The sequence below is a fragment of the Pagrus major genome, chromosome 21, assembly GCF_040436345.1.
Source record: "Pagrus major chromosome 21, Pma_NU_1.0".
NCBI lineage: Eukaryota > Metazoa > Chordata > Actinopteri > Spariformes > Sparidae > Pagrus > Pagrus major.
The window spans coordinates 19,921,684-19,993,772 of record NC_133235.1 but is presented as its reverse complement, the minus strand read 5'-3'; the positions used below and the strand labels follow the sequence as shown (position 1 = coordinate 19,993,772).

General features: G+C 39.1%; 2 protein-coding genes across 2 annotated transcripts; one reads left to right on the top strand and one right to left on the bottom strand.

The window, feature by feature from the left end:
• The first annotated feature begins 6,479 nt into the window (after nt 1-6,479).
• Nucleotides 6,480-9,938, top strand: myl13 (myosin, light chain 13). The gene is given in 6 exon segments (XM_073491271.1): nt 6,480-6,587; nt 8,937-8,964; nt 9,343-9,413; nt 9,415-9,493; nt 9,571-9,744; nt 9,832-9,938. Coding segments are annotated over 6 exon segments (567 nt in total).
• Nucleotides 9,939-18,303: 8,365 nt separating this feature from the next.
• LOC141016866 (corticotropin-releasing factor receptor 2) lies at nt 18,304-54,638 on the bottom strand. Its single transcript, XM_073491433.1, has 12 exons — nt 54,518-54,638; nt 54,293-54,412; nt 32,021-32,106; nt 30,143-30,249; nt 28,882-28,999; nt 28,609-28,762; nt 24,255-24,315; nt 24,077-24,149; nt 23,505-23,590; nt 20,647-20,782; nt 20,074-20,115; nt 18,304-18,444 (listed from the first exon to the last, which is right to left on the bottom strand). The coding sequence occupies exons 1-12, from the start codon at nt 54,636-54,638 to the stop codon at nt 18,304-18,306; spliced, it is 1,245 nt and encodes a 414-aa protein (XP_073347534.1).
• Between the last annotated feature and the right edge of the window lie 17,451 nt (nt 54,639-72,089).

Genomic DNA, 72,089 nt, shown 5'->3' with positions numbered 1-72,089 from the left:
CCTCTAAGATATTAGCCTTTTCTCATGCTTAAAATTGTTGGTTTTAGTCAGAGTTAGAGGTAAATAGAGGGAAACAAGCCCATATTTTATGAAACACACAAAATGGCAATCAAATAACGCAAACTTTTTAAATCATGTATCTCATTTTTATGTTTTTTATGAGCAACTGGACAGTTTTTGTATATTGCACTGCAAGATCTCATATTTATTTGATTTTAAATTGGTATTCAACTGACGAATGTATCTGGATCAATAGTGTACATCGAGGATCCTTCTCACATAGTGTGATGGCTGATAAATTCTAATGAACCAAAACAAAGCGAGTCTTTCTGTATTTGAATAAATTGTTGAAAAAGACAATCTCATATCTGTGTCATCACATGTAAATGGAACATGTATTATATAATGTAAAGTAGCTCCCTTTACAGAATCGTGACCTTTGAATTATACAAACATGCTTTTATGTCAAATAAAAACTCTGTTACCCCAAATGAAATTCCACATGCTCAAAAAGATTTCGCAGTGAACAATTCACATGATTTTCACGTGAATAATTCATTAAAGCATCGGAGTTGAATCAAAGTTCATATTCAACATTAAAGGAGCAGCGTGTAGGATTCAGTGGCATCTAGAAGTGAGGATGCAGACTGTTATTAACTTAACAACACTCTACTCAACTCATCGGCAGAATTAATGTTGGCTCTTGTCACAACGCTCTGCTCATGGTCCGGTTCGCTTTAGAAACAAAAAACAGTCGGTTAGGGCTAGAAAAGGAGTTTTGGCTTAAAACAGTGGTGGATTCAGGATGTCTAAGAGGCAAGGGGGAAAAAAGGGGTACCACATATATGTGGTGGGGCACCGGCGTCCAAAAAGGGCACCCTGGAGGGCCCTTTATCATGTTTTATTTACTAGAGGGGCATCCAAGAGCAATTTCACAACAATTTTTTGTACCCTACCCCGAGAAGTCATTTAAAACCACCCAGTTTTGTCGGTGCAAACATTGCTGCAGGTGTCTGGACTTCCCGTCACAAACACAAGGCTGAAAATTGTTCAGAAAATTGTTCCTCACGTTTACAAATGTAGGAGTGCTGTGGTCCCTTGACAAATATATGGAATGGTTTCGAACTTACAAATATTAAAATGCAGACTGTTGTCCCCGGCTTGGCAGTCTTGTCGCCTGCAAATCCACCACTGCCATGCCCCCTGAAAATGACAATCAAGTTATAAATATGTAATGTGGAGGCAAATAACATGTTCTGTGGAAATGTCAATACGGTACATAGTCTATGACATTGCCTATGACATTGAAGAAATCTGCTAACATTTCATCCTGGTAACTGGGCTGGTCTTCTAACCCTCCATTAAGGTTGTAATGGAGGTTAAGGCCCTATCTAGAGCTGGTGTCTGATTTGTCTGTTGTGGGCTACTGTAGAAACATGGCGGGGCAACATGGCGGACACCGTGGAAGAGGACCCGCTCCCTCTTTAGATATAATAGGCTCATTCTAAGGTACCAACGCAACGATTCTTAGTTTCAGGTGACACCAATGAAAACATTATCATGACTATTATCTTCCATTTCTTCCAATAGATCCTCGTAAATCCTACACACTGGACCTAAAATTATTGAATGATTGATTTAACCTTAACATTTTCCTGTCATGGAGGCCACCACAGTCGATTTTTGAGTGTTTCTCGTTTATCATCATCCACCTCTTCTTTCTGAAAATAGGGTTTTCTCTAACTTCTATAACTGGATTTCACACTTGGCCACCATTACAGCACAGCAGGGGGAGATATATCACCTCAGAATCACACAGTAGGATAGTGACACATCATTAAAGATTTGAACTACTTGGTTTTTCATCTTTCAGCTGCAGATCTCCTCTTGATGAGCAAAACTAATATTGTTTCAGTGGTAAATCTGAATTGCACTGACAATTTAATTATATAACTCTATTTTATCCAGGCTGTTAAAGCGGCGTACAGCAGGGGCTACAGCTGCACTGAAGGTCATCTGATGGGTCCAAGTAACAATTGGCATTGTAGTCAGATTGGAGGCTTTCCAGGGTACATACCAGCGGGACAACAGACTTACTCCAAAATAGCAAACTGCACAGGTCTTGGATGTTTTAAGAGCTCCAGTCTATGCGGTTGGTCATGTTGTGAATTGTTGCCGCAGCGTGTCAATGCAATCACCTGGTGGGATGTGAAAGGGGGCTGGCGCTGCGCTATACAGGGCTGAATCCATTTATACTCGGACTGACACACACAGTTTCCGTCTGTGTCTCTATGTAGGTTAGCTCCAGCCAAACACTGACAACTCTAGTCATGTGCTGTTTGAAAATAATGAGGAACAAACTGCAGCCATGACTTATTATTTCTCCAGCACGCACTAATCTGGTGATTATTTAATGCTCTGATGTCCCATCTCTTCCAGGCCACAGTGAGCGAGAGCAAGAGAAGCAGAGCGAGCCCAATTATTTCTTTCTGTGTGTGTTTCTTTTGATTATAATTAATGCATGAGATTGTCTTGATCTTAGACATGGTTTGAGTGTCCTCTCCTGCAACAATGATCAAATCTGCTGTGATATATCATAAAGTCTGCTAAAGTCATAAACAGGCCATGCTAATTATTTTTTTTACAAATTATTACTGACAGGTAATAATGATCATCTTGGTTCAAAGCTCATATTATCCCCATGAATGATGACTGAAGTCCATAACGATGTGTGTTTGACTTGGTTTTAGTCATGCATGGCAATTAGGTTATCAACTCTAGAGAAATCATCCTGTGAAGGCTCAAATTATTGGTTCTCCCAAGCTGTCATTGCAGAGCAAAGGAGATCTCACAGCGCATTCAACATTCATACTGACTTAAAACAGTTACATCTCAAAACTCCTTTGAAAACAATCTGGGTATTAAAGGCAAATGGATGACATAAGAGGAAGGTGTGTGGTGCAGCACTGAAAGCTCAACAAGCGATGACGACAACGGATTTGCCCAAACTCAGCATTTGCCACTATCGACTTGATTGGTCACTTTTGTCACATGAGATGGGTCAGAGCCCAAACTTTAAATACAAGCTCAGAGCAGCTGTCAAGTAACATCTGTCAGTGTAAAGGCAAAGGGATGTGATGAAGTCTGTGCGATTATAGATGATCTGTAGAGGAACAAATAGTTTATTCAATAAAAGATAATTGTAATATGTACAAGAATGACCTTGTATCATTGTGTTGTCACTGTTTGCTCAAGTTCACCGCAATGTAGTCTCTCAGATTGCAGAAGGGAATTTTTTTCCTTTTTTTTTAGCTTTCACTTTTTTTATTCACGGATGGGTTGTATTATATCCTTTATATGCCAAGAGATACAAATTCAAAATAGATGGCAGCTCCCAGGGCCCACAAATCAAAATGTCCTTTTCAATCCCTACTGTACAGTACCTCACACTCCAGCCCCCACACTGTCAGCCTTTAACTACAGTACCTGTCAAAAAACCTTTTTAGTCTTTCAGGACGGCTGTCAACCAACTGACTCAGTCCTTGGTAACACTTAGATTTAATGACTTTTTTCCCCACATGGAGACTCTGGTTGGTTAGCAACAGGGGTTGGTAGGCTCAAGGCTGTTTTCTGGTCATTTGAATGTCACAGAAACAAAAATGTGACATCTGGATTTTTTGACATGCACTCATCCACTATGTGAAAAATTTCTGAAAGTTACTAACTTTCACTGGCGAGGGTAACATATTGCTTATATAGTATTAGGACAAAATCTCCTGCACACTGTTCACCTCACTTGCAATCAAGAATGAATTGTAATAACGTTTCAGTGCAAAGACCTTCATCAGGTTATCTCACATGACACAAAACTGTGTGTATGATAGTTTTTTGAGTGAGGTGTATTTGTAATGTGACCTGACTGGTCCACATGGCTCTACCAACCTATTTAAGATGGTCTCCTCAATTGCCTTGTGAAGTGACCTGATGAAGGTCTTTGTACTGAAACGTTATGAATATAATTCATTCTTGGTTATGAGTGAGGTGAACAGTGTGCAGGAGTTTTGGTCTTCTGCACCTGTCGATCCACAGGTGTGCAAATGTTTTACTCAGTTATATAGCCTTGACAATTCTAAGCTATATATCATACGCAACTGGACTTGTTTCAGTTTCTTGAAGACTTTTCACCTCCTAATCTAAGGGGCTTCTTCCATTCTAAATAACTGAAGGAGAGTTGCAGACTTTTTGTTAAGGACACGTAAATTTTGACTTTCTGAGTCATTAGAGCCACTTGTGGGCTGTTGACCCGGCCGGCCTTCGTGTGGGTTGCTAGGGCTAGGTAAGCCCAGGTGTGAATGCTTGTTAAGCTGTCTGGGGAGAGAACTCAGTACAGCATTGTAGGTGGGTGATAAATAATGTCGTAGGCCACCTCCTCTGTTCAAAGACAATCATTCCAGTTTGATGTAGATGGATTATTTTACTCCTCTTTCAAACCATCTGTCTTCTCTGGCCAAGATGTTTACATTGATATCCTCAGAGGACACTTACATCTGACGGAGAAAGGTCATTCCTTTGAAGTCATGTGGGATGATGGGTGCTGTCTTCATTGTTAAGCAACCGCCAAGACAATCTATCTGACGTGACTCAGACAGAAATAAGGTTTACAGATGAGGTGATGTATGGAAATTATTATTGTTATGTCTAGTCCTGTTTGTTGTCTTCCTTAATCGATCTTTGACATATCGCCTGGCGTTTTGCCAGAAATTCTAGCACCAGGCAAGCAAATAAAACACACTGTTACCTTGATTAAAATTATAGACTTCATTGGGTTTGATCATTGTTGGAAATATATAACAAAGTCTGGTTGTTGTTTTTTTTATTTTAATGCAGAAATACTACATATTTTATATTTAACATGACACAAGTTATGCACGAATCAGCTAATTTTAGATGACGTTTGTGTACATTAAGATAGATATTTCTAGCTGAGACCTTACCTTTCATTGCTGCTGGTTAGAATATTCTGACATATGGTATGCCATGAGTGAAAGTGTGCTAACTAATCCCAGTCACCCCTACATCTCACGTTTCATTGTTACATCCCCTCGAAGCACTTAGTATGCTTAGACTAGACTTAGACATTCTTTGATTTATTGCAAAAATATTCAGTTCAAGTTCAAGTTTATTTGTGACACAGCCTCACACAGAAGTTATGAATCACAAAACACAAATAAATACACAACAACAACAAAGATAAAAGCTATAGGTGAAAGTGAAACTAAACAAAAATGTATTGAAACACCAGGACAGCTGCCCTGTATTTTTTTGCTTCTATCATCTTGTGCCTGGAGAACTCTGTTGGATTGATAGACTGGAAGCATGTCAGATACAGTGTGAGCTTTTTATAGCTTTTATAGTGACAGGGTACAGTGTGGATGCAGTGTAACAAATGTTATTGTAATGTTATTGTAAAGGTCATTTAGAAGGCCTTTGAATGATCTAAGTCACATAACTATGACTTGATATTAGCGTCAGACATGACCTTTTGAGGCTGCTCGACTCTGAATTAATCTGCAAAATAACTGAATGTTTGCTTGAGTTATTAACACTCATATGATGTGTATTTTTCTAACAATGCAAACACCAGAAACATCATCCTCGCTGCCAATCTGTCTACAAACTCCGTCTCCATTCGAGTGTGAATGCCAGCTTCATAAAGTGGCACTTAGTGTCATATCCGATTACTTTCTTGACTTCTGTGTTCCCCGACGCTTTTAGAGAGGCTTGTTCACACACAACTGCACCAGACAGACACAACAATCTGTGAATCCTATTTTGAGATGGATTTGAGCTTAATTCTCTGCAAATCCATCTGATCGGACCAAATAAATCATAAAGGCTTGTCCCTGCACATCATGTAGCCTACCCTGTGAATTATGCTGTCTCACTAGCTGCAATTTGAATACTAATCAAGGGTAATTGCTGGGCATTCATCACAGCATTGTGCCATTGTAATTTAAACAATTTCACCCCCCCTCTTGTCCTGCAATCATCATTTTCTTCCTCGCCTCCTCTCTAATGACCACAGCACTTCACTGAACAAGGTCAAAGATCCAAGATAAAGAAGATTACACAAGGTCATACTTGTGTTGATGGAAATAGCCTGGTTAGCAGAAGGTTCCAGGCCTGGGATCTCATCCAATATAGTTTTGCATCATCTATATCCTGATGATGTACACACACACACACACACACACACACACACACACACACACACACAACACCCTTTGTCTTAAATAGAAGCACAAAGGCATATCCTTTTATAGTCTTCCCCCTATTGTTGGCAGTGTGGTCAAGCATGGAAAGGGGGGCGGAGATGGCACCTGTGGACAGTGGATAAAGAGACCCGGCCTCTAATGGGACCCCTCCACCCGCAGTGTGCTGTGTCAGTCCTCCCCATTGTTTCCTGAGAGCTTCTAGCGATGGCCCCGAAGAAGAAGGAAGAGCCCAAACCTGCAGCAGCACCGGCCCCCAAACCCCCAGAGCCCGAGCGCCCCAAGACCCCGGAGTTTGACCCCACATCAGTGACGGTAAAACAAAACAAAAACGACAATGACAATAAGAAATGTACACTCTAAAAATAATTTGGCGAAAACAGAGACTTTAAGTTTATTATTTCATGCAAATCCTCCGTCTAATTTTTTTCTAATTATATTTAAATTCAATGTAAAGGGTCATATTTAATGCAAGGTCTTTCTATCATGTTGAGTCAATGTGTGTATATCAAAAAACTATACTGTAAAATCTGACAAAGTGAGGAAAAATGGAGGAAACCAATTACCTCAAAATTAAAGTAAAGTAGGCTAACTAACTTTTTAGCTCACACACCTTACATTTTACAGTCTACTTGCTTTTTCTAAGGTTATCAGTTTCCTGACTTTTTTTTAAAGCAAAGTCAACTTTTAAAATTTACATTGTAGATGTGTGATTTATTACAGGGGACAGGTGAAACAATATGAAATCATTACGTTTATGTGGAAGTTTCCCATCGCTTTATATGTAATAATTGAATAAACAAATACACTGTAAAATCCGATATGATGATCTTACTTAAAAACTACTTCTTATTTCAAAATTACCAAGTAAAGTAGACTAATAATTCTTAAGTTATTCAAGCTTTTTCAGTTTGTACGGCTTAATTTCAATAGTTTACTTGGTAATCAGTTTCCTGACTTTTTTAAGGAAAGTCAACTTTAATCATTTACAGTTTATGATTTCAGTAAAAGTTTACACTAATTAGAATTAAAAAAGTTTTTAAAGAAGTTATTTAATTTGTTCATATTGACTCAACGAGATAGAAAAACCTTGCATTAAATGTGGCAATCAACTGTTTGAGGTAATTGTAATAGTTTTGATTTTTTTTAGTGTAAAGAAACTGTAAATTGGCTGATGGAGACAGATTACAGTGTTTTAAGCTTTGAAATAAAAAATAAATAAAAAAGATTGAACTGGAACTTAAAGTACAGATAGCTTTGCATTAAAATTGTTAGCTTACTGGCATTTTTATTTACTATTATTAATAAGATCAATGGTTACAAGCCAAGCTTGTGTTCAAAGAGCGTCAGAGACCCCATGTGACCTAAACTTGGCAGTGCAAGCTAAACAGGACTGTACAGTTGAATGGGTTATGGTTATGCTGTCCTTTTGTATAAAGCTTATACTTATGTTGGCTCTTTATTAAACTTGAAAAACATGCATTACAAAATGTGTCCTACAGTCAGGGGGAGGCTCAGAACTAGCTGATACCAGACATCATGGAAAGCTCTTCTGCTGACTTGGCCCCTTCTCAATGGATAAATGTTTTCCTGGTTGAGCGAGCTGCCGCCATGCTACAATGGAGCGCGGTTAAAGCCACAAAATATGATTTTCATTATGTCTGTGAATAGCAGACCACCCGCGCCATTCCTCCGAGGCTAAAGGGGTGGAAAAACCGGGAGGAAGAAAAATATAGATAATTATATCCATCGCCATCCGTCTTTAAACATGCTTAGATAAGTGTTTGGATAATATTTTTACAAAGCTTCTTGGAGGGGCTGGGGTTTGTAGATATCCAGACATCAGACAGAAACTGGGGCCACTGTCTGACAGGAGTCCAAAATATACATGTAGTATAAACAGGCAACATTCGTGGATGGATGGATAATCTAACGATGATTTAAATTTAGACTTAGAATAACACATTAAACTGGTGTGCAGTTTGTACAGTACGGATTGTAAAACTGAGTTGTCATTCAGATTCAGTAGTTGGTTTAACATTTATCTCCTTGTCTGGTGTAAAACACCAACATACTGTATTATATAGTCTATATATGAAGGGACTTAGCCTCTATTTAATTTATGAAACATGCAGTAAAAAAAATATGATGTGCTGACCTTTCAACATATTCATAAAAAGTGAAAAAAATACATTCATCTGTCTCTCAACAAATGGTGCATTAGCGGCATTTGCTCCGCATTAGTGCATCTCACTAAATTCAAATACAAGGCTTCCTTTGACCTTCTCTTAATCTGCAACTTGTGCATTTTTGAAATAACCAAACATTCACTGGGTTGTTTCCTGAATTCCTGACCCTGTTGAAATTGAATGTGGCAACCTGGTGGTGTTTATAGTCTCTCAAGATTGTTTGCCACACATTGTGTCTAAAAATAACCTCAGATGAAGCTGACAGTAGCAGACAATAGGCATACTGTAAAAAGAGGGCGTTAGACCCAAGGTCACTGGTAAACAATGAACTGTGATCGCAACAGATGCAGACTGAAACTTGATCAGTAGGAATGGCATGATAACGATGGAGGCAAAGTCAGGGGTCATTCCTAAGAGGTCATTCTCTAGTTTTTTTAATCAGCAGCATCTCACCGCCTTGTTTGTGTCATTGCAGCTGGAATTCACCCCGGAGCAACTTGAGGGTAAGGTTGTCACCACAGTTGTCCTTTGTGTTGCATGGACTGTCAGCTATTTATAGAGGGTATGAATGGTTTGTGTGATCAAGCTCTCCGTTCATGTGTGAGCAATGTTCAGCAACAGCTGATGATTCGACAGCTCAGGGATATTAAAGTAAACACATCCATCTACGTCTATCCCTTTGAAAAGAGACAAAGGCACATGTCATTCAAGAGACGGACCACAACTCCTTAAGGGAGCCCTTTTATCCAAGAGATGCCATTATACGTCACTAATTTGCAGCATCTACAGGACGGTTCCTCAAAGACTGCATGCCCTCTTGGATCACAATGATCTGAACAGCAATCAAAAAAAGAATAACTTGTTCGGCTCTTTGTTCACAGACTTCAAAGATGCTTTCCAGCTGTTTGATAGGACACCAGCCAACGAGATGAAAATCACTTATGCCCAGTGTGGGGGACCTGATCAGGGCTTTGGGCCAGAATCCTACCCAGGCAGAGATCATGCATGTCCTTGGAAAACCTAAAGCTGAGGGTGAGCTGTTTGCACAAACAATATGCTGAATGATTGCACAGTCAGATTGGTATTAATACTGTAATCATTTTCCACAGAGATGCAGACCAAGATGCTTGACTTTGACCAGTTTCTGCCCATACACCAGCACATTTGCAAGGCCAAAGACCGTGGAACATTTGAGGACTTTGTGGAGGGTCTGAGGGTTTTTGACAAGGAGGGAAACGGCACAGTCATGGGAGCTGAGCTCAGGCACGTTCTGGCAACACTGGGTAAGTGGAGCAGTCTTACTGAAAAATTATTTTATAAAGCTGTCACTAAGCATTCTGAGTTGACGGCGCTTCTGGTTTCCTTCACAGGTGAGAAGCTGAGGGAGGACGAGGTGGAGCAGCTAATGCAAAACCAGGAGGATGCCAACGGATGCATAAATTATGAAGCTTTTGTAAAGTACATCATGGCATCTTAAATGGATAACTCATTGTCATTCTGGTGCTACATCACTCTGCATCATGAAATCAGTATGAGCCAGTAACAAGTTAGTTTCTCCTTCCCTCGAAAACCATGACCCTGAATCATTGACCGCAGAAGATCTTTATGTTTCTGTACATCCCATCTTGTATATTTCTCATTCCCATGCATCTCAGATGGATCTATAACTCATTAACATTTCACCTTGTTTTTCTAAGGCTGCATGTGTTGATGCTGTGGACACGTTACACGCTACCCCTGTTCATATCGTAGATCATGGTGAAGAAATAAATCACATTTGATTATAGTGTATGTGGTTTGTTGTCTGTAATCCAATGTAAGATGACTTATTCTTACTGTTTTCTTCATGGACTTTTGTCAGACATCGGTGCTACGAAACTCAGTGGCGGAAATTAAAACCTTTTATTTTTGCATGATTTCATTTTCTGTCCATCAGTTTTTACATTGTTTTTACATCACTATAGAGAAAAAAGAAATGTGCACAATAAATGGTAAGCAGAGGGTAAATTAAGGGTCACATGAAAGGAGGAAACAAGAAAAGAAAGCAGCAGAAATTACTTGATTCTTTTAGAAACTAGGCATTTCAATATATATATATATATATATATATATATATATATATATATATATATATATATATATTATGATTTTATATCATTTTAGAAACATATATTTTTTAAATATAAGGCTACAGTTCCTCATATGTTCACAGAATAAACAATACATATTTTTAAAAGTCTTTAGCTCTGAAACAAACATTAGTATTAAATCAGTGTCTCAACTTTCTGTAGGCTCTGTATAAATATAAACCACAAATCTCACCCACTGTTGAACATCATATATTTTTTTGTAATGAGGACAGATCAAGATTCAAGTCCAAGGACCCGAGTTGAAAAATACATGTAAAGCATAAAATATTGGTGCATCAAAAACCACCCAGAGTAAAATGATAAATAATATATACATCCCAATACAAACTGAGTTGATAGATCCATCATCTGAAGGACATGTGTAGTAGTGATTCCACTCATTTGCCAGCAGGGGGAGCTGTTGCTTAAGTAATAATTCTTCTTCACTGTGGGGATTAAATACAACAACATGACATGTCTTTGCTGAACGACTGAAAAATCCTGAAAAGCTTGATTCAGCTTATTATCAACTCTTTCCAACATACATATGAGGGCAACATAAATCCCTAAAACTCACCTGTCACAACCCATCCATCCTGCTTTAAAGTAAATTTAAATTTCCATTTAATCAAACCAGTGGCACAGTGACAAGCACTTTCAAACAAAGATTCATAATCAGCCTGATTAACATAATTGCTTGAAGATTTTCTCTAAGAAATGCAAAACACACTTTCTTCTGGCTGTTTAATTACCCCTCATTCCGTCTCTCTTTCTTCCAAACCCATACTTTCAATTAAAGTGATATTATACAATTTCATTCATTCATTCATTCATTTTGGACTGTTGCACTGCTGCTTTTGGTCTTCGTAGTAGTTTGGTGTTTTATGCTATAGTTTAAGGCACTACCAGGCTTGGGGAGTAATGGCATCCATGTAATGGGATTACATAAATAGACAACCAAAACAAGGTAACCATATATTGTTTAAGTTACAGACAAAAGATGTAATTAGATAACAGATACATTTAGTGAAAAATGCGATTACTAACAGAACTACAGTTTGAAGACGTGGATGCGTTATTTGGCAAAATAGAGTTGGTTTTCCAGCCTGGAAGTCTATCACATACATGAAATTCTCAATTTTGAGTCATAAGAGGTGGGAATATTAGCTGAGAACAGTGTTTCCTCTGAAAGAATCTGAAAAGAAGCTTCAGAGGACGATGGATTGTTTGGCAAAATAGATTTTGGACCTTTATTTTCAGGATATATGAGCGTTGTATGAAATCCTGAATGTTGAGTCAAAAATATGAGCTGTTAAATGAAAACGCACACACAACAAAACTTCTCGTGTCTCACACAACATCACTGTGGTCCTGAGTGTAACCCAAAACACAATTATTCAGATTAAATGAAAGTAATCTGATAGACACTTCTCATCTTTTGTCTTTATTTGCAAATGTTTGGTATTGAGGTAATCCAAGGAAAGTAATCAAGTTACATTACTTTTATATTGTGATACTTGGATTGAGTGACTACACTTTTTAACAGGTAGTCAGTAACTGTATCAGAACACATTTTTAAACCCAACCCTGCTTACTTCTTAGCTCACTGTGTTTTCCTTACAGATACCGCATGTTGTTAAAAGGGTTGATTAGCATGAAACATCTGTTTCTTTGGTGCAGCTTCTAAAAACACAGAAATGTGTTCAGACAGTGTTTCACACTAGGGGGCATGATATCGACCCATTCATGTGAGTCAGGTGTGTAGGGGCAGGGAAACAACTACTACATGCAGGACAGGATATCCCGAGGACCTGCAATGACAGTATCATAGTGGCTTGTTTCAGTTCTTCATTAGAGCTACAGTATTCAATGTTTACACAGCAAAAACATAAAAGCACAGTGAAATATCTAAACACATGTTTTTTTAAATGCACCATTCCTTAAAACAGAAACATCCTATGTTTTTTTTGTTGTTTTGTTTGTTTTTTGCATCATTTAATGCATTTATCCCCCAAATTGGTAGGGGTCAGGGTGCACAATATAATTAAAACTAAGATGTGTGGCTTTAAACAATGTTAAGCTTGTAATGACTAGTCTAGCAGCATGCTATGAGGTGAACTAATTTGGAAACCTGTCAACTCATATGATTTTAATTTTAACATGACCTTTATTTTCACCTCAAATAGCTTTCAAGCACCTTTCCTTCTCTGGTCTGCTGACCTTCATCAAACCGCATAATCTGTCAGTCAGCTCCTCTTCCAGCCTGAGTGTCAGGCTGTATATATTCAGCCTTTATTTGCGCACAGCCAATTTTCCACTGGACCACCAGGATGCCACCAGTTTATGGTTGCTGGGGTATTTTGACTCTCCTCACCGTGGGGAAATCGGTGAACCGGCCGTATCATAATGGCATCATTGCCTTAATGGAATTCCAGGTAAATATTGATGCTGTTTGTGCACTTTAATCGCACTCAACCTCCCAAAGGCTCATCCTGAAGGGGGAAATATAATGCAGAAATTAAATGTTCTCATTCTGTGGTTAAACTGGGTTCATTTGATTAATTAGACAGATATTTCACTGTGCATTTCATTACAGCCAAAGGTTTGAGCTACAATTAAAGGGGTACTCAACCCATTTTGTATTGCATGTAAATGCTGGATCCTACATTTCCATTAATACAACCAATAATATCTTTTTGTCCCTGCAGACTGAATGTCTGCAAGGTTTTAGCCACCATCAAGCAATCTGAGGTAATATCCTCAGGATTTGCTCTGGGAATTTCGGGGGTTCCAGCATGTTAAGGGGAGATTACATCACATTATAAACAATGCTTAAAAGCCAACAAAATAGGCAAATCAATAAACAATTGACTGTTTAACCACCCGAACTGTGTTCCTGTTTCAGCGTGTAATAGGCTTTGAAAAATCATTTAGCGCTTGATGTTGGATAAACAGAAAACATATGGAGTCTGGTCAGAATTTTCTGGGGGTATATAATAACATATGGACTTCCATCCCCCCCTACCATTGCATTCATGTTAAAACACTGCTGTTGTTTGAATCATCTGGCCCCTCAAGTGGTCGTCAGTTTGTGCACTAGCTAACGTTGTTAATGCTAGAACTCATTCTTAAGTATTTCCCCACAAACTGGCAACTACCAAGACTGTTGATCGCTGATGAAACACCAACAGCATTGCATTATCGGCTGACAAACGCTGGAAACAACCGTCAGAATCCTTTTGGACCACAATCAAACAATCATTTTGGACCCGAAAAACATTTATAAATTATTATTTCACAATCGTAATAATGTCTCTAAAAAAAGAGAAACTCTTATTCTACAGTTATGTCTACATTAAAAAATTGTCACTATGACCTTTAACACCTCAGTATTTCTAGGATCCTGGCTAGGGGCCCTGAACATTGACTGTTTTTTATTCTACAAGCCAAGACTGTTTATTATTTTATATATATAATATTTTTACATCTAGCTTTGACAAAGCACCTCTAGAGGTACGGATGACATTATGCAGCTGTTTTTGCAAGTTGAGTTGTATTCCCAAAGACGAATAAACTGACCTTTACGAGTGAATTCAACAGGGGGCTTTTTAAAGGATGCTCCTTAGGATTTGTATTCTGGTATCACCCTCTCCAAAAACAATACTTCCTTAAGTGATCAGACAATCGAATCAACCTCAACATAGCTTTTTGGTTTTCAATTTGATGCAATATAGCATTAAGGGAAACACCTCATTATATCATAAATGATGAATCAGTGACTGCAGCGGCAGCCTCGGGCTATCATTCCAGTCATTTATATGTAGCTGAGGTAATGGCTGGTGAAATGCAGTTTAATATAGACGCAAAGGAGCTCGGGGTAAAAAATCCCCAATGAAGTGCAGATTTGCTGCTTGCCTCTGGCAATGGTTCAGTCCGGAACGTCACATCCACTGTCCGCCTTTCATACTGTTGTCAACCATCAAAAGCATTAATTGTCACAACAAGCCTTTATTAGGCTGCATCCAAGTCTCAGCTAATTGTTTGGGGCTGTATAACTCATCGAGTCCTGAGGGTTCTGGGCACAGACAGCAGTTTCTGCTCCACTTCACTCCAGCCCGGCCTGAAATGTATGAAACTGTATCTACATTCAGATTACATAACCTAGCAGACACTCTCTCAGGGCATCTTCACTTGAGAACTATATTTACAAGTAAGACAATTACATGCCACAGCGCCAGTGAGGTTACAGTACTCTATTATAATAATTATTTGATTGAGTCATAAGACTAGGAGGATAAATAACAAATGAATAAACTAAATAGATCCCATTAGTGCAGTCTGCATCTAATGTCAGATTGCCCAGTGTAACTGAACAGACATAATGCATCATGTACTCTGTCAACACAAATCACTGTTGTTTACAAGCTCCCTGGAAAACATGAGACCTTTAACATGAAGAGTCAAAGAGCAAAAGTATATATGTATAATTTTAATTCAAATTGATATTTTTCTTTTCACATGTGCATGTACAAATGTATATCCGTAACACAATGGTACATCATTGACAGAGACGTAAGCTTCCTTTTCACACAAAAAATGCATTTCCTTTTCTTTGTAAGGCAACATGGGTGGTTCAACTAATAGTTTTCCATAAAATCAGTACGTCAAATGTATTTATGTACAGTAATAAGTTAACAAATCTGACATCACGCTGCATCAAATACATTTCATCATGTACAATAAATGGTGTAGAAAAGAAAATCAACCAGATTTGGTCTACAAAGTGCAGTGGCAACAATAGAAATATGTAGACAATAACAATTGTGGATGCTGGTAAACATGGTTTGTCTCTTTGGTGAGTTTGAATGAATGATTTGTTATTTCTGTATGAAAATATTTCACAACTATCAGGATATGCTTTAGTATGTTTACATGACATGATGAGGTCACTGATGGGCAGTGTTACAGCTGCACACATTGTGATCCTGGAAACAGAAATTCACATAAATGTTACAAAAAAGATATTTACATCCAAAAAATCAGATAATGGCTAATGTCAGTCCAGTTGGGCAGCACATAAACAAAGAAATGTCTTCTGTAATTAAAAAAAAAAATATGTACAAAATACAAATATGAAATGTACATTTCAGAACAAGGAGCGATGAAACATTTTATGTTCTATACAACACCCTCAAAGAAACCTCATCACACATATTCAGTATATTTTCTTTTACTTTTGACTCCAGATAGATAGACTTTCAGATAAATAAATAAATAAATAAATAGGCTAAATAAATAAATACAACTAACTAAGATAAAACCAGATTATTTAAAAAAAAAAGTTTGACATTTTGGGAAACGTTAGATAAGACAATCAGTATAACTGAAACATGACACTGCAACCAGCAGCCTGTTAGCTTAGCGTAGCAGGAAGGCTGGAAACAGGAGGAAACAGCTAACCTGGTAGAGTCACAAAAATCACCTACCAGCACCTCCAAAGCTCACTTTAAGCAACATAATGTAGCCCTTTCACCTTAAAATTACAGCTTAAAGATCATTTAATGTTACATTGACTTGCAGTCAGGGGATTGAACTCTCTGTCTCAGCTACTCCGAGCCCCTGTCGTTTGTTTCTGCACTATGTAACTTCAGGTAGCGGGTCAAAACTCAGTGCGTACCGCTTTATGGCACTGAGTCGCACACAGCACAAGCTATCACTAATTTTGTTGAAACTGGATCATATTTTATGGAGTAAATGTTTTCTGGTTTTCCCTCTGCTCTGCCTCAACTCTCTGTGATTTACGGAGTTCCCTGAAAGCAACCTGTAACTGCTATCCGTACAAAAAACTGAAAACTTGGAAAATGGAAATGCTGGACTATCTCTAAGCTGAGAGTTGTGGCTTTACTGCAAATCTTTCCTCCATGAGATTGACAGGCAACCAGCATGCTGGCTGTGTCCCTCTGTTTCCAGTGTTTATGCAACTATAAGCTATCGAACACGTCTGACAGTGGTATTAATCTTCTCACTGTCAGCAAGAAAGTGAATAAGCATATTTCCCTAAATGTAGCACTCACTTCCTTTTAACATTCTCAATTGAACCACCTGTCAGAAAGAACTATTCTTCTGATCGTATGGAGCAAATGCAAGGACACACACAAGGAGCATCTGCATTGAAACCTAACCTCGCAAGATAATTTAGAATATTTTGATTTCACCATAGTCATTTCCAGAACTAATATTTCCTCTGCCCTCTTCATCGTTCTGAAACTGCAGATCAATAGTGGTTCTCATTACTGTGTGAGCAGCCCGAGCAGATGTAAGAGTTGGCATTACAGGCAATTGGTGCTCATTTCATCAAGCTCCAAACCTCTTGAACCAACAGCTTAGCTGTGATACTGATTACTAGAAAGCCACAAGGATTTCATAAAGCCAAAAGAATTTAATCTGCCTGCACTGTGCCTGCATGATAAGTCCATGCATGGCACTTACAGTAACATATATGTTACATAAACAACTTCACTTCCTCCAACTCTACAAGTAATATAATGTGTATGTAATCTTATGTGCACCCATTTGGAAGAGCTTTAATTTGGGACGGCTCATCCATCAGCCTCAGGGAGTTCAAAGACATAACACATTAAATTGCTCTTTATGGTTCTTCTCTAAGAAGAAAAATAAAGGATAATACAACAGATTAGGGGTGGAAACAAATAGCTGTAACAGAGAGAAAGCTGATCTCGCGAACAAGTATTTTAACAATTTTACAGTTAGCACGGTACAAGACAAAAAATTCAACTTTGTATAAAAGAATACAGACTTTAAGGAGAAGACTTCTCTGAGGACACATTATAAAGGCTCCATTAGAATGGCTTTGTTTGTATAAAATCATCATCTCACATTGAACAAAATGTATCACCACGTGTTTTAAGGAGAATATCAACCGTTCACTTCAAGCAGATTTATTTTTTATCCCGCTTTCATGAGAAAGAGCAGTGCCTCTTTTGAATCTTTTTCCTTTATACTCCCTATTTTTTGATATTTAATTCAGGTGAACCCTCTTCCTCCCCAAAGCCTCCTTTTTAGCTGTCACAGGCAGCTGTTGATGCCAAAGAGCAGTAACTCAAAGAGCATCTTGCTATTCATCGCACTAAACAGAAATGGCTTCTTTTGGCAACACTTTGAGTGCATCTCGCTCGATGTATCTAATTGCAAGTACTCCCTGTCGCTCTCCCACTGAGTAAGAATGGAGCGGATGCCTACAAGTGCGTGAGCTGCTGAAGTATCCTGCTGCAAATCCTGTATGATTATCCTGCTCCGCTAACAACCATTAAGCAGTGAGATGACAAAGATAAGAACACTGTAAGATTAGACGAAAAGACTTGTTGTGATGTGACAGTTTAGTGAAGATGCCGCTCTTAAGTTCTCAATAAATACTCAGTCCTTGTACCTTAATGTACAGTCTGTTAAGTGAAGTAAATTCTCCAAGAATATGACGTGTCCAATCATACAGTTAAAGTATAATTTTAGATGCTTTTACTTGTTCTCACCAGACAACAGAAATTGCCTGGCTCTTCAGTCACACCAGACACATTGCAGCCTTGTTAAAAGGATTCAGTCTCTTCTGTAAAATCACTTCATTGTTTGCACTGGACAAAAAGATTAAGTCTGTTTCCCTTTGATGTTGTACTGGAGATTATGTGCTTGCTACCATGGTCACACAGCTGTGGTCTGTTTGATGCTGTGGAAGCTGATCCTGGTTGGGGATGTGGGGATGGACATGGCTCGAGCCACTCGGACTCGAAGGGCGTGGTTGTCCTGCCAGCGGTGCCACCGTTTCCTGACGGCAGAACGTACCTAAAATGTGGAGGATTTTAGGATTTTAGGATTTTACTGTACTGTCACTACTTCATACGTGCATAGGAGAACAGATGTTACTAATAACATTTTGGGTAATACACATTGTAGCCAAAAGAGAAGGTGTGTTTTAAGTGTTTTAAGATTGATTAAGATGATTTAAAACAAGTCCCCATCTACTAAAGTTGTTTAGAAGAATGCTGCAACACTGTTCTGCTGTGAAACTCGGGATATTTTTTTTTTCTGGACTTCACCCGGACAGCATAGGGGTGAGTAGATAATGACAACATTTCTGTTTTTGATAAACTCGTCCTTTAAGCCTATTTTGTTTCCACGTGTGAAAAAATCACCTGAGAAAATATGAAAATATGGAAGTCACATTTCAAGAAGATTTTATGTGGTTTTGTTAACAACATGGACATTCTGACCCATGTGGAAAAAAGGCCAATCATATAGAAATGTATGAAATTCACATGTGACATTATTTTATTTTCACATGTTAAAGGTTTAGTTCACACGTGAAAATATTCAGTTCACAAAAAAACAAGCTGGACACTTACACTGACATTAACATCACAATGACTTGTTGGATATAATAACATTTCCGCAACACTTTCAAAATTGAATGTCATCAGAAAAGACCTATTGACACAAAGCTAACACTTCAAAAGCAAGATGAAGCCAGCACTGTTACATAATCGGTGTCTTTCATTTGGCTGAGCATAAGGTCATTAATTAACACATTAGCTGCTATTTTTTGGTTTTTGTCTAGATGAAACAGAGGTGAATTAGAGAGCTTGAAATGTCTCTTTTTTTTTCTTTGGACAGACCCAGACTATTTCCTCTATTCCTTGCCAAGAAATAAGAAGATTGATACCACTCTAAGATATGAGAGTGGTATTGATCCTCTCATCTAATTTTTGGCAAGAACGCCAAAAAACATTTCCAAAAAGCATTCTGTAAGTAGCAAGATACAAAAAACAAAAAACAAACTCTATTTGATTATAAAAAGAACGGCGTGTAAGCTGTTTTGGAGTTGATATTTTTTGTGTTTCATGGAAATGATGGTATGAAAAGAAAAGTTATCATTATGCATTCACTTTAAAAAACGGACGAGCTATGGTCATGTGGATGGCCATGTGGAGAAAAAGTAGGCACTTCCAATAAGTAATTACACAAAAGAGGTGACTCAAAGTCCTCACAATCCCTCATCCTCATTAACCTCCTCTCTACTGCCTACTTTTAATGATTCGAGGGTAAGACGAGAGCAGCAACAAAGTCCTTCATTTTTCACAGTTACTGACAGTTGTGTAATTTCCGTAATGTCTTTAATATGAGTTTCAAACCGCTGGAAGTCCAGCAATTTGCTTTTATTTAAATTAGATAGAAGGACTAAAATTAAAACGTTACAATTTCACTACTGGTACATAATCTTTTAGCAGTTTTGGCTTTCTTAATGAAAGCTACCTGATCCTACCCCTGCTTGAACTTGAAACCAAAATTGTAAACAGGAAGCTAGTTAGAAAAACACACCATCATTTGCTTTATTAAGCTCATACGTCAAGAAACACGCTGACAACTTAATACAATTTCAAAAATATTAACTTTTGCAAAGCACCAGTGACTTACCTCTCCATTTAGAAAGCAGTAAAACACTGACACGAAGAACCCCTGCAGAATAACACACTTTAGTATTACTAGCAGTTGTAACTGCAGCTGTATTGTGAAATGGCACCTTAATTAGACATCAGAGAATTCAGATGCTACAGGAGAACAGTCAAACAAAATGAAGCGTTCAGTTTTGGGAACACATTTTGTCATGCTAAATATAATTCTTGACAATAAAGACGCTCTCTCCCCCTGTTATCCTCCCACTCAGTCTTACATTTAAGCGCAGAAGATAGAAAGATAAAAATAAAAATGGCCACAGAGGAGAAATCAAGCCCACATGACCCTGTTAATCCTGTCAGCTGTGAGTACAGAACAAGAAGCAGGAGGGCCACGTTGTGTGTGTGCACAGCCAGGATGCTACTTCAAATCATCTTCCCATAAAAATGCTCATAACCTGAAAATTCCTCCTGAAAGAAGTGAAGCTCTACGATAACATGCATTAAGAAATCAGCATGATTCACTTTGTATACAGCGTGTGTGGGTTGCTGAGCGTTGGCCAGTGTCACACTGCATCATTACCCGTATTCTCACCTGAAAAGACTGCAAAAAGGAGTTGAAATAGATGAAAACGATTTGTGAGATATCGTCCTCCCCCGGATTCACGAAAAAGAGCATGTAGGTGATACCCAGCAGAGGTAGCAAGACCAGCGTTGCTTTCACAGCTTTTCTGTGAAGACAGGGATGAAACATGAGCTGCCTGCTTTATCATATCACTAAAATAAGAACTTGGATTTCACCCAAGTTGATTTTAGAAAATGCATGATTCTGTGTCAATGGCAGATGAAGAATAGTTTGCCATATGGGCACCATGCTCTATTAAGGCACTTTCTATTAAAGATCCAGTGTGTAGGATTTAGGGGGGATTTAGGTGAATCAATTGGCAGAAATGGAACATAACATTTATAATCATGTTTTCATTAGTGTATAAATACCTGAAACTAAGAACTGTTGTGTTTTTGTTAGAATGAGCCTTACATATCTACAGAGGGAGCCGGTCCTCTTCTGTGGCCATGTTACACCACCATGTTTCTACAGTAGCTCGGAATGGACAAACCAAACACTGGCTTCAGAGAGGGCATTTTGTATTTTGTACCCACCAAAACGGAGAGTAAGGCGAGGGGTATTTCGTTGGTTGCGATCTGGAACCACACCATTTGATGCCTCTACACACAAGACCTTCAAGTGTATATGGCTACATTTATAAAGCGCTATTACATAAAGCACTTATACAAGTTTTTTACTGCTTATTCACCAATTCAGATGCAGAGAGCTAATAATTTGGGGTTTAGTGTCTTGCCCAAGGACACTTTGGCATATAGACAGGAGTAGATGGGGATTGAACCACCAGCCCTGTCATCAGTAAGCAAACCTTTCTGCCTCCTGAGCCCACATGGTTTATTAGATGTGACTAATGGATTTAAAAATGGTGAATAAATAATTAACTGATGCTTTAAATACGTGTCGGCCATTTACAAGAACAAAGTTTGGTTTTCAAAGAACCCTTTTCATGGTTTTCATCATTTGCATTTGGTAAAAATGCATTCCTGAATTTTCATAATGCTTTTCTAAAGACCTTTTACTTGCTAATACACCATTGGGTGTGCACTTTTAAATGTTAATAAGTAATTAAAAGAGTTTTTACAAATATCCTTAAGAGCCAGTGTGTAGGATTTAGTGGTATCTAGTGGTTTGGTTGAATATTAACCAAGTGACCAAGTGAACACTCCGTCTTATCCTTACCCACTGTAAAAAACGTGAAAAACACTCCCTGAACATGCACATCAAGTCTTAGTTTCAGGTGATTAGAAACAAATGAAAACATTTCGAAATATACCAGGATATTCCATTTGTGCGAAAAGATCCCCCTAAATCCTCCTTTATCATACACACTACACCTATACAGTCTGCAGATGTAAAAGTTAATAAGGTATAAGAAATTGGTTTTGGTTAGAAGAATTTTAGGCTCTTTCCCAGAGGGTAGGTGGCTAAACTATCCATTGGAGGGCTTTTTCTGATGAACTGAAGAGCTACAGTCACTAAAAAAATCTGTGAAACAAATATGTTTAAAATGAATTTGGCGGTTTAAATATGCGGAGATGCATTCTTTAAATAATCTGCTTTATGCACATTATCTTGACATGCTGTGCCAAGCATACAATTGAAAGATTACAGAAATTCCTGTCTGTCCTTGTTGCATTTACCCTGCAGTTTATATCCTTTATGTAATTCTGGTAAAAGCATTTTGAAGGAACCATTATGTTCTATTTTTAGGTTAACAATTTATACCTGACACTCCTGTCTTCCTCTCAGCTAAATCTGCATGGCTCGTGTCAGCATATCTGTCACACAACAACTGTAAATCCAACTCTAGCCTGAAAACGCCTGAATCGAAGTTGTCTTCTGTGACACGGTAAACAACGTGCACACTCTAAATCATCCCCGAAGGAGAAAAGCACACTTAAAGTTAAGGGTGAGAAAACACTCTCACAATTTAGTGGTCAGATGCGCAACATAACATCATGACTCAGGATTGCATGCGGTTCTTCACTCTCTCAGGCAGACACTAAAGCTCTGCCTTTACTCACTCATCAAGTCTCGCCAGACACATGAAAGGTTTTCCACCTCCAAAGATTACGGGTGGGACTAAACAAAATGGCCACTTCTGAGAACTGCCCTGTGCTCACTCAGGTAGGTTTGTTTGTCTGACACATAAGAGTGGGAACTGCTACTTAACTTTAAAGAAGAAAGTTCACTCACAAAATATTAAATATATATTTTTCCTCTCACCTGTAGTGCTATTTGTCCATCTAGTTTATTTGGGTGTGAGTTGCTGAGTTTGGAGATGTCTGCCTTCTTTCGAATATAATTGAACTAGAAGGCACTCAACAGTAATGCCTCTTTCCAGAAATCATGACCGGTTAACAAACTAGACTGGTCGACTATATCACCGAGCAGAAGGAAACGTGCATCTACTCATGAACGAGAGGCTTGTAAGAAGAAAAAAAAGTAATAACCTCCTTGTTAGTTGAGCTGTAATGTTAGCTAGCTTAGCCTCCACTACGTGTAAGAGAATAACATATATTTTTTATTTTTTTTAGCAAGTAATATATAATATTGGTGTCATTTACATCCTTTGATTCTGAATATCTTTTCTCTGAACACTCGTGAGCTTGTCTGAGAGGGTGTTTGGGGATTAAGCACACAGATTTGTATGAAATTAAGTCAGAATTGAAATGTTGACTCTAATTATAAAGGATAGAATTAGTCTGCCTTGAGCAGCTACTTTGATGCTTAAAAATCTGTTTCTTCACAGCATTAAAACATTGCATGTTGTCCTTGAAAAGAGCAAACAGATCAGAGTAAGAGCGCCATCCACACGATCAGCTCACCTGTACTGTATCGTTTCAGACGTGGTTGAAGCTCTTAGTTTGGTCATAAGAATCCTGACTATGTTGAAGAGGAAAACAAAGTTTATCTGGAAGAGAAAAACAATAATAATTAGTTTTGAAGCCTGCGTTAATGGCTTACAGTGAAACACAAGAGCAATTTTCTGCTGCAACAGCCCTGCTGAGTAGTATCAGCACAAGACTCCTTTCTCAACAAGACAGTGTTAGATATGCACACAGGAAAGAAGTGGTCACCACGCTGCTGCATGCTTGTAACAGCTTTTACATAACCATTAGTGGATACATTCCCACGAATAGTATTTGCAGGATTCTCCAGAGTGTAAATACCTTAACCCATTAGGAAGATTAATTCAACCAACAAGCTAGATGCGGGATGAAAATGGGTCTCATTATAAAACTATTTTCGGTTCAGGCAAGGTTTTTTTTTAAATCAGTTTACACCTACATGCAGGCATTACCAATAAATCTTCTGTCAGTGCAAAATGATTGTACAAACAGTGTGAAAGTAATGGCAGTGGATGCTCAGTGGAATGACTCTCTGTGTTGTTGCTCACCAGAAGCACAAGAATAACTGGTCCCTGGTAAATGTAGTCCATATATTTTCCAGGTTCTTTACCAAACCAACATCTGTTGACAAAACCGACAAAAGAATTAACACCATGAAATTAAAGAAAAACATTTAAGAAAATATTAAAGGAACTTGGCGAGAAACCTTGCCTCAGGAATACTTACTGTTCATTTTCATAATATAACTTTCCTATGGCCCATGCTACTATTATAGGGCATGGAATACCTGGAATAAAGAAATAAAAATATTAATGCAAGTCATAATTCCAGTATGATGGTATAAAGTTCAACCTTGCCAAAAAAACCAAAAACGTCCGTACAGGTCGTCAGTGCAAGCTACTCATTACAGCCCATATTTACGTTTATTGATAGGCGTTGACCTCTAGTGGTTGTAGTAATAATGACAGGAGGAAAGGAGGAAGTCGTAGGACGTATAAGTCTGCAGATGAAGGAGATGAGGAGATGGGGTGGACAGATAAGTCAAACACACACGGGACTTTAACCTAGGATACCGCCGCCTGTCCGAAATCAAGAGTCATATCTTTTATGTAAGTTAAGTTCTGTACTAGTTTTAACCTAAAACATGATCTTTCCCTATACCTAGCAAAGTCGGCTTGGTGCCTAAACCTTACCAAGTGGTTATGTTTCCTAAACTTAACCAAGTAGTTTTTGTGCCTAAACGTTACCAAGTAGTTCTGAAACCTTAACCTAACCAAGTGATCAGAATCACAATCAGAATCAGTATTCCTTTATTGTCCCACAACGGGGAAATTTGTTTGCCACAGCAGCCAAAGGACAGAATATTTGCAAAAACAATAACAATAGCCAAAAATTAACAATATAAATTAAAAAGGTAAGAAATAGAATAGACTTGTATATAAATATAAAAATGATATTGTACAAAATTAACAGCAGTGAATTTTTATTTACAATATAAATAAATAATAAATATGGGTATTAAATGATTTTGGTGTCTAAACCTAACCAAGTGATTTTGGTGTCTAAACCTTACCAAGTAGTCTTGGTGTCAAAACTAAACCAAACTGCAATTGTTTCATAACATTAACAACATAATGGCAAAGGTCCAGCACGCCTGGCGATGGTCCTGTCCATAGGTCATATATGGCATTTTTGGGTCATTGGTAATCAACCTCGTCATTCAGATCTTAAAATATTATAAGAAAAATAATAATGTCGGTTAAAATCTCAATGTTGTTTTTTACCAAAGAAGAGAAAAATAACAAGACTCGTCAGAAACTATAGCTGCTCCTAGATGTCCAGCAGAGAAATAATGGATATGTACATTAGTTGACAACTAATGTTGTGTAATGCATGCTGGTCTCCTCTTAAACTTTACCAAAGTAAACAACATACTTTGAGAAATACTTAAAATGACATGAGAAAGATTTGTTTCTATATTTAGATAAGTGCAGTCCATGTTAAATTCTCCGTCCTTCATGTAGACCTACTGCAGCTCTTTCTACTGAACATTTCAACTGTGATGTGTCAAATCAGCATGAGATGTCCAGTGAATGCACACCAAAAATTAGGCGCTGGTCATGGCGGTGACGTGTTTTGAGGACAGGATGTCCGCATACTTGGCTCGAGGGGTTTTAGTGTGGCTTAAGAAAAGAACAAGTGTGCTTGAATCAGAGATAAAATGAAATTATCTAACCTTGGTGTGTTGACATCCTCTCTTCAAAATGGACAAAATATTTAAGGGCTGAATATACAATAGAGATTTCTTTTTCACTTTTGAATCTACAATGCTTTATTTGTCGTAATGTTAATTAGGTCTGCGTTTCAGAGCTTATGCTTAATTTACACTCTTTTGAGGCTGCATCAGAACCTTAATGCTGCTTTATGCCGCGTGTTAAGATGAAAGTAAATGAAGTAAAGCCCTCTGGGATATAACACTCCCCCCAAAGCACTTATGTCTGAAATTCAAGGAAAGTACTCCTTTTAAGCAAGCAGTTCAGTCTTGACTTTCTCACCCTGCCAGTGAGACGAAAAGCTAATTGAGCAAAACATCTCCAAGGTAAATATCGTTAGTGAGTGCAGACATCAGATTTGTTGTGACAGAAACACACAGTGACAGAAAGCAGACCAGATATGATGGTGTTGTTTTGGCTAGCTAGACAAAGTGGATCAGATGTTCTTAAAGGTGAAATGATCAGTGAAATGACCTTTAATGGAGCTGAAGTCTAAACCTATTTCAATCCCAGCTAGATACAGGCCTCTGGTGGAAGACATATTTAATCTGCCCCACTTCCATCATTTCTTAATGAATTCTTATGAACGATCTCAAAAGACTTGTGTCAGTGGCACAATGAACTCTTTAGTAGCTCGTGGTTTCCACAATGCAGCAGTTGTAAAAATGAAAGAACAAAATAATTTGCGCAAATTATTAATAAAAAAAAAATCATAATACTTTCTTTATACCTTTTTACCTATATTTATGTTATGTGTGGTCTATAAACAATGGTTAACTATAGTACTTTCTTTTTAAGATTCAAGATCAGTTCAGTCGCCAAAATCAGATTGCTGGCATTGTATGTTTCTGCAAACTACAGATAAGTTAAATTTGTATGTTTTATACGTATCATATCAACATTTTAACAATATGTATCTTATCACGTTGACATGTATTTGAGCTGACTTTCATGCTGGGAGGAGTCAATAACCAAAGGACCAAAGGTTCCTTACAGGACGACTTGAAACAACTATTTGCAATATGCCGGTTTGTAAACTTCTTCAGACCTGCCAGTTTACATCACTGGGACTTGGTGAGACGATGTATCATCTCAATCACAACGACTCTCTTCCATGCGGACTTGTAAAGATTTTTCATAGCTGGAAAAAATTTGTAGCATCTTAAAATATGAACGATCATGGTGAGTTACTTGTTGCAGTTCCATTTTTAGTGATGATGAAATGGCAAAAATAAAAGGTGTGTGCTGAAGCGAGTGGCGGAGAGTGAAGTGTTTTACGGAAACGTACAATGCCAACATTTATTCAGGTGACTGAGTTGTTAGAGATTCAAGATTCATACATTTTGTCATTTTACAACAAGGTCATATAACTAGAAGAATGTAGTCAAAAACAGATATTATTTCGATGGATTGATAATAGGTTATGAGAATAAACTATTTTTACTGATTTTTAAAAAAAATGTATTACTGTAACCTGCATTTCCTCAACAAGCTACAGCTACAATGATACAGCATTTTTTTCTCCACAGAATGGATATCACAGATGGCAGGCATTAATTACAGAACATGAACATGTTATTATTCTAGAGATATATCAGATTAAAACAAAAAGCATATTTAATGTAGACCTGCAGGAGTGCTTGGTGAATTTCAAGTGCTAATGAGTTGACCTTCGTCAAAGAGGAAGCAGCACTGATAATCTAATCATTGTAAGAATCACATTAGATCATTAAAACTAGATTGATCTGTGTGATATCTGCCTTTGGTTACTTCTATTTTAAAGCCAATATGAGCTTCCCAATCATGTCATCCATGTGTCATTACCAATCATATGTCATCTGCTCTCCTGCTAGTTATCTATTTATTTGTCATTCTTGTGTTCTCAAAGCTCTGCTACATGACCTAGATGCAGTAAAGTATGTGTTGGTTTTTCCTGCTGCAAGAACACCCAATGTCCATTAAAAAAAACAAAGAAAGAAAATGTCAGACTGGTTCAGGGAAGTATACGAGGATGTCTCCGTGTGCATTTTTCTGCCTCAACATGGAATATTCTGACACTACGATTTCAGTAATAGCTCGCTGTAAGTCAAGATGAGTATAGATAATTTATGTGGTCAGGATGGGGCATCTGCGGCATGTTCAAAATTCATTCTATCGCAGGTATCAAAGGACAAAAAATGTCCACCCTTCACTGCAGCTCCGTTCTCTTATGAAATCAAAGCCTAATCTTGAGCCTGAAGCACTAAAAGGTCTCCCTCTGCTTCATTCACTGACGTGCAGACCTCTCGTAAGTGCCTCATTCAAGCAAATGTTCACTTTGAATTGGGGGTAAATGTCACATAAACCTGTGGTCCAGCTGTTTCACTGCCTGGTTTTCATTTGAGAAACATTCTGACTGCAAGTACCTGACATATACAGTATATATTCATTCTGACCATTTTATTAACTTATCGTTGAGAAAAGTCCATAAAGTGCTCAGTAAATAGAGCAATAGGAACTTCACTACATTTTTGTGACATCTGTAAAAAATAAATTAGGTGTTGTGTCCTGGCAAACTCAGTCTCTAATAATCTTCATTTTAAATTAAAAACCAATAAGAAAAACAATTATAAAAAGTAGGAAAATGTTAACAAAACCTGTTTTTTACACATCTTCCTGCTTAAGGAGAAGTAAACACTTCAACGTTTACAGTTTTCATTCAAGACTAAATATATTGTATTGTGCCAAAGTGTGAACCCCCGTGTATACTACACAACCAAGAGCTGAGTGAAGTGTTACTAATGCGCTGTCAAGATAAAGATACTCACACCAGCCGATGAAAAGGAAGACCCACTTTCGGAGCTTATCAGTTGAATAAGTCATTACAATGGCTGTGTGGAGGTAACATCCTTCAACAAACATCCAGAAGAAGTTTGTCACCACAAAATAGTTGTATATCGTTGTAATTAATCGACACCAAGGCTGAAAAAGAAAACAAAAAACCCAATTACTAAAATACTTTTGTTGATATAACATTCTTCACAGCTGCACTTGTAAGACTTTCTAATGGCTTTATATATTATGTGTATCATTGCCGTTACCTCATTGCTCTCATGTATATTGTGGTCAATCAGCTGAAGCAAAAACCACATAACATTCCTCAGTATGAAGGTGGTGATCAAGTTCCAGTGGATGATGTTTCGAAGACATCTTATGCTCCTGTTCCACAAGTCCAACGAAATACATGTTTTATTATCTCACTTTCACAGAGACAGAAATAGAACCTATTCATAAGAAAATGAGATTCTAGGCTTTTCATTATCTCATTTGTAGTGTCACTGCTGATGGAGGCTCCAAGAGTACACGCATACACTCATTTCATTTCTTGCAGATGTGCAGTATAAAAAGTAAAGGTTTAAAGTAAGCCGGATTAGCTTTTAACAGTACCTGATTGCAAACTACTCATGGATGCACAGATAACTGTCACTGAACTACTTTCAAACTAAGGAAAATTTAAACATTTGATCATTTTAAGGCAAGATCTGGAACTATATGGATCCTCATTGTTCTATGATTTCTAAGCAGTTTTATAGAACTGTATTTGAATCAGACGTCAGAGATAATGATATCCACAATGTGTGCATGAGAGCTTAAATCACACCGAATCCGAAAATATATGTGTCATATCTATGTGATTAAATTTGAATTTACAGTAAGTTTGAGTTAGAACTCAGAGACAAAGGAGTGACGTTTTTCATGCAAAATTGGGTTAAAGGAGTCCTGTACTGTAGATATGGCGGCTCGTCGTGCATTAAAGAGCCGCTAAAAGATAAATAATTGAATTGGTCAAGCTTTTAACAGACTGTTTAAGGTTCATATGACGGTCAAAACGTTGTTCCAGTGAATTTCCTATCCTGCCAAGTAGAAATGTCTGTGAGGAAAGCACTAAGCAGTTAGATTGTACCATGAAATCTTTAGAGATTTAATTTCGGAACAAAATATTGACTAAGAAATCAATATTTGCCTTCAGAAGCCCACATCGATCAATGCATAGTGAACAACCCAGCTGCGGCTGTTTAGTATCTGAGCAGATGTAAGTGTCTGAGTGTGTGTGTCTGTGTGTGTGTGTTTAAAGCATGAAAAGAGGTACAACTGCTCAGAAGAAAGATGTATTATGAAATACAAATTGTGTTTCTTTTAGCCTGAGTGCTGCATCTGAGCCAAGCTGCAGAGTCCTATTCATTTGACATAAGCGAGTTAATGATAAGCAGTCCGAGGGTATCATGTGAATTTCCCTGATTGTCTTCTGTGAGGTCTCATGCATACAGGACACATTTAGATGGGAACTATTTCTGTACTTGCCTTAAGCACAAGAAGAGAATGAAGGCCACGACTAGAGCTCCCACGGAGATACAGTGGCCTAGGTAGTTGATGATCAGCGCTATTTTATAATGCATTGGATATTTTCTCTGTAAAAACAACACTTGAATTACTTCTTTAATGTAATTGCTAGGCAAGAGAACAAAGACTTAACATACAAAACACACAAATACATGAGTAGAATAAGAGTTTATGTATTAATCTATCAAGGCTTCATTGTTTTGAGGTTTAACGGGTTTAAAGGGTTAGTTCAACCCCAAAATCAGAAATACATATTTTTCATTCACTTGTAGCACTATTTATCCATCTAGATTGTTTTGGTGTGAGTTGATGTGTATTGGAAATATAATATAATATAATGAAACTAGATGGCACTTGCCTTGTGGTGCTCAAAGCACCATTTGAAAACCTCAACAGCACTGTCTCTTCCAAGAAATCATGACCCAGTTACTCAAGATAATCCACAGACCTTGAGCAGTTTCATGTAGGAAGTATTTACTACCGAATTACACCCACCAACCGTACGTCTACTCATTCACGAGATGCTGGCAAACTAAGCTAACTAAGCATAAAGAGTGACAACGTCTTCATAGGGAGGAGGGAGGGATGGACTGTTGGGTAAAAATATCAAATCAGAGTGGCCACGGAGAGGCCGAGGTGGCCACTCATGACTGTGACCAACCTGTAAGTGAAAGCCTGTGTTCAACTTTCAGGTACTTTTGTAGCTTCTAACTGAATCTCTTTAGTTTCTTTCGTCCTGTTTGTACATTCAAAAATATGCTGTGTTTTACTGTTTCATCGTGTTCACTTTCAGCTGTTTGGGAGTCATGTTTAGTTACTGCTGGTGAAAACAAAACGTTTCCTGTAATGCTGCTTCATAATAAAAGCTTTTAAATGACTAAATAACTTTATTTTCTGAAGAAGTTATAGAAAATGAAACATGCTTTTAATTAGCGGAGCCACTTTGTTAGCGGTGATTCTTCGATAGTACTGCTGGGATTGGGACAAGCGCGTCAACCTGAGTAGAGCCGGGCCGGCAGATGTAATGGAAAAACGGCATGAGTGTCCTTTGGGCTCTGTGCAGACATCCCATTTCACCATGTCAATGATGCTCTGTAGATGGGTACCAGTGATGTTCTGAGCGGTTTTAATCACCAGCAGTAGAGCTGTTTGTGATGTTTCCAGTGAGGATACTTTCTATTGCTTCTCTGTAAAAGTTGACAGGATCTTGGCACAGGAAATTAACCTCCTTCCTTCATAAGAAGAGCCTTCTTCTTACGCTGCAACAGTCAGGTCATTTTGGGAACAGTGATATATGTCGTTTTAACCCATTCAGTTGTTTAGATATGAGGATGCATTGACCAAAACAATCTAGATGGATAAATAGTACTACAGGTCAGAGGAAAACATTTACTGTATTTTTGATTCTGGGGTGAACTGTCCCTTTAAGTGAGAGAAAGCAAATGTCATTGACACACTTCAGAATGGCTTAAAATTACCTGAGAAAATAGAGCAAGACCCAGAAATACACACAATCAGGAGACATTATGTAAGGTAAATGGGCCAAAAACTCATTACACACATCAGTCTTACGGTTTGGCCTCAGGCTTCCCTTTTAGGGACATTGACAGAACTGTACTTGTTAAGTCATCTGGAAACAAATGTTTAAACAGTTTAAGTGCAAAATAGAAAATGCAGTTCAACAAGCATTCACACACATTTTCTTTTCTATATATTGCGAGTATTTCCTTGTGTGCCATTAGTTTAACAATGAGTGTGAACTGTGATGAGCATTCATCTAAGATTAACAGCTTGGCTGCAGAGTGAATAGCAGGATTGGTCCTGCGACACCACACTCACCTTCTCCTCCAAAATGGGTTCACAATTGGAGTAATTGCTCTTCAGCGCCCACGTCCCATTATCCATGCATTCCCTGTAAGCACTCCCTGCAAGAGAAGAGTTGGGAGCACAGTTGAGAAAACAATGAAATCGGGGCATTGTTGCAAACATTGTTGATGTGTTCAGATACTTGTTGAGCTCGATTTGTTCGTCCGTTCTAGTCTCTCATCTGTATTCAGCGTCCAAATTCAGCGTTTCAGAGTCAGTTGTTTGTTGTGGTGAGATTATAGTGAAGGGTTTGGGAAGTAAGTAAGCGAAAGCATCCTTACTTTGGAGTTCAAACTTGAACACCACTACCTGCCTGAGTCTTACACAGAATACTAATTCAGCAATGGAAATAGTCATTCACGACTGGGAAATGCAAAGCCTCTTACTCTGTCAGTTTATTTGCATATCTTTTTTTAAGAGCCCGCTTTCCGCAATCAACTTTGAACTGAATTTTTCATTTGGCAGCTCCCTCACCGTGCATTCGGAGGACCCTTTATCTCTTTAAGACCGGAAAAGAGCTGGGCGGAGACAGAGCAGCAATATGTGTGAAGTTAATTTTCTTCTATTCTATTATGGCCAGCTACTAAGGGTGATAATATGAATAACTTTGCTGCCAAGATACACTTAATTTGTTTAGGTTTTGTATTTTGCGTCAGACTGTCTTCAAAAAAGCATTAAAAATAATAGATTCACTGCACCGTTTGTTATTATTTTAGCGGACAGTATTTTCACAGGTCGGGGCCTCAAGTGTTTATTATATATTCAGCTTCAAATGGATGCAAATGTTTGTCGCAGTGTTCAGAAAAGTGAATAACATATCCCCTTGAGGATTAGCAGTTCAGACAAATCTCACACAAGTGCAGACTGTAATGTTTATTTTCACTCATCCTGACTCACTGAGTCTTGTCAACACCGAACAATATGCTAGACAGCGAGGAAACCTTCCACCTAAGAAATGCTCACAGCGACTCTGGAAGCAGTAGCAGAATAAGATCTTCCGCATTCGAATTAATGTTACGTAATGTGACATTTGTATTCGGAGAGCCGAGAGAGGAACACAGCTCGTGGCATCTAGAAACAGAGATGTAGAGAATCCCGTAAAACAGGCTCTTAATATGCTTTCATTTTACTTCTGGCAACACTTGCTGTATTGTGACTAGACAATTCTTTGTGCTGCTCTTGAAGTAAAATCCCAGTGTTCGGCTGTTTGAACAGGAGATTTTTATCGCAGCGGTAAATCAAAGTCGGTTAAATCTCTGAAGCACTTGAATGACTGGAACGTGGAATCCCCTGAGACGCAAAAAAAGTCGATTGCAATACACTCTAAAACACACTGTTCCTGTTTGCTTGACTTTGCAGACAAACGGCCTTAACATGCTCATTGATCAGGTGCCATGTGGCATTTACAGTTCCTGTGCAGCCTAAGCAACCGTGATATGGCAGCTAATGTCTCATGCACGATTTGAACATAAACTAAGGCAAATAAAGTGGAGAGTCAGAGCTGCGGGTTCTGTTTCCATCATCAGTGAGGACATCAAGTCATTTCCAGGAGGGACATTACTTCCTTTCACTGCATAATGGTGGCAAATGAGTTTGAAACCATTATGCAATAGATTGTGGTGCAAGAAACGCTAGAAACCCGACTAATGTAATGTATTTCTAAAACACAGGGAAGGTGCTGATTCAAATGTATGGTCATTTTAAAAGCAGCTTTTGTTTTACGCAATATCTGAATATAATGCAGTCTAATGCAACAACAACACATGTTACAGCCTCCAAAGGTTAATATATCAAGAGCTCTGTGACACAATAATGGGCTTTAATATAGACATGCACATCTTTTTAGTATGAACTGTATACAATGTTTGTACAACTTTCTAATAAGAAGTTTATAAGATGTGCATAACTGCCTTTGATTTGTTAACAAATCAACAACACTTGACCATCAATAATAAATGGTACATTTATAGTTAATTAAACTTTAGTTAATAGTTATTTCACTGTTACAGTAACAAACAATGAAATGCTTTATAAAACATTTACTAAACAGTTGCAACTTTACAATTAACAATTGCTTGAAAAATGGTCTATAAAGCATTTTATTAACTGTACATTTACCATTTATGAATGATGGTTGTTATAAAGTGTTACCAACAAATCTCTTTACTACTTTTAATTATTTATCAGCATTCATACTTGCAGACTTGGTGGCTTATAAGAGAGTGAAGTGGGAATCCATTAGCATTAATTAATGTATTACCACCATTTATTAATACTTAATTGCAAAATAGGTAGGATACAAAGTCAGCCTGAACTAGTTTTTCACAACCTGGCAACCCAAAAGAAGTCCTTTTTAATAGTTTCTAACCAATTTATTATTGATAAGTTAATGATTTATGCAACCCACAAACGCTTTAAGGTGAACTATCAGAGACAGTTACAAGTGATGAATATCAAATCTTGGGTTATTGCATTTTTGAATATCCCATTTATTTTTTCAGTCAGTTTCAAGGTCACCTCAGCTCACTTCAGAAGTAAGAAATGATATCCTGAGCTCTTAGACTCAATTAGGTTCAACTATATTGTCATTGGACAGAGTGCAACTACTGAGACAATGAAATCTGTACAGCGCTGCGTAATGTACTGGATATAGTGATAGTTGAATGAAATATATACAGTCAAACAGTCCACCGATGATACTTAGAAGTGGAAAAATACACATTTTGTTTACGTATTTATGAAATTAAATGTTTAGTGAGACATCTGCTTTACTTCTCAATCAGTTCAACTGTTTGCTGAGATTCACTGCCGACTCGTCTACAATGAATTATTGCTGCTATGAGAAATCAATCTTTGTAAATTTACCCGTGAAGTTTTGTAATTCTTTCTCTCATAAAACTCAATATTTTCTGAGGCATAATATTTCAATATGACATCACATTGTCTATATGTGTGGGCAGCTTTGGGAAGGTCAACAAAATGTATCAGGGAATGTGAAACATATGCTGTGTTTTTCTATTAGGGCGAGAAAGAATTTTTGGTAATCCCCTTCAGTGTGGTGGAAATAATCCCAAAATGTGTCACCTTCAGAACATGAAGGTGTTCCTTGTTAGCAGGTACTACTTTTTGTACTGTATCGATTGCTTTTACATCACCTTACAACTTATTAAGGCGAAAAAAACAATGAAATTCCACTACCTCATTGCAACACAATTATTAAAACAAAGCACATCAGAGATAATCTGTGTAGACAAACGATCCAAAGCGCTTTGTGTCACTGAGCCAGTTTGACAGCATCAACATGACACAGGAAGCACTTCAAGTCATCAAACGCTTAAATCCCTCCAGTCAGGTATCTGATGTGACAAGACAGCTTTTACTTTTCTGTCAGCGATCTCTTTAAAACCACACACTTGTGATGGAGAAGAACTTCAGACACTTCATAGAGAAACTCTATTCTTATCCTGACACATATCATATCTGCAAACAAACTAATGAAAACTAATATAATATCTCTGTAGCACCATAGAGTTTTCTGAGCTAATATTACAGCAGCAGCGCAAATTGTTTTTCATATAAAGTTCTCCGTCTCTCCGAGCAAATATCACACTGTGTCTGTGAAGCAAGCAGTGATGGTGCAGAAATAGAGGAAGGGGAGCAGGTTGTGAGTTTTTTTCCCTGTGAGCTGTTCCACTGAGGCAGGACTAATTCAAGGCACTGGTGCAGGGAGAGCACATTTCTGACTAACCATCTGTGCATTACGCATGATAAAGCTATTCTCTCCACATTTCACTTTACAGTGCACTATATTCATACATTTAAATAATAAAAATCACCAAATGACTCAGCCACTCTCGAGTTTTTGGGAATGGACAAAGCTGCCATGTGAGGGTGTTAACAACGCCGACCACACTCTCACTGGTGTAAAGACGCATAAGGAGACGAAGGAAATGTGCAATTCTCAACTGGCTTACTCTGTGCCAGCATTGCCCAACTCCTCCGCTTGCAAACCTGCCAACTTTCTTGCTTGTCTTGGATGCTAAAATTATGTAGATGCAAACAAACACCATATGACTGTTCCAGGATTAGAAGATTGGAAGCTTGTTTGCCGAGATAAATGAGGAGAGGTGCTCCAATTAAATACATTCAGCTTGGTTTGGTTGTTCATGAAGTGGTTCTACAATGAGGAATCAAAATAATTAAGATTCAGTTATTACTTTTGAGATGAATTAGTAATAAATTCTCAGAAGACAAACCAATAGTCTTCGTCTTCACCGCTGTTGAGCTTTACCTTTTTCTTTCAGCTGATTGTATCTGTGCTCTGACTGTGGGACCTCCAACAACGCCACAGGACTATTAAAGTACAACATTTTCCACTTAAAGATTGTGTTAGCCAGCCTTTCTTCATCTGGTGTTTGATTGCTCTGTGCTTTAGTTTCTCATCTGTCTCTTTAGCTCTTACTTCTGAGCCAGTAGGTCTCTTTCCTGATTGATGGACTCAAACACAACAAAAAGAGAAATTGACATGACTGCTACGCCTCCGCAAAGCACCAAGCTGCTGCTCACAGCTTATCACAAATTAACCACTTGTTTCGGCTGCTTTGTGAAATACTCTGTGAAGCTGTAGCCTTCTATCTGGATGGGTTTCAAATTGTAATAAAGATGAAAGGCTATAATATCTCAAAGTTGAGTGATCAAAACATCTCATGCGAGTGGCACACCTGAGCTACAGCCACGTTTTCCTTCAAGCCATCTGAAATCTAATTTCACAAGCTGGGGGCAGAGTAAACTAGGCCATACCTTAACTGCATGGGAAACTCACAGCTCACTGCAGTTTGATATTTCATTTAGGCGGCAGGAACTAGAGCAAATCTGCCACACAGACATCAGAGGGCAAGTGAGGACATAAAGACAGGAGTCGAAATACGGCATGACAACATGGGATCGAGAATCAGGACGGATGCAGTGTAGATTATAAAAGTTGACTTTGATAAAAATTATTAGTCTACTGTACTTGAGTACTTCAGCTTTTACAGTGTGGGATGGGAAAGTATCTTAAACATTTATTAACAATAAAAAAAATAAAAATAACATAAGAGTTTGACGTTAGAATTCAACGTTGACTCATAATTTCACACGATAAACGCACAACGAAAAGTCCTGTGTTTCATCCTGAACATCTTTTAAGTCTTTCTTTAAGCTCCTTCAACTCAGCAATGAATCATAAAGGAAGCAAGAAGTGAGGATCAGAATTTGTTACAGATCTTGGGAAGAGCGACTGCATGTGTAGAGAAAAAGTAGAGGGAGCTGCTGGAAACTTGATAGATCGCCTCAAGCGATGTCACTTGAGTCAGTCAGGTCTGAAGACTACAAGGGGAAATTAAAGACGCACCTCAGGGTGTAGAGTTATAAGTGAGGTTATCAGACCTCTGTGGCAAGCTCCTTGTCTCTGCTTTAAGGCGAGCAGCTCCAGGCTTCAATAGCTGCACTCATAATGCTACAAAATCTCTGACTGAATTGTCTGTGGTCGAATTGCATTGTGGGTAATATAAGTGCCAGGTTGTGACAAGGAAGAAGAAATGCATGGGGCAAAAAATGTCTCTCTTGACAAGGTTGAGGGAGTGCATTTGTTGAATCGACTAGAGTTTTGCTTTCATATTAAATTGTATAAGTATAAACCAATTCTTTGTGTGATTTACATTAACACTTTGTGATTTATTCTAAATAGCATGTCTATCAGCAGACCAGAAAGCTGCATTCAGGAGCTCTTAATGGCAGGCAGATGCACTATAGAGATGCAATGGGTGATGTTTTTCATCTTTTTTGTGTTACACTGTGTGTCAGTTTTTATAGGGAGCCACACAAACACTGACTCTTTCATAAATGTCTAAACTGTTTTATAATAATGTAAGTTTTGGTGTCATGGTTCCTTCTTTATAGTGTCGGGATGGTTCTTTCCATTTTGCAGCCTGTATCTCATCTCAAATCTTGCTCATCTTGCTTTTTTTTTTCCATGTGTGTCAGCGACCCCCCTGCCCTTTCTGTCTCAGATGCAAAAGTGTCCTTTTCAAAGGGCAAATAAACATGTTTTTCTTTTCATCTGGTTTCCTGCAAGCTGGAAAAAAAGGAATGCCCTAAATGATATGTTTGCCCAAACACATAAGACAAGACACAAGACGCCCCCTCTGTGGGGGATGATGGAAAACCAAAACTGCTCTGTATCTGGAGAGAAACTAGTCGACTACCTCCAGTTTCCAAAAATCTTATATGTGAAACAGACGACCTGGGATTCAGATCTTATAGTGTTAGTCTACAGTGACTGCTATCACCACTCACATCACAACAATACAAAGGCAACTGTTCCCAAGCCCTTGATTGACCCAAGTTTGATCAAACACAACATGGCAGCAAAACCACTTCACAAAAAACAAAAAAAACAAAACTGTCTCGTCCTTGTCACATTTGCTTTGTTGTACATTTTTTCAGAGGTGCTGATCCTTTTCAAAGCAAAACAAACTCCCTGGCTCTCTGGCATTATCAGCACATGCTCCAAAAGTGACAGGATTACCTAGAATATGTCTCTGAGAGGTTTATCCTGAGGAGCTGCTGAAAGCCCAGACTGTGGTAGATCACAAGTCGCACATACATCGCAAAGTAATTAAACTTGTTCCACTGGGTAAAAGCAGTCTACTGCAGTTGCTGCAATTAAACTCTGATGCCCTGAGCTTTTTGTATTTTAGAAGCAGATATGCGCTTGACTGCTGACTTCTACCTGTAATTAGCACTTCATTGCTTAAACACCCTGAAGGGAAGAGCCTGTTAACTCATAACCCCTCCTATCTTAGAAGATGTGTTTGTTGTGAGGGATTATTTGTGAATCTAAGTATGTCCTCTGCAATGATTTCAGGAAAACCAGGTTGCCGCGTTACTAATTTTTAATTTTAGATGGTGAATACATGTAAAACTTCCATCAAATATGCAATGGACTCAGAAGGACGATCACGTGCCCTCTAGGTGCCCTTCCAGTGGAGAAAACATGATAGTGTATGATGATAAAGTGCCCTTTAGGGCTTTTACAAAGATACAGTTATTATAATCACATAATAAAAACTTAAAGTCTGAACCAGGGTTTGTAACTAGTTCACTATAAATGTATCACGACTTTCTGCGCCCTTTTCTTTTTTTTTTTGCCTCGCCCTTCAAACATCCTAAGTCCACCACTGCAAATACACATTTGACAAACTGAATGTTGAATGTCTTCGTTTTGTCATCTGTTTCCTCTGTGACATTTTTTGGCACACAGTGACTTTCTATAAAGGGAACAGCCCAAGGGGAGCGGCATCTCGAAAGGCAAGACGTTCAAGCTTTTTCTGTGTCGAACCTTTGTGGCTTGTGAAGAAATGACATATTTTTGCTGAAAATAAGACGCCCACTCCTCCTGTAGTTGCTTTTGTAGTTTTAATTTCATTTAGCAACCAGAAAAAAAATATTTGTTTTAAAGCCAAATAAGACATAAACAAATTCAGTACAGAGAAACTGCCAGAACAGAAATCCCACTGTTTAGCAGTTTCTCTCAGAGTCACTGTAGGCCTCTGTGTCATGCTCTGCCTCCTACAGTACGTCTGACAATTGAAATGGCAGTGGGAGATGTGGCTCTGTAAATACTGCAGCAGCACAATCTTGGACCACCAAACCACAAAAGCCCAGGTCAACCTCCATTGAGCCAATCAACAAAAGACATATGGGGTTAGTCTAAAAAGCTTTTGCCGCCTGCCTGGCCAATCTGCTACAGCCATTCTTTACAGTGACATATAGCACAGTCGCTTACTTTGTTTTTATCCATGCTGCGTAGAGAGTGCGCAGGAACATCTTTCTTGGCAACTTAGCAGCAAATTAGCAAAAAAGAAAGAAAACAAGACTCAAAATTCACAACCTGTGACTTTCAGTGCCTTGAAAAATACATGTTTTTCTTCTGCAGTTTCCCTTGAGGATGGAGTGTGCAGCTGGGCCATCAGGGAAACTGTTGAGAGATTCACTGCTTTTTGATGAAAGTCTCTCTTCCTTATTCAAATTTCTCCCTGTGGGTTTTTCAACTCACTTCAAACCTGCAATCAAGGAGGGGAACAATGTATGAGAAATAATAATAGGGTTAAACAGTGATACGAGTTTTCTTTAAAGGAGGCGGTTGGTTTGATGAATGTAAATGTAGTCTAAAGTGTCCAAGTTTTTAAAAAATGACATGAGAGAGATCTATTTCTGACACAAGATGGCCAATAATAGCTCATCAGGCGGCATTTTTCTGAGATCCAGATATAAATACAGTTGAAGTGTCTATGAATAACAAAAAGAAAAGCTATTTATAAAAAGCTTCATGTGATGCTATGCTGCTTTGGCTGTAGGCAGTTCCTGTTTGCAATCTACAGGCAACAATCAACTGGATTAGGTGGATACGGCAGGAAAAGTCCTATCCTGTGATTATGATTCAAGATATGAAGGCAGAAGGAACAAATTGTTGGACAATGTTACTGCAAAATTAGTTTTGTAAGAAGCCAAGAAACCAAGCGAGCAATTAGCATGTAATGTTCAAGCCTCATATCAAATTGCTCTGGATTTGTTTGCCAGTCAAGTCATGAATAAACTGACCACGCAGAACAACAAGAAACTGCCACAGCAGCTATGAGGAGAGCAGCTGACAATGTAACACCTCAATCACACAAACTGATTATATTGTGATCAATCTCTTATTCCTGAAAGGAAGATGTAGTGACAGACACCTTGAAAGTCATAGCTTCATGTCGGCATTTTAAAGTAAAAACAGCTTTGAGCAACCTAAAAATATTTTAGATTATGTCACTGATAATCAAGGGAAATATAATTTTTTTATTCCCAAGATATGAGTCTATTAGGCCATCCAACAATCTTTGCAAATGGAGCCAAATACTAAAAAAACATCAGTCATCCAAGCATAGACAATCATAACTGACGGCTTCATTACAGAGCAGAGATTACATGCATCAATGGAAAAGTAAAAGCGTAGTCTCAAATGCACTCTGTGTGAGCTGAGCATGTAATTACTTGTGATGATCCATTAGTACAGTTAACATATTAGCATATGTATTAATAATAAGCATGTGCGTATGTTTTTCACTTTGGCTGTTTAAATGAGACACAGAAGAATGCATTGGGGAACTTTATGCAGGTTTTTTCGTTGTCCAAGTTCAAAGTGGGGCCCGCCATAAGCAAAAAATCAATTTAAAAAATCAATTAATGAATTCAAATAGGCCTATGACACTTGATGCAGGACGTTAGTCAACTCGGGGTCCTATGCAACAGAAGCTCTGAGAGGCAAGTGAGAAAAATAAAGAAAGAAAGAACTTTGAAAGATCATCCCGCCAATATCTGTTCTGGTGCATTTCTATGAAATTACATACAGATATTCAGCCTTGCGCATTGAGATAATTAGTTAATGTTAGCATGTTAACAAATTAATCTAAGATACTGTAAATAGTAAAAATTATACCAGCTAAGTAACACTATGTCAGCATTGTCATTATAAGCATGCTAGCATTAAGTAGTGCTGTAACTAGCTTATTTTTTAATATAAAATTAAATTCATGAAAAGATATGGAGCTTAATGTCATATGTGTGTCATATGTTTAATGTGTCATACAGCCACCATCTCTGGTGATATGGACTTTTCTATTCAAAATGTGTTTAAGTGGTTAGTCATCTCTCTTACTGTATATCGTCTCTGCCATTACCACCCAACCATTTTTATTATAGCCTCACAGAGCTGCAAGCTAATAGACTCTTTATCTTGTTGGACCGGTCTAGTATGTGTGAATCCAGTAACCAAACTGCAATCTCGCAGACAGCCTTTGTCATTTCAAATCAGCATCTCTTTTACACGATAAATAAAACAACTGGAAAAAACAATGGGAGTGATGTTGAATATTTTCTGAAGCACTCAGAGCAAACCAGCTTCTGTGTGACTTGGCGACCTGATCAGGAAGCACCGCTGCTCCAATCATTTCCAGGAGCAAAATAGAGGTTGGGAAAATAATGCCACTTTAAAAGGAATTGCTTTTTCAGTTCCGTAGTCAAATTCACACCTTGAAGCAGAATGTCAGCAGACAATTGGAGGTTACTGAACACCTTTTTGAGATTTCTATTCCATCTCTGCAGGGTGTTTGAGCATATTTTATCTCCCTTGACATGTCAATTGTACGGATGGAACTGAAGAATTATTGCCCCTGTGAAGGGAGGGAGGAATGATCTTGGCACTCTCATTACACATGAGATGGTTCATTGAATTTCATAAATGAAGCAATGGGAAGGAGCACGATACATACATACTTGACAGAAGTTTAAATGTATTACTTGCCTATGCCCAATGGCGAGATTGTATAGCTATTAGAGAAATCCTTGTATCTAAACATCCCCTCTGGCAAAACATTAATGAACCTGAAAGGAACACGAATTTTCTCAGTATTAGTCAGATGTCTAATAGGGTGATTATTTTCAAGACGAAGAGGATTTAAAGGGAAAAGACAGCTGCTTTTCCGAGCTGAACTCAAAGGATGGGGGCAGCTTTTGTTTGGGTTGCAGAGTCAGTCAGCTGGAACTGCTGGACACAGGAGAGAGAGACAGCGAGACAGACTATGGCATACGAGTGTTATTATTATTCCTCTAAATAAAGATATTTATTTGTATTTTTTATAACAGAATATAGAGATTTGGATGCAGTTGTGAAGGTCATTAGATTAGATTTAATTAATGAGCCAAGCTAGAGAACATGTCAGAGGCATGATGCTCAGTTCAGGGTGAGGATTTGTATTCATATTCATAATTTTGCATTTATATTAATGTTAATTTTGTTAACAAAAACCGTGATGAAAAAAGTTTGTCCAAAACCTTTTGAAAAGGTGAAAAGTGTCTTGATAATTTCTCAACTAGATTTATTCTGTTCAACCCAAAAGTATTCAGTTACACACATAGACGGATTATCATGACCACGGGCCCTGGACACAAACTCGCCACGGGCCCCTGCCTATACACGCAAACAGTGCGCGCGCAAAGGCGCTCTTCCCATTACGCACATAACAACACCGGGCAACACACAACCACGCAAAATTACTGTCATTTTAGGTCTGTTTTGTTTGGCATCTGCCATGTACAAGACAATATACATATTATGGGAGAGACAGCAAGCTCAAATAGCCAGCCCTTGCAGTATTATGGAGTAAAACACACCTTAATTAAAATATAACCACCTAAAACAAATTGTGAAAGTAATAAAGGCAACATGAATGAACATCAGTAAAAAGCCACAGCTACGACCACAGAAAACCAAAGTGAAACTACTCACCTAAACCACCGGCTTTTCCTGACAAACTGTAAAGGTGTCTCTGTGTCATTTTTGTTCGAAGTTCATTTTTTATCCTGGCCATTTGAGAAAATGACGGTTCTCCCTCGCACACCAGGAGTCTTCATCATCATCCCTCTGCTGTACGGCACTCTCAGGTTCGTTCCCGGTCGCCAACATCTCATCCTCCGCTGGCAATGTGAGAGGACTTAGCTCAGGCTGACCTGGCTCGGCCGCCCGGCTGCTGCCCACCGTAGTACTGCTAGCATTGTCCGCTACGGTGTCTGTAGGAGGCAGCGCCGCTCCACCACTACCAAACATCTCCGGTGAACTTGCGCTAGCAGTGTTAGCATCCTGCGGGTCGTCCCGGTGAGTTGTAGTACTGGCACCGCTGCTATGAGTACCATCATCTTGCCTCACTTTTCTGGTGAAAAATGTTGAGATGGATGGACTTTGCTGCACCAAAGCGGCATCTTTGGCTTCTTTTTTTTCCCTTTTTTTTCGTTTAGCTGATCCACTGAGCGCCGGCTTCTCCATTTTGAAAACGCACTGTACGTTTGACCCCCAGCGTACGTAGTACGTCATTGTGTCATCACACGTTACTGATTTAATCTTATAATTTCTAAAACATTCAAATGATTTTATTATTATACTACATTTTCAAAACCACATTCATTCCAATATTTTTTTAAATTGTACCAAAAAAAAAAAAAAAAAACTCTGAAGGCCAAGGGCCCCTATTGGCTCTGGGGCCCTGGGCACACGCCCACTTTGCCCATGCGGTAATCCGTCTATGGTTACACATCAGACACGTCTATAGCCATGCTGAGATGAGAGGCTGCACTTCAGCGCAGTGGTGCTTTGAGCTAAATGCTAATGTAAGCAAGCTGCCATGCTCACAAAGTTAATGTCAACAATCTAATTTTAGGCGGTAATGTTTACTATTTGCCAATTAGCACTAAACACACCACTCGGGCTGATGGTAATAAAATGATTTGTGGCAAATTCATTCGCTGTTGATTAATCACTTACGGTCCTCATCGGGGATAATTTCATCATCCCGTCCTTTGGCTGAACAAATAAAAGTTTGGATGAAAGTATGACAAGAAGTTCAGCTTCACTGCACATGTCTTACAAGCAGCACACCATGAGTAATTGCAAAGAAATGGAGTTTGGGTAACTGTCAGTCTTTTGTTTAGCAGGGAACGCTGAATCTCGCTTAAAAAGCATCATGCCTTGAGTGACGACCACTGAAGCAGACAGACCAACCGAGCCTGAGGAAGTGATGCTGGGTAATTTTTTACTCACAGCTGCGTCTCTTTGGCTTTCCCATTTTCTTTTCATGCCCTCATGACACATTAGTAATAACTACGATTGCGGGTCATAGATTCAAACGTTTGTCCGCGTGTTTGCTGTCAAACTGTCACACCTCACAGCTGTTCTGAAGTCAGTTGGTGAGAGAAAATGAGCAAAAGGCCGTGTGCTACAAGTCAGTGGCCCTGAGGGGAAACCAACAAGCCAAACATGGAGGATCGCGTGTTTAGATAATGAGAGCATATTATACTACATTACACAGCTAAAAAGCATGTCACATTTTATAAGCACTCTATCCAAGTCATTTATAGTAGGTTACTGCAATGACAAAGAATGATTTTTAGTTTTAATATTGAACAATTCAGTTGTCGTGGTTCTGTGGCATTTGTTTTTATGTCATACTTCCACAGTACAGGGTTAGTCTGCTTTTTCCCTGTCAGAAATGTGTAACTCACACGTGGGAAAACATTGTTGCTGCACTGTTGCTCACTGACAGTCTCTTCCAATTCAGGAATGTGACATACTTATACTTAACAAAGTCCATGAGGAAGAGGCTGGGGCGGAGGAATGACATTTCTTGTCCATGTGTTGTCACTGAAGGTTTGGGGCACTAAAACGCCTGGCTGTGGTCTTATCCTGCGAGCCAGCCTTTCAAAATTTAACCAACGACATCTTCTTCTAGCTTAAACTAAGTGCTTATGAGCTGCCAAAAGGAAACAATGAAACTCCAGTCACTGAGGCATAAGGCTATAAGATGCAGTTTAAAACTTACAAGACAAAAATGAACATGGTGTATCTGAAATCGCCATGTTGCTGTTCCTGGAAAACCATAATTAATGTTGTGCCATGACCATCATTTCAGGTCAAGAAAAAGCGACAGTCAACATCTGGATGAAGCTGTCATGGCTGAATGGGTTGAGTTAAGGACTTTCCCTATGGACACCAGGGTTTGTGCCCCAACTGGAACATAGTATTATGCTGTTCACTTATTATTTTCAGGGTTTTTTTGTTCAGTTTTCTGTTTTCTGTTGTGTTAGATCAGGTTTATGGAGCTGAATGTCATGGTTTTGGTTTTCAGGTTAGACGTGAGGGAATACACTAGAAATAAAGTTGTTAACGCAAATTACTGCATATGAATCAGAGGTGTCATGTATCTGGTATATGCCAACCGCTGGTGTGGGGGATTGATTTTTATACCTTCCTACGCACTGTGGTTAAGTTAAATCACAATACTTGCCTCTGAGATGTAGTGGAGTAAAAGTATAATTCCACCACCATCTGTAGCCTTGCAGCACTGAGCTTCAAGGTACGGCATTACAAACAAAGACAATTTTTTTAACTTCAGACTAAGAAAAAAAAACTGTCTGACAACGAAGACACTAGCGACAGTCAGTAACTAGAGGAACGGGCATCTCCATGAGGAGAGGAAATGAAGAAGACAAGATTTCCACAGCACTGCAGGCGTTCACAAGTGTTGTTGTTCAATACCCCTGAGACTACTGTCACCTCTGCTAACAGGTGCCGGGAATTAAGCTGATCTCAACAAGCAAGTTGGTCCTTCCTCTGTGTCTTGGTTGTGGGTGAAAGAAATGAAAAACAGCTACTGAAACACCACTACACTACTGATTAGAATGTAACTGTTAGGAAACAGGTTGTTTATTCAGTGTCATTTGGAGAAAGACAGTTTGGGACAAGGATCTTAATTTGAATTTGAACAGACATTACCCAAAACTAAAAGTTCAAACTTTTATACAAAACAATATTTACCAAGGATGAGAGTCTTGTATTCTGACTTAAAAAAATGTCTTTGTCTTTCCCTGTTTTGTGGTGTGTGTGGTTGCTAAGCCAGTGGTGAGTGTCAGCCAGGGGAGCCTGGTGCTGATTGGACCCCTGGGGGTCTTGGTGTGCAGTGGCTAGTGAAATGTTTGCAACACATGCTGGCCTTAATATGCTGACTGACTAACCTCTTAGCCAGCCTCACTGTGGAGAAGTGGATCAAATGTTTATAAGGTGGCTAGACTCACGGCAGGAGAGGTAGAGGTTGCAGAGGTCTTTGGTGTAATCACTGGATTGAACAAAGAAAAATAGAGCAAGCCAGAAGTGCGTGATTCCGGCATCAGAACCTAAAAATAAGATGTTCTGTGGTTTGGCCATTTCAAGCCAATAGATGCAATTTTAAGTGAGCACTTTGCAAATCTCTACTTGCCTCTATAAGGTACAATTAAGTGTTTTCATATTACTCCTAAACAATGGGGGCATGACAGAGATTTCTTTCACACTTCTTAGGTAAAAATCCTTGACTTCTTAAATCGGTTACACAACCGTACCTCCCAATGATCCACATGACATATTCAGTCACTTGATGTCAGTTGTGGCTCTTGAACAGATTAAATAGGAGATGCTCCTTGAAAGAAAAAAACTGAAATATTTGCAGCAAGTAGGTTCCTTCTTGTAAAGAAGATGGCTGTTTTATGCATGAAACAGCAAAAACGCAGCATCCTAATAAAGCAGCACCATGAACCTCCTGAGCTCAAACTTTACTTCAAGAAGGCCGCCATTTCACACTTGATGATGTGGCCTCCGTGGCCTCCTCTCAGTTTTAATCAGAGCTCCACATCAGTTTCATGTTTGCCTCCAAAGATACGGTAATGTTGCACAGAATAATCTCTGATTTAAAATAAAGCCCCAAGGTTTATTCCCAACATGCACCGCTGCAGCGGCTACTCTCTGCTCTCCGAATCTGATGCACACCGTGGCGCTGATACGTCTCGGGCTTTATTAATCCTGATAAGAGAATCAATAAAAGTTCTATTGTACAAACAGCGATCTTGACTTTGAGCTGTGTTGACTAGAAAGGTACATTACGTGCTGACAGGAAGTCTCCCCAGTGACAATGAACACAGACACGATGGGGATAAGGTGAGGTTAGCAAAGGACGAGATGTGATTCACTGAATAATTGCACACAGGGAGTCTGAACAGAGAAAGCATGCAAGGCACAGAGGCATGGCTTGAATTTGAAAAAACGACAAGTTGGTGTTGATATCGTTCATCTCTACTGCTGTGAACATCTTGTCTCGCCTGAGGCTTGACAGAAAGCACATCACATGCTCATGACAAAGCAGAGACAATGAATGACTTTCAGCCACTCGCAACAACTCCGTCCCAACTGTGAAGATGTGCACTTCATGTAAACCAGAGAGCTGAATCAATGCACAAAAAAAAAAGAACTACAACGGTACACAGGAGATTTAAAAATGCATAAACCTCTTAAGCCACTCTGCAGAGGCATTAATATTTATATAGGCTTGAAGAAATGGGAGGGAATTTATAGCCCCTTACCTGTGTGGGCCTGTTAAGTCTGTAAAAACTCAGATTTTTGTGAGAGAATTGCAACATTTTGCTGACATTTAACTTCCTCAGCCACTCATTTTTAAGTACTACAGAAAACCCTATGAGGTTACACATGAGATCCTGCGTTTGTATCCTCCAGTGATCGAACAACTGGGAGTGCAAAACACATGTGCATGTCCTTAAAATATAACAGAGGCCTATCCTGGGCCATGCTTTTCTAATATGCAGGCCTGTAGCATTAAATGTTTAGCTCTGCGACATCCCGAGGAGGCAAATGGAGGAGAATCTATTGTTAGTCCCACAGGCCAGATACTGTATGTGTGCAGAGTGAGTAACTGAAACTAGGCTTTAGTTTGTAAAACAGCATGCTGTAGCTTCACATTAAATTGATTTGCTTCTTCTAGTTTATTTTAGACTTTGTGTGTAATGGCACTGTGTTAATTAACACCTGCTCTTGTGATGTTAGGACCTACTTCTATTCTTAGTCTGACCTATTTTGCGGTTTTAATTTTGGTTTAATCTGTCGCTGCAAATGGGTGCAACTAATGTGACCCAGCAGGATGCAAGATAATCATCTCTATTGTGTCAGGACCCTTTGTTGTAAAAACATGTGCAATCCTGTGTTAAGTATCAGTTGTGCGATTACGAGTTTTGTGAAGGCTATTTTTAACCAAAATGCACTGTTTTATTCACCCTCAAATAGTTAATTTACCAAACTAATTGTCCTTTAAATTTTACATCCAGTTGTGTTTTAAAAAACACCACTGTCTTGTTGAAATTAGAATAAAAAAGAAGCAGTTTGTCTTGGTAACCAGCATGTGTAGACCTACTGATAGCCTACATATTTTTGCAGAACATATACGAATGTGGTAAATGATGATGCTGATGAAGTTCTCATGGTGCAACATTCAACAAACTGAGAGAAACTGTATCCTTGGATCAAATGTTGATCTACATGTAAATAAATGAGTTGAGGGACAAAGTGAATTTCCCAAAATGTCGAACTATTCCTTTAATGTGAACTCTGCCTCCACTCTGAGCCTCCCACATCTACCGACTTACCTAACATGGATTTTTTCCAGACCTTTATCCCTATAGATGCTCAGCGACGAGCAGAGGAGTGGCCTATCGATCCATTATCTTTAACCGTTTATCTTTTGGCAGGTTGCCAGGGGCAAGAGACATGTTGTCATGGCCAAGAAAGCTGGTGGTGTTTAGTTGTCTTGTGTCAATGTTGTCTTATGGTTTCCTGTTTTATTTTGAAATTCTACTCTCCTCTCGTTTCAGGTAACTTGCCCCTTGTGTTTTTCCCGCCAGTCTGATTGTCTTCCCTGCCCTGATTGTTTCCACCTGTTCCCCATTACCGTGTGTATATATGGTCTGCGTCTCCCTTTGTCTGTTGCCAGTTCGTCTTGTCTTGTGTGCCAGAGAACCAGCGCCGTCCCGTCATCTCATCAAGGATTGTCAGCGTTTGTTCCATGCCCGTCTTGTCAGGTTTTGTACTTTTCTTTGATACTTTGTCAAGCCCTCGTTTTTGTTAGTAGGTTTTCCCTCATATGAGTGGTTTTTGTTTATTAGCTGAAGTAGCGTTTTTTTCCTCCTTGTGAGTGATTTTCAGTTGCACTTTAATAATAAAAGATTTGTTTATTTTTCACTTTGTCTCCTGAGTCGTGCGTTTGGGTTCAAGTCCTAGTTCAGTTGTGACACATGTAGGTAGAAGCAGGAGGCGGGCTTCAGGTAACCAGTTCAATACAGGGCTGACATATAGAAAGAAACAAACAACCAGTCACGCTCACATTCATTACTACAGGTAATTCAATGTCAACCCAACTTGCATGTCTTTGGAGTGTGGGAGGAAGCCAGAGAATCCAGAACCCACGCAGACATGGGAAGAACATATACACTCCACACAGAAAGGCCCAGATTCATAGCACTGACTGTATAAAATATTGACAGTCAGTACGTTTCCACGCAAACTTAAGTCAAGCTGCGGTCATAGCCGATAAGGCCATTTAATAAGTATGTCCGACTCCACCACAGTAAGGTGGCGATATATTATAGAGTTAAGAAGTGCGTAACGGGCTGCACAACAAATGGTGAAAACGTGGATGACTTTTCACCGCTGTACATTACATATATTGTATTAATACCTTCGTCTTCCTTGGTTTTATGCCATGGACGACTTCTGGGTCAATGCTCGCCGCGGGGACTGTGGTGCATGTGCAGAACACCAAGGCCAGTTCAGGTAAGGTGCATACATGAAAGAGTAAATCAACTTCCAACCGCATTATCTGTGTTAGACTTTGAGAAATTCGATTTAGTATGATTTCAGTCCAATCAACATGTTTACATGGACCTTAAAAGTCTGGTTTTCAGTCGGGCTAACACAATAGTTGGACTTTTTCTAACGTCATGTAAACATACTGAGTGTCTGAAAAGTGAAGTCAGTGCAGAAGTGACTTAAACCTGCATTCTTTCACAACTTCTTACTTGTTTTATGACCTCAGTGAACAGTTTCCTAATGAGTTCATGGTCTCAATTGCTAGTTTAAAGTTGTCTTCAATACAGCATGTTCCTTCTGTAAATTATGTTCCCTTTCGGTGTAAAACAGATAATAAAGAACAGAATGCTTTAGGGCAATTCACAAGTCACTACCATGGCATGTCCACAGGGCACCCCCCTTTTTAAAATACAAATAAATAAATAAAAAGTTCTATTGCTTGCAGGACAGTGGCATAGATTTGACACAATGGAACTTCTGTTTGACCCATGAAAACTGCCTGCTAAGGCGAAGCATGCGATGTTTAACCACATCAATGCACAAGACCCAAGACTCCATGCTTGTATGCATGACTACCATAATCTAGTGACTCTAATGCTCTGTCAAATGATCAAAAGTGCAAAGAATCCAATACAGTAAATTCCCATCAGGCTATTAAAATTCCAGTGTGATTCCAATGTTTTGTCACATGTGACAATTGATCACAGAAAGCTAAACCGATCAAGTCTGCCTCAGCGGCTCTGATAAAAAAGTCCCATGATCCAAAAGTCTATTATCTTCAGCTGCAGTAGGACTCGAGGCGGGAAACAGCTGAAAGTCCCAAGACACTGCAGCCTATGTGTGAAACAAGCTGTAAAATACTTTCTGTTACATGACTGCAAAGTGAACAAACTGTAAAATTCCCTTATGCTCTTTCCTGTCTGAAACCACTTCCACAATGTGGAAATTGGGTAAAATATCAGAAGAATAAAAGGATTTGTCTACATGCAGAAAGCACATGTATGAGACGAATCAGCGCTAACATACAGTCCAATCAGTGATACAGTAAATTTAAAACTTTTCATAATAAATGTTGTTGACGGTGCAGAACAGTCTGCTGTTACAAAGACTGATTCCTATAATTATCCTACTCATGGGCTCCACACAAAGGAACAAAAAGATCTGTCACCTGTTTCATTCCACCTCAGAACTGCAATCCGTCGAATAATATGACTTAATTGTCCTTAAGAGCTTTCTCTTTGATCCCCTTGATACTCTTTTGATTCGTCCAGTCTTTATTAACAGCTCGAGGCAAAATGAGCGGCGCGATTATACCATCACGTGCTGCAAACACCAAATTGACGGACATATTGTTTGACTGAAAGATCAATTTTCTAGACATATTCAGTCACTGCACAAACACAGTACCTTATCCTCAGCCTGTCATACTATTACATTGATCCACAAGGAGCGTCAATAAATGAAGGTATACGTCAGAGAGGTGGTTGGCACGTGTCATGCCTGTGATTTTTACACTGAGTGGGTCAAACCACCAGGCATAGCGAACTTACACTGAGACACGAGCAGAGCAAAGGGTCAATCAATGCAGTAAGGGGTGCCTAGGCCAAGAGCAAGGTGTATGTGTGTGAGAGTGAGTGTGTGTGAGTGTGTCTTGAGGGGTTAGGCTTTGACACTGCACCTGAGCCCGCCTCTGAAACTTTCACATCATCCCCATGAATCCTTTCGCCTCGGTGCATCACAGTTTTCCACTTTTATTTTTCAATACAAATGCTGCAATTCGCTATTTTGAGTGTGTGTCAACAACAACTTCATCAGTCTTATGATTAATACAGGAGTTACATAACGTGACAGTGTTGGTGTGGTGGAGAGCTGTGATATGCCGGTCTCAGCGCTTGGTGAATGTTGGCTGATACAGTTTGGGTTTGGATTTACTCAGCCTTTCTAGCCACTATAGAGAACATCCCTTCGGTTTAAACATGCAATTTGTAAGATATGGCCAGAAAAGTACTTTAAAATGTGAAAAAATAAAAATGTGCAAAATTATCAACAGAGTATGAAGCAACAACAGTGATGAGGTTAAAGTGCACTATGTAGTATTGGGGAAGAAATATTAATCGAAAGAAAGAAAGATGACAGAATAAACTGAATAAATGAATTGACTTTAAGGGACAGCACAATTTCATACTGTTTTATTTTGTTTGTATTTGGCTGACCCTGCCACCTTTCTAGCATCAAACAGTGTTCTGGACCTTATTTTCCTCTGAGAACTCCTCTGAGTTTGAATTTCTGTGCCCCTATAAGATATGTGGCAGGCGATTCAAAATGTCACCGGCTACAAAAGCAGATCACATTTTACACTCACTTTGATCTCCTCAACAAAGACCCAGCTGTAAAGTCTACTCTGCCTCCAGAGGACTGGCCATTATCAGTATCCACAGCAGATGTGAGAAAAATCCTACTGAGAGTGAATATAAATAAGGCTGCTGGTCCAGATAATATACCTGCGCTGTGTACTAAAAACACGTGCCAATCAGCTAACTAATGTTATTACTGACATTTTCAACATTTCACTCCCACAGGAGACTGTCCCCACCTGCTTCAAGACAGCCATCAATGTCCCTGCACCTAAACAGCCTGCTGTGTCTACTCTTATTGACTACCATTCAGAACTAGCAGATCCACAAAGCATGCCATATCCACTGCCCTCCACTCAGTCTTCACACAGCTTGTAAATAATAACAGCTATTTGTTGACTTCAGCTCAGCATTCAATACAGTCTCCCCCATGAAGGTGATTGGAAAATTAGCACTCTCACAACACTCCGCAATTGGATATTGGATTTCCTCACAAGCAGACCCCAGAGCGTTCAGATTGGCAGTCACACCTGCTATACGTTAGTGATCGACAGCGGAGCCCCTCCGGGCTGTGCGCTCAGCCCCTTCCTGTTCACATTGTACGCCCATGACTGCACTCCCAGACATCAAGACAACTCTATTCCTCAACTACGACTTTGGCTGAAACTTAAAAAAGGCTGATTAAAAGAGGAACAGCTGCACACTGACCTACAAGTTTATTTCAATACACAACTTTTTGAATCCCGGTTGGATTTTCATCAGGTCAACGTCACAACCGATAGGCTGATGGGCTTTATGGTGACGGGGTGGTCATGCTGAAGCTGCAAAGCCATACATTCAGCCTTCTGAAGTCACTGTGGACTATATTAAGCGAAACACAGGCCATGTGATTGGAGGAGAACTCATGAACTCAACTCTGTACCAGATTTGGGTGATCTGAAAATGGGGCTGCCTGGCTGACAGTCCTATAGTCACAGAACAGCAGACTGCCACGCATTCGTGAGCCCTGCCTGTAAATGTCTTCTTTTTGTTTATGATTGTTGACCATTTTTGTAAATCCAAACTCCCTTGACAGTTCATTTTACAGCTGAAGGGGTTTAACCCAAATTTCTCTACTGTGGCTGCAATAGTTTGGCCAACAGAGGTCTGATGGAACAATCAAAACCAAGCAACAAAACAGACCAGGGGTTTCAATCACATCACGTTTGAATGATGCTGAAGTGATTTTGGGTAGATTAATCCTTTAGCATTCCCTGAACACGCCCGCTCAGTCTGATGCAGCTGTGCGTGTGAGATTCACTGTCATCACTGCTTTACATCAGAGGAGAGGAGCTCCAGCAGAAACTCAAATATCATCCAATTCAACCAAAAAAAAACTACACTGCACTGACAGCCATTATTACATTTGTTTGAATGTGTTACCATGATATTTTAGTTTTACCTGAAGCCAGCACATCTGGCTGCTTTGCGCGTATTTTTTCTTCTTTTCATATTTGGCAAACCAATTCAGCACAGAATCATTAAATCCAAAATAAATGCACGACACAGAAGTTTTGCAACGACAGCTTAATATCTTACTCGTTGTGTTGTACTTCACCCCGTTGATGTACTCAGGGCAGGGTCTCTCTACAATCCTCCCGGTGCTGCTCCGCGGCCAGCAGGTTCCAATCTCATCGGTTGTGGCATTGCAATATAAACCTTAGAATAAAGTAAAAAATAAATAAATAAAAAGGCGATTAGTTTCCCTCATCCAAGACACAATACCTCTGAATATTCAACACACAAAAAAAGGAAGCATCTTACCATCAGTGCTCAGCAGTGACAATGAAGCGTTTTCCAAAAAAGTGTCTTGGAAAGCATCAATCAAACTACAGTTTAAGTCCCCGAGCTCCCCAAATAAGATCTGGTAAATGGTAGCATCCATGCCGCTTTGAGTGATGACAGCTTAATTCCAAGTCCGAGAGGAGGTGGACGCACTGAGCCCAGCGGTGTTCGTGGGCTTGTGAAGCGGAGCAACAGTAATGACAAGTAGAGAGCTCAGCGCTCCTGCTGGGATCCGCGCGCCTGGCCAATCAGAGCCGCGCAACCGCTCATCCATCCACGTGCTGCAGCAACCCGGTGAAAGACAGCCGACTCGCCGAAGCGACCTGATCAGAGGCTTTGTCACTCTGACATTTGACATCTGCCGCCCGCCTATAGTGTTTGTTCACGGGGGCGCCGCAGCATTCAGCTGCGAAAGTGAGAGGAAGCCTTCAGAATTAAATTGCGCATTGCACAGAGGCTACCTGTTGATGCCTGTGGGTGTGTACTGGAGATAGAGAAAAAGCAATCAGCTCATGTACAAGTAAGTACAACAAAACAGGGCTTTCATGTTGGCCAAGTTTATACAGGAACTGGTCCATAAATTCCATAATCTTTGGGTTTAAGTTAGATAATTAAAAATCAGATGTGGACTTCAAGACTGCCTGTATCCGTGTGTCCTGTTAGTTATTTTAATGTTTATGAGCACACCAGGAAATAGCCGGCATCCATATTGGACAAATCCACACCTCGTCATTTACACCCAGTGGCCTTCATTCAGTGACAGGCAGCAAGTGCCAATTATGTAGGGAGGCAGGAAACAAGGGTTTGTAAGATGGAGGGGTAGTGGAGTTGAAACCTCAGACCTGTTATTAACGTCATTTTTATCAACCTGAACTGAGTGCCACTACTGCCTAAACATGTAAATTGATATCATAAGATTGAACGTTAAAAACTGGTGGAAAACTAATTATTTACGTTGCGAGTTAACATTTTACTGATACCATAGTCTCAACATTTTTGCGACTTGCCGGATAACTTAGTTAACATTTCCCTCACTATGTTCATAGCTTATAATATAATGCTTGTGAAAGTAATCTTACAATTTCACTTAACAGCCATCGTTAGAATAGTGCTTGGCCTGCTGGCGCTGCTCTCGCTAGCCGCTATACAGAACTCCTATTAGGAAACTGCAAATTTAAGGGCAATTAGCGATAGTTAAGAATTAAATGTTAAAGTTTATATTTGTTGTATTGAACCTTGTTGATGGTTCTTTAGCTTAGCTCTGTTTGTATTTTCTGCTTAATCTTGCTGTATGTAAACCACTGATTATCACTTATTGTCGGAAGGCCTTTGCTAAAAGGTGTCTTAATTTGATCCAAAATTCAAGCCTTTTTGAATGAAATTCATTGACAAGAATTTAAATGTCGTACAACAAAGAAAATATTACAAATTGTAAGTGTTAATTATTCTTTGTGACCTTTGATAGGTCAGGTTCTTTTGTGTGATGCCCTGTCAAGAGTCGCTGGGAGGACCTGATCACCGTCTTTGGATCTGCTTTGATGGCGAGCTACCCATGCAGGATACCTGGATCATAATCAAACCACTTCCCACAAAATATGGTAATTTTTTCCGCTTTATTTCCCCATGAAAGTATTGACTTCTGGAAACTAACAGAACTGCAAAAGCCTTACTTCATATTTTGCATTCATTTATTTATGTTTATATCTGTTGCAATACAAAAAGTAGTGTTCATACACATTGGGAGCCCAATTTAACCTATTTCCTGTGCACCACCAGTCAATAAAGGGTATCTTAATTCAGACAGTCTCCCTCAGGCTATATAAACATGATCCAGTCGGTGTTACATTTCCTTCAACAAGTATTTGCTCTTGCAAATTAGTTACGTATAGATGTCATTTCAAGGTAAAAAGGTTTTTTTTTCACCCTTTTACTTGTGAGATTTATTTGATTTGAAAAAATCAAATAGCTACATCAAACAAGACAGCTTTAGTTTCCAAAATCAGTCCTTCTCCTATATTAAGGCCCTATTTTTCTCATCAAAACCAGCTCCTGGTTCATTTTGTGCCTGTCATAACTGTATCTCTAGCAGCTCCTTATTCAAAATTAGAGAATGGCTGTATTTTCATAATTTATAATAAAAAGTCATACATATCAATTTCAGATACTGGGAAGAGGGTGTTGCCTTTCTCCTCCCTTCACAGAAAGCAGTGTAGTTCAGCGGTGGTGCTGTGAGAGAATTAATTAACTTTTTGGTGTTCTATTAATAGCGCGGGCAATTATAAGATTGTTCATCACACGGTCATGTCAACATTCAGATGCTGGACTTGGCGCTGTGTGTTACAGATCTGCGAGTACGTGACCTGAAAGCACACAGTGGTAAAATGAGACGGAGTGCTGCATGTGGAAGCCCAGGGGGAGCTCAGGGAATAAGCCTCACACTGGCGAAAAGGTCGCATCTCAGATTTAACAGGTAAACAGCCAAGATATTAGAGTCAGTTATGAGGCACATGTCTAGACACTTTTCACTGGATAAGTTTAAAGTTTTGCAGCCACAATTTATAATATTTTACGTACAGGTATATTTACAGTTTAATATTTATCTCTTTGGTTTGAAACAGTGAACATCTGGCTGTATTGACAAGCATTTGTCTGTTAGATCCAATAATGTGTTGTATTCCCCTTTACTGTGAAGGGTTGTAGTTTTCATGTGACAAAAACTTTGTGTACACAGCTAAATCTGCTCAAAGCGGTTAAGGAGAGTCACTCAACCTTATTGTAATTTACATTTTCTTTTTTTAAATGTTAAGTGTCGGGAGTGCTGAACTCCATGCAAATTTTCATTGTGATCATAATTATTTCCATATTTTAAATCACTAATAGGCATTTAATGTTAAGAAGACAGCCATCTTTTTTAAATAACTCTCATTATTTCTAAAGCTATTGTCACTGAAGTGTAAAATGAGGCTCTGCTCCACTGAAAAAGAATGGAGGACTGTGTGAGGAGTCATACAAAGTTAAGGCCGTCACACTTAATTATATTTGTTTGAATTTCAGCATTGCATAAGAGATGACCTTAACCGTCTTTGGTTAAAGTCTCTGTCCCAGACCTTAACCTCTGTGTTAAGGTCTACGACATTTTTATCTTGTATGAGGACTTTTTGCATTAAAGCCAGAGCCACACTTTCTATCTGAGTTCAAACTCTTTTACATCTCATTGTCACTATTAACAGTCAGCCCTTCAGCTCTTGGCTTTAGAAAACAGAAGTGCACACTTCAACCTTATCACCAGATAAGAACGTCAGTATTTAACGATTCTGCAAAACCCTACCTGCGTTTGTCTGTCCAATGCCAATGAAATTATTGCCTTATGCAATTTTCTATTGTTTAAGCAGTGTGTTTTGCAGATTGCAACCAACTGGACACCCCTCGTCTCACCCTCCCTTACAGTAAAAACGCGACAAATGTGACAAAAAGCAAAAGGCCCTTTGGGTTTGTCTGTTCACGGCTACTGCAATATGGCGGTGCAACATGGCAGACTCCATGGAAGAGGACCTGCTCCCTTTCTAAACATAAAGGGCTCATTAAAAGTTACACTAATAAAACATAATTATGAATAATATATTCAATTTCTACGCCTAAATTCCGTTTAATCGTAGAGGTTGCTGCCTAACAAAAAAACATAAGTATGGGTCGTAACAACCTGCTTTCACAGTTGACTTATACAATATTTTTTTTTGACGAGGGCAGGCTGAATAATCCACATATATCCATTAAATTACATTCATTTAAATGAAAGCCAAACACAAATCAAGGGGGGGAAATGTTATTCAATTGATTATTTAAACCATATTCATGTTTTTATAACTTAAAATGTAAATTTCACAAAGATTTTAGATACTGCTGCTAGCTAACATTGGGAATAAACAGAGTCTTGTTCTAATTAATCCATAATGCAAAAGTATGACACAAACTTGTTTTGAGCTCAATTAGCACTACACTGGGCTTTTTATTGCAATTGGATCTGCACATTTGTCAAATAATATGTAACAGATCATGTGGCTGAGGATTTCAGCTCAGCATCCTTAGGGGAAAAGGAGTAATACGTTCCTTTTCTCTTCTGCCTACATGACATGATACATGCAGTATGTTTTCATGGTTTTGGTAACATCTGTTCTTTAAGCAAGGATTGAGGATTCACCATGAGCTTAGATGAGGGACGTTTCATCAGGGTTGCGTGGACCCAAAGCTTTCATTTATGAGCCACAGATCTGAGAGTCCTGGTATCTCAATACCCAAAGGCATTGTAACCTAATCCCACTTGACTAAACTCAACTACTGATTTTGTGCTGATATATGAAAGGTTGTTGAGTTTATGTGGGATTTCTCTGACGATTCTGAGCCTCAGGGTGCTTGATGACTCAGGGTAATGTAAGTACAGGGTTCAGATAAGAAGCCGGTTTCATCTGGCTGCTGATGACTAATCAGATGTACAGTAGTGCAGCAATGTAACTCGTGATTATTTGTTTTCACTCGTGTTATTAGAGGTTACAAAGCAAATTAATCACTAGAAATAAATGAGACATTTCTGTTGTTTTCTCTCAGCTTGTTGCCACTGGCATTTTGAAAGCTCTTTGAAGGAAATGCTTTACACTTTGAGTATAGTTGACCTAATTTGAATGAATTTAATTTCTGCACTTGAGCCTTTTTGAACAATAGAAAAGGCTTTTTTTTCCTCCTTTGACTGAGAAAGGTAGAGCCAAACTCCAAAGATTGAGAGCCGGCATATCTGCTGTTTGTCGAAGGATCACGGAGGTGTGGATCAGTGCAAGGTCAAGGCACAGAGACAACTACTGCGGAGAGGTAACAGGAGGAAAAGGGCAAGAAGTGAATCTTGAATTGATGCAGTCAAGTGAGTCATCATCTGCAAACAGTGGATCAGTGCGTCTATCCCTGCTGTCACAGTATGGGTGCTTGGAGCAGCCAAAAAGGACTCACAGATATATTTTGTATCATGATTCTATGAGCTATTGTTGAGTGTGATGCTACCAGAAGTCCTAATTTGACAAAACCTCTTCATCAGTAGAACATTAACAGAAAGTCAGCTGAAATGATACCATTCATAAATAGTTTTCCGTCAAACTTTTCCAGCAGTCTCCTTCAAAAATATCCAGTGCGTCACTCTTAGAAACATTGAAATGACGTCGTTCTTCATCACAGACATCCAGTGGATTCAAACTTACAAATGTTGACACCCAGTCTTGAACTGTGGTCACTGGCTTGACAGCCTTGTCGCCCAGCCACCGGGGAGTATTCAGCCTGGCAAGCTTATTGGCCTGGAGTGTCAGGCCGGTGTTAAAAATGCTAAATGACATGTGTAAATCAAAGAGACTTTGAAGAGACCTTGACTGCTTTTAACCTGATTGATTGATCTCTGTCTGTCGTCACTCGAGACTTGTCTCACACAAGCACACATCAACACGATGACCGGTCAGTGGATGTAGTGCGAGTGAGAAAATGGACAGCACAGGAAAGAGACAGAACAAGAGATGGAGAAAATGTAGAGCTGAGAGGGGGGGGTGCAGTAAAAGGAGAAAAGCCTGAGAGGAAAGGGTAAAATTACACAAGCAAGGGACATGGTCGGTTGTTAAAAAAGAAAAAAACATAATCTTGCTATAGGAAAGAAGAAGATGCACATGCACTGAAGTAATCTCATCTGGGAAATGAAGACCCTTACACCTGTCAGGTGGAAGTATCATCGGTTACTTGGAGGTACCAGAGCTTCACGGTGATAAATATACAGTATGTCAAGTCAGAAGGAAATACCAGGCGCAAAAAAAGCGCACAAAAACGATATATTCATTCCTGTTGCCTTAACTGTTAATCTGAAGATGTTTGGCTGTTTTTAACTAATTTGGATGGAGTAAACATAAAATAACATTTCCACAAAAACAGTATACATGGTGTAAATGTGGAGATTGGGCTTGCCTGGCGTCAGAGTCCTGGCCTGAATTATTATCCCAGTCCGCTCCTGGTGATGTGTAAAAATATGCAGTAAAAAAAATAAATTAATAATAATCCAATGATAGTTCTACATTATACAGCACACTGGCAGGATTTGATTTAGCTTCAACATGACTCCCTACAGTATAGAAGGACAAAATGATCTCAAGAGTCAGTCTGAGAGGCTGTACATGACTGCAGGGTGTAGCATGAGATACTTACTGTACTCAATAAAACGACAGCTGCCGAAGAAATATCCTCATGCAGGGTACCAGCCTCGAGGTGACTTATGCAGCCCTTAAAAGTGTTTGACAGTGCAGCTCAGCAGTCACATACTGAGCCCTGCTCAGGTGGCACAGGTGATAAGCCCTGCTCATTGTAGCCATATGACTCCCAGTTCATTTGGCTGACGATGTGAGCAATTCGGTCTGTTTATTCCCTGCTGCTGCCAGCCATGACCTACTCCTGTGAGTCACTGTGCCACAAAACACTAGAATGGCATGTTGAACACATGCCTCACGGAGGAAAACCTCTGACCACTCTGCTCTGTCTCAACTGAGTGGTAGTGCCCAGATATAGCAGTGGCTAAACCTGTAGTTCATTTCTCTGTGTAAGAAGACCATATTAAAAGACTATAAATGACCTCTCTGTGGGCTGAGGCACTGTATGCTAAATATGTTAAACTAAATGACCTGTTGTCACTGGTACAGTTGTTAATATATGCCTACATCACACTGCGGACTCTGCCCCCAGGCTGAGCCATCCAGAAACAGATTATTATAGTATACAAACTGAGACGCTACCAATCCTACTGTGCACTGTAGATAAACAGGCAGCTTCGCATGTTTGATGCTGGCTTTGTGGCTCGTGTTGCTTTGTTGCATAGTGAATTTATACCGTGTCACACTGTGACTAAGAACACACCTGTGAATGCTGATGAATCATGTTGCATACATTAAAAAACAGAAAACATGTTGCCCACATGAACTGTACAAGTCTGAATGTATTATGATGCCTCTATATGAGCTACATAAGCTTTTTCTTATAAGCCTGCAACCGGATCGGATTCTGAAAATTACCTCCGAAAAACAGTAGTTTGGTGGTACGGCAACAGATACTTCTGTATTGCCATTTGGCTGTTACAATTTGTAGGTGGTTGTTGTTTGGACCCAAAAGCGGACACCAAGACAGGGAAATGGTTAAATGCTGGTATGCTGGTGGCTCAGCAGGTGGAGTAGCTGGGGCTCATGATAGTGAAGGCCGTGGCTAAGGTGGAGGTACAGGTAATTGAGCCACGGAGGATCCACAGTGGAAAGAAGGCAGGTGGCAGAGGTGCTGGAGGCTGGGTGGCAGGGTGGCTGTGGAGCTGGAGCTGGAGCTCGGAGGTTGCACAGGCTCTGGTGAAGGCGAGGAAATACAAAATTAGTCACAAGAGCAAAGATACACAAGAGGAAAAAGTTACTGCGAGTAGCACTAGCAGTGTAGCCTTATATCATCATAGGTGATGTAGCTCACATCAGGTAACCTAAGTGAGGCAACTATGCATCCTGCAATATTTGTGTTTAAAAAAAGAAAAATAATAGGCCTATTCTTTCACTCACTTCCAAAACAAATGCATGCTTTAGCCAGATCAAGATCTTTACGACAGGGGTCGCCGTAATCAACAACAAATGAAAGTTCCTTGTTGCAGCTTTAGTAAGCAATAACATGTCTTTAAACATACTTATTAACATCACAGTTGTTGTTGGTATCATTCAAAATGGGAAAATTAAAAGGATGAATTCCTTTGGAATTTAGAATAATGAATTATTTACATCCAGTCGGGTAATAACTCCTCGTGTTTATGTGGTGTGTAAGCAGTGCTATGTTTGTACTGTCTGCACTGTTTTGTGTGTGAGGAAAAAAAAACTGTGTCACATTCCCTATAACAAACCTTTTTGGAGGAGAGTCTAGCCCGAGGCGGTTCACTTTATAAAACAGAGCAGGAATATAAAAAAGTCCAAATGAAAACACGTGTTTAAGCGAAAGAAAATTCTTGTCCTGAAAATGTGCCTGTAGGTATAAGAAACAACAGTCTAATGAAACCAAACTGTGTGGTTGGAGAGTGAATACTCTCTCACTTTCTCCAACAAACACACTCAGCTAAGTTCAAGCTTTGACTTTTTATTACAGTTGATGTCTCTGTGCTGTTTGTTCTTGTCCATTTATGTGCATGCATGACCTTGTGAGTCTGTGCGTGAGTGTGAGTGTGTGTGTGTGTGTGTGTGTGTGTGTGTGTGTGTGTGTGTGTGTGTGTGTGTGTGTGTGTGTGTGTATTTGCATGTGTTTTCTTTCTTTGCTGCTGTGAGGGTAATGCAAGTGGATGTTATCGTAACACGGGGCTCAAATGTTTGATCTGAAATGACTTTTAGTAGTCTGTGTTATTACCGGAACTCTCTGGAGTCTGAAGTGTGAGTTATTAGGGCAAAGATGAGAAAAGACTTGTCAGCTGCAGCCTGTGTTTTTTAAAATTATTTGTCTGAGAGTGTGTACTTTCTCCTCTTTGAGTTGCACAAAGAAAATACAGCACACAGCACAAGAACGGTGCTACCTGAATACATCTATTTTGTCTGTCAGTGTTTTATTCCTTCCAGACAAAATCTTCCCACACCACTGTTATCAGGCTTGTTTGTGCAGACAACACACATTTGCAATCAGGCTATGATCCCAGACAGTAGCAGCTGTACTGTATGCAGATACATGCTGCAAACACTCATGTCTTCTCATCTGATTTGAAAACGCAAATTTGTATTCAGCTTATTTATTCAGACTGGTGTTTTATAGAAGATTTGCATCGTATAATCTGGTATGTGAAACATTAAAAGATAAAATCCTATTGTTCTGGTGAAACATGCAATGTTCATGAGATGAGCTCAGAGTCAAATGTAGCCCAGCCTTCAGCTTACTGCTTTGGTTTTCCAGACCAATTAGACTGGACATGAACATATATTTAAATCATGAGATACTTAATCAATGAAGGGCCAAATGAGCAATACATTTATGTGTGTGATATAGTGTGCACGTCATAAAAAGTTGAATAGAGAAAGCTCGGGCTGCGAAACCCTACAGGGATGTTGTCAGAAACCTTTGTTAAATAGTATCAGCTCAGGTCTGCATCCAACAGCCTGCACAGAACTTCCCATTATTCCACTATTATTGTCATGTAAGGAAAAAAAAAAAACTTTCTTAGAGTTGAACGACTTTATTAGTAAACTGCAACCCATTTGAGGTACTGCCATGTACTTTTTGAAACATGGATTGATACTTTATGAAGTAAACACAAACTTTCCAATGTTATCTGTGCATAATTATAACATAGTTTATAGTTTATATTCCAGCCCAATCCCCAGTATAAAATGCTGGCATTTTACTTTTCTTCAAACCATGGATACATTTAAATTCTTACCTGTCAGATGTATCATATGAACATTTCTATAATGTGTGCCGCAGACGGCCACATTCTTTTAGAGAAGCCGCAACAAAAGGCAAACCGGATTGTTGTGCATGGAGGACACACAAAAAACACTGCCGCTGGTTACAAACAACAATTTGGTCTTTGAAAACGGAAATGATGTACGTGTTTATTTGCATATAGAGCGGGGAAGTGAGATCCAATCAAAAGCAGTCACACGAGACAGATGTGGCGACGCATTGTGAATGGATCACTGAAGATGCATGTTAATGCCAGGTGTAAACAGAGCCTTAGATTTGCAATGAGATATTTTGGTAATTTAGAGACATGTGACACAGCTTTCTCATGACGTGATCATACATAAATAAATGTTAACGTAAATGTGTTTTTTTGTATACCACTAAGTACTTTAAATAGAAATGTATTTGTTTGTTAAAGGATACCAGCAGCCTACATGTCCCTGACTCTGCCTCATCAGACTTCACTTCCTCACACATTCTTCCTTTACTGCACCACAACGTTGCTAAAGTGAGCACATTAGTCTCAGCCTCTGTAAACGAGCTGCTGACCACATCTGGCCCTTGTGGTTATCATTTACCAACAATCACCACTGCTTTGTTGATGCTTTCTGCAACCTCAAGGAAGCATCCAATGCAGAGAACACAGAAATGAAAACAGTGTTTCAGAGATTGCTCTCCCCTGAAGCAACAACAAAGTTAATTTTGAGCATGAAATTATCATTCATACAGGCAGTGTAAAAGCATTGCTGGCAGCACCAGCCACGCTTTGTTTCATTTACAGAGTGCTACTCACTGCTTTCTAATTTCATAGCAATCAGCAGTTTGGTGTTATTTCATAGACTCCTCAATTTGTCGTAGGTGTAGCGCACAGACAGAGAAGGCATTAAGACGATTATAAAATATTTCTCCACTTATACAAAGGTTTGTAACCCAATAAACCAAAACCTCCCAGGCTGAATGATGCTTGTGTGTGGAGAAAAGTTGATAAGAAAAGTACCACTCTGTGAGGCGGCTTAGATGAGCTGGCATGTCAGACACTGCATCTGCTCACTGAGGACGATGAAATATGTTGATCGCGGCATCTTTATTTCCCAGAGGCTGATTCCTTCCATGATCCTCATCATAATATTGCATGCTGGACTGACACGCCCTGGATGCCTTTGTGAAATTGCCTGACAAACAGGACAGCCTTACGGCATGTCACTCCCACTGCCTCAGATTAACCTTGTGTGCAAATCAGTTTTGGTTCTCAGGAGCTTTTTATAGACTATGGTGGACTATGGTGTGCGTAATACATGTCACAGTGGTGGAAATTGTTCTGATGTGTTGCATGAGATGTCTGTTTAAGACTTTTCTTGTGAGCTCTCAGTGTCAACACAGCGGAATAGCAAAGCAACAGATTACCCGAAGTCGAGATTCATCTCGACTGTAATGCTAGCTTCTCATTCCGAGGGTGTCAAATACAGATGTTTTGTCACGTCCCTCAGCATGACACGCAGGAGATACCCTTAGCATCTGAATGAGACGCACATGGCATTACAACTAACTCCAATGTGAACCCATGACCAGCAATATGTGACGATCAGAGCAAATACTCCACCCGACATAGTATTCAGAGCGACAAAGCCCCAGTCAGGGTTGAGTCAGGATCTTCACCAAGGAGATTTCACTGATCTTTAACCAAATCATTTTTGTCTCTGAATCCAACCAAACTGCAATTTCACATTCAGCATGTGTTAGATAGGCTTTCTGGCAGGAGAGATTTACACACACGCTTAAGGGCACCTTGTGTGTATCTGAATGAGATGCCGATGGGATGAGAACATGTTGGTAATGCCATATTGCGCCTCTCGGGCCATGACACAGGAAGATTAGGATGCACTCTGATCCTTTCAGAGCTCTCGTTCAAACCTTCAGAGACTTGAGACATCTGCTGCTCCTCATCACTCACTTTTAGGTGAAATTATGTGATCATGTCAAACGTAAACATTTTTATTAAGGATCATCTCGGTATCCAGAGGAACTCTGAGCATGTGGTGTCCCCAGGTGTGAGTGAAAGCACTGCAAATGTAATTGTAGCATTTAATAGCATTTCTTAGAAGAAAATCTGCACAAACAGCCCCCTCGGGATGAAATTATTCTCGAGGCTGAATGTCTGGGTTTATTCACACCTGTAGTTTGGTTTATTCGGTCTGGAACAAGGGAGAAAAAATTAAATATTGATACACTTTTAATGTACTCTAATAAAAGTATGGATACAAGCAGGGGTGCCCCTGGAAATGTTTTAATGTGGGGGGCTAGAAAGGGGGGGTTTATAGCAGATAGAAGCATATAATACATATAGTACTGATTACTGAGAAGCATATTATGCAGAGGGAGGGGGACACTCGCAAGTGGGGTGGCCAACTATTGTATCAGGCAGGCCAAAACCTACAATCAGGGGAAATTTCCATGCTTACCTGCACATGTTATTATTAAATTATTTCACATTAATACATGGCTTATAGACTACAGATTGATTATTAGATCACTTCTTGAACTGATCTTACAATCAGCAGGTGTATTTATTAGCAGTTAAGCTTTTGAAATCATGCTAAAATCACATATCTGCAAACAGAAAATCCTGTGATTCAAACACCGAAGGAAAGAAAAAAAATGAAAAAGCATCATACGTCTCCTTTAACTATTTACAAAGTATGACAAAGTATAAACATCAAAGCACCTTTACAATGAACAGTTGCTTTATAAGTGGTTTATAAAGCATTTAATTTATTTATGTTTATTATAAAAAGTGAAATAATAATTAACTTAAATGTAATTAACTATAGATTTACCATTTATTATTGATGGTTATTATAAAGAGTTTCTAAAACTGCTCCAAACAACGGGGGTATTAAATGAATGCCATAAACTGAGCTGATTTCCATAGCTTGCTACAAATATAAGTAGTGTATTGAAGCACTGGATGGCTTGGGAATGTTTTGTCCTTGTCAGAGGACTTTGCTAAACTCTTCTTGATTGTTTCTCTAAAGCGGTGTTTTACTCTGGAGGACTATTTGCAGAGTTAACTATACATGCATCATTAGTGAAGAGTGAACGGCAAACATCATCTGCCAGGAGGATCAGACAACAATTAGTGTTCATTCTCTCCCTACTGGGTTTGTATAAAAAACTGCAACAAAAAAAAGATTTCCTGAAGCACAACTACTGATTAAGTAGAATTATGAAAATACATAATAAACAACCTTGTATGAAATGCAGCTTGTTTTAATTTACTTGTTTTTATTACATGTTAGCAAACTGTGATCTATTTGCAGATCCAGCAGACCAAGTGCAGCCTCGCATTCATTTCATGCTTTTGGCCATCTAACTCTGCCAATGCTTTATGAGTAGGGATACACGCGGTGTGTTTTGGTGAGTCACACTGAATGCAAAAAGAAACTTTGTTTACATGGAAACACCTCAGGGCTATAGTAGGCATCTATTCCGGGACAAACATGTAAGCACAAGAAGGAGATGAGAAGTGGGACTGAAGGGGCAACAACTGTGTGTATTCTTTGATTACTGTGCAGGCCTACCTGAAAATCAATCATTATAAAAGATATGGTATAACTACATAGCAATGACTTTGCAAATATGTTTTCCCCTATTCTTCCCCTGAGTATTTAATCGGTAAGCCTAACCCTCTTATTTGAAATATTAACATAATTTTAAACCATTACCAATATCCCTCTGACAATTTATTCATCAGACTCAAGAGTAAAGTTTATTGTTAATCTTTTCACGCACAAGGAATTATTCACCAGCCCATTCTCACTCCCAATGCATCAAATACGGCATCTTGGTTAGGGCCAATTGACACTGTAGATACCCCTCGAGCGTCACTTCTTCCCTCTCTGGTGCATCAGTATTCAGAGTGAGAAAACATTGTTGCTGGGTTGACTGGTGTGGTTGGGTGGGTTGTTGATAGGACTCTCCCTCCTGAGACCAGAGTGACCTCAATTATGTTATAAGACTCGATCTAGTTGTTTTTTTTTATCTTTTATCTTTTCCTAAAGCTAGCCAGGTAGTTTTTGGTGCCTAAACATAAACAAGTGATTTTGGTGCCATGTGTGATGACTTGGGTGACAAACGTGTTGATAATTTTAATATGTGAAGTCGAAAAATTATAAAGCAGGAGTGAAAGCAATTATTGTAAGTATCCATGTTAGTTAAGTTGTGTCTGTGTTGAGTACACCATTTTTCATTTCTTACTAATTGGAAAAGCAATTTAGTACAGTAAATACATTACAGTAAATATATATGTGAATAAATAAATATCATAACTACTGACATCCAATCTCACCGACTGCCGCAAGGAACACTCATATTCTGTATCATCATCATGAATTCACCACAGCACCGTAATGAAGCGCTAACTGAATGAAGCAGAGGGCCTCGCCATCTAAATCCAGGATAATAGAGGTGATACTTTTGCCACAAGCTGTCATATGATGGGTGAAGCAATTCTGTATTCCCCACTCCTTTGACCAGATGTCATTATTCAAGAGATTTTTTCCTTTCACTTGTCACAGAATTGATGACTTGCGGGCCACGGAGCTGAGGATGTGTAAAGAGGATTTCTGATATAAGCCCTTCTGGCTGTCTGTGAGAATGAGCAAGTGGAAGAAATGTTAAAAAACATAGCAGAGTTTAACATGCCACATCTCCTCACTATGTCTTTTTATCACCAGAATGAAAATTAAATCATAAATTGTTGTGCGTGCAGGTGATTTGCATTGCGCTCAGGAAAATTCTGCCCCGCTGAGTGCTATCGTTCTTAATTTCTACGTGCTGATGCTGTTAGACCTTTGATTATCCAGGTTTCCTTTTCTAATTGTTCAATTTAAGGAGCATTCTCTAGATTGATGTGCAGTACAATAAGCAAACAGAGAGAGGCTAAATCAATAGCTACTCGTCAATCCCAAGAGTAAATCAGACTCTACCTTTCACTTCACTGTACCGTCTCCATCTTTCTTGATCCTCCGCTGTACTGTATGTTTAATTTTTAAAAGCTATATGACTGCAGGGAATTCATGGGGGAGCTCTTCAGTCCATCTCCCTTAAAAATGTTCAATTCGATATTTTAGTTAACACAATGATTATGCTGGTTTGTAATTCATGGCCAGGTATTTCATCAGTGTCACTATTAAATGCTCGTGTTTTGCTCAATAAAAGACCACAAAATATATATCATCTTTGCCGTATAATCATATTACATTAATCAAAGTGCATGGCAGAGCCTTAGAAGTATAACACTGCGCCATCTAGCAGTTTTTCTGCATCATGTATTTCTGTGAATTTTTGATAAATCTGTGAAATTTCCTCATTCAACAATCTGTCAAAAACACAATCCTGTGTGAGTGTTTGTTTTGACGGTATCCTCTAAGAAATGGTGACAGCCCTCAAGTTAACAAGGCTGGTTACACATCTCAGCTGGGATTTAATCCGTGATGTGGTCGAGTGTGGGATGCGGATGGCATTTCAGTGAAGTCCCTAATCCCTAAAAGACACATGATAGTGCAGTTCATGGTTGTTTGTTAGTTCCACCTTCTGTCCAGGGAATGAGCACAAAGTTCAGGCTGGAAAAAGCTGTCCCCACTAAAGCAAATATGCCTGGGATCTAAGATGACAGCAAAACTATTTCATGTGGCTCTATCTTTGGCTGTTAAACACAAGTTATCAGTTGAGTTTTAACATATCATGAAAGGATGCCTCAACACATTTTATAGCCTGATTTGCAGTGTATTGGATTGTGATCCCTTGCCATCTGTCTTGTGTTGTTGTGAATGTGCTGTAGGTACCACAAGAACAAAACCCGGCTGCCTGCAGGCTTCAGCTTCCCCAGAGATGTCAAGCTCGTGTCAGAGAGAGAAGCTATGTGAACTGAATGCAGCAAAGGACATATAGTCCCGAATTCTTCCCTTAGGAAGTGTGATGCTCAGCGCAGACATTTTTTTTGTCCAGTTAATCAGGTCTCCAATGCGGTTTCTAACATTGTTTACAACTTTTTAGCATAAACACAGAATTCTGGCATAGTAAATCAGGGTGAGGTAAAGGTAACTGTGAGGAACTGTACAAAAAATGCATCCGTCTCTTGCTTCATAATTGTAAAAAGAAAGAAAATGATCGAAAAGTATAATCAATCTGTCCTGTATTTCCCCAGTCATTGGGCAATAAATATGTTTCTGTATTAAGGCTTTGTTGTCTTCTTACTGGTAGGACCAATATATCAGATGGAGAGGCAGTAGATGTAAATCTGTAGTCAGCACTGAACATGATGACATTTTTAAATTCAGTGTCATTTCCACTCCTAACATGCAAGTTTTTGAAATATAAAATTAAATTAAAAAATTAGGGTGAAGGGGGGAGCAATTTTGTTTCTGTCGACTGGAGTCCAAATATGAATGATCCTAAGAGTTTTTGTCCATGCTAGCAGCTGTGGGAAACTGTACCTGGACACTGTGTGGTGCTTTGACCAATATGCTAACATGCTCATTGCTCACAATGACAGTGCTTCGTGTACATGTTTAAGCAGGATTAATATTTTTCACGTCCAACCATAGATTTTAATAGAACCTAGATCGGACGGCACTTCTAATCTGGCCCAGTGGCCACTTACGGTATTGCAGCAAAAGATTCCCCTGCGGCCCAATAAAGCATTTTCCCCATAGAGCACCATAATAAGAGACATCTGTAAAGCTGCTAACCTGCACAAAAAGGCCTTTTCGTCATCACAATGTAAAGTGGGCGGGGCCAACAGGGGAAACTCTACTGCACATGTTTAATGGGTCACATAACCAGGAAGTAAACCAGGAAGCTGGAAAACTTTTTTGCCATATGTGCTAGAGGAGCAATTCCCATTGGTTTGAATGAGCCCATGTGATCAACATATAGTCTGTCAGCATGTTAACATTTACTAATTGGCACTATGACTGAGGCTGATGGAAATGTGATATCACCAAAATCATTAGAATACATGCTGTGGGCACCATAATTGAGTGTAGAAAATTTCATAAAATACACATTTACCCTAAATAATTAACAATAGGCATTGAGACCAAAAGGAGAAAAAACACTTACCATCCGTTGTCAGTACAGAAATCTTGAAGCTGTCTTTATCTTTAGTCCACACTGGCAGGCACTTAGCCAATATACTTTCAGCATATTAATGTATAACCAAGTTGTTTACCTGCAAAGAACTAAGCTTTGGCTAACATTTTCATTTGACTGGCAGATGAAAAGGCTCTCTGATAACTTGTCCTACTAATCCCATTTATCGAATATATTCTCCACAACACCTAATCTGCATGTGTAAATTGCAATCTATTCAGTCTGCTTGTACCAATTAACAGTAAAGACATAATAGATAGTTGTAACAGATGGATGCCCATTGTACGGCCTGCAAAGAAATTATGAACAGATATCACGCAACATATGCATAATTTACATTTTTTTATGAGATCAGGCCAGCTGAATAGGCAGGCATGAGCCGCTTGACTTGTTTTTCTGCCTATTAATCCGAGCTTTACAACACAAACACAAAATACATACGTGACATTCTATGAATAAATCTTTATAAGAACAGTGACTGATCTGCTAAAAGAAAAACATGATAAAAGATATATAAGAGGCTCACACTTTACGGACGGAGATGATACTAATTCCAGGATGTTGCTTTCTACAACATTATAAGCAGTCCCCCGTCTGGGCTGAACAGCAGGGAAAATATTGCCTGGCGTGATTGATACAACTAGGATGCTCAATTCATCCTCCCCCGTCTACCTCTCACTGCAATGCTGCCGTTGATTCATCTCCAAGACAGGAGAGGCACCTTTTGGCCTTCTGCTCTGATTCGTAATTGAACAATTTAGCAACTAGCGTTTGCACCTGTGGGTACCCAGTGCAGCTAAGATTAAAGTTTTGCATTTTGGACAGCAGTGCTTTCCAAGTTAACTCCTGAGCTTTCAGTCATTAGGGAAGTTATTTCTTATAAATAAAGATGCTTTCATAGGTGATGTATCTCAGCTGCAAATCAGTG

Coding starts and splice junctions, on each gene's coding strand:
- LOC141016866 (XM_073491433.1), bottom strand. CDS start 54,638: ATGGATGCTACCATTTACCAGATCTTATTTGGGGAGCTCGGGGACTTA. Junction 29,000..30,142: donor ATTCTCTTCTTGTGCTTAAG/GCAAGTACAGAA, acceptor CTTGTGGAACAG/GAGCATAAGATGTCTTCGAA. Junction 23,591..24,076: donor CAGTTATTCTTGTGCTTCTG/GTGAGCAACAAC, acceptor TTTCTCTTCCAG/ATAAACTTTGTTTTCCTCTT.